General features: G+C 35.2%; 1 protein-coding gene across 1 annotated transcript; it reads left to right on the plus strand.

Moving 5' to 3' along the window:
* The first annotated feature begins 8,063 nt into the window (after nucleotides 1–8,063).
* EIF3E (eukaryotic translation initiation factor 3 subunit E) lies at nucleotides 8,064–52,016 on the plus strand. The gene is made up of 13 exons (XM_045560907.1): nucleotides 8,064–8,250; nucleotides 14,564–14,678; nucleotides 15,972–16,089; nucleotides 18,975–19,017; nucleotides 20,166–20,270; nucleotides 25,769–25,894; nucleotides 26,584–26,708; nucleotides 36,784–36,910; nucleotides 37,721–37,822; nucleotides 39,139–39,248; nucleotides 50,203–50,305; nucleotides 50,609–50,743; nucleotides 51,830–52,016. The coding sequence occupies exons 1-13, from the start codon at nucleotides 8,161–8,163 to the stop codon at nucleotides 51,866–51,868; spliced, it is 1,338 nt and encodes a 445-aa protein (XP_045416863.1). The 5' UTR covers nucleotides 8,064–8,160; the 3' UTR covers nucleotides 51,869–52,016.
* The last annotated feature ends 20,073 nt before the right edge of the window (nucleotides 52,017–72,089 follow it).

A 72,089-nucleotide genomic window follows, 5' to 3' on the forward strand; every position in this document is an offset into this window, starting at 1 on the left:
ATAAACCAGGTGGCTTCTTTGAGCAGAGCTTACTGTGGAAGGGGTGGAGGGCTCTGGAGAGATAAGATTCCAAAGAACTTTATATAATGGGTTAAGAAATTTTGACTTTAGACACGATAGGAAGTGACAGAGTATATTATTTTGCTAGGGCTGCCATAACAAAGTAACAAAGACTAGATGGCTTAAACAGCAGAAATTTATTTTTTCACAATTTTGGAGGCTGGAAGTCCAAGATCAAATAGTTGATAGGCTTGTTTCTTCTGAGGCCTCTGTCCTTTGCTTATAGACGTCTGTCTTCTCCCTGTGTCTTCACATGGTCTTTCCTTTGTACATATCTGTGCCGAATCTCCTCTTATTAGGACATCAGTTATACTGGATTAGGGCTCACCCTAATAACCACATTTTAATATAATTACCTCTTTCAAGACTCTCTTTTCAAATACAGTCATATTCTGAGGTACTGGAAGTTAGGAATTCAACATATGAACTTGGAGGGAACATAATTCAGCCCACAACAGGGTTAGACCTGGTTTAGATCACCCAGACAGCAGTGTGGTCAGGTGCAAGACCAGGGGTAGGGAGACCCTTTGGAAGACTATTGCAGTACTTAGTCCGTGTGAGAGATGATCAGAGCTTGAACAAGAGAGACACAAGGGGTGTGGCAAAGTGAAATGTTAAAAGAGTCACTAGGAAAACAATGTTAAGAATCAATGGCCTGGACATGCAAGGTGGTGACTCACACCTATAATCCCAGCATTTTGGGGAGGCTGAGGCAGGAGGATTGCTTGAGGCCAGGAGTTCGGGGCTGCAGTGAGCTATGATCGTGTCACTATACTCCAGCCTCGGTGACAGAGTGAGATACCATCTCAAAAAGAGAATCACTGGCCTACAAGACAAAATTCAAACTCCTCAGCATAGCCACACTCACTCTTCAATGCAGACACGTCGTTCCACTCAACGTATCACATACTACTCTCGAGGAACAAAGACCTCTCAGTCTCCAGTCACACTAGGCTTTTTCTCAAGGCCACACTTGTGTGCCTGCTCTTCCGCCTGAAACATTCTTTCCCCTTTCCTTAGCCAGCTGAACATCTATCTATTCAGGTAAAGGCAGTCAAATGTTTCCTTCCTCTTGAAGCCTTAACTTTCTCTGGCAGCGAGTTACTTCCTCCCCTGGATCCTGGGAGCACGCTGCATAGACATTCTCAAATGGTGCCACAGTTAGTTTACATTTTCCACACTTGCCATCCCAACTAAATCCTAAACTCTTTGTGGGCTGGGATTGGTTTCCTTTGTTTCCCCAGAGCTTGACATGGTGATCAGCAAATGAAAAGCATTCAATAAATGTCTGATAAATGTATGAGAATAAAAGTCTACACTTGATACCACCTAGACACTATCTGGTGAGGCCTTGCTGGTACTTTCTCTGTAGTATCTCTTTTTAACTAAAACACTAGGAAGAGACTAAAGCGAGAAAGTCAGATTTTCCATATTTGGGGCTAAATCTCTCTTATAAAAAGAAATAAGATATTTTACAAACCAGCAAGGAAAATTCCAGGGGAAAAGCCAGGCAAATCAGCAGAGTTTCCAATCTGTCACCACTTTAATCCATCCTGTAAATCACTTCCAGTTTAATTTTAAAGGACAAAACACCACTATCTTCATGTCTTTTTTTTATTATTTAATTTAAGAACTTTAATAAGTGGCTCCCTGTGCATTTCTGATCAGATTCAATTTTCCCAGTCTGGTTTTGAAGACCTTCCACAGCCTGGCTTCATTTTGCCCATTGAATCCACTGTCCACACCACTGTCAGAATTATCTTCCTGAAACACAGGATCATTCACTCTTATACTCCAAAATACTTTAGGGTTCCTTATGACCTAAGATGAATTTCAAATTCTTCACATTAGTTTTCTACTACAGTAAATCCTCACTTAACATTGTTAATAGGTTCTTGGAAACTGTGACTTTAAGCGAAACGAATGACACCATTTTTTTCCTCATTGTTATAAGGAAACGACCTTGAATGAAATGATGTTATTTGAGGACCTGCTGTAATTCATTTTGTTTAAAGTTGCAGTTTCCAAGAATCTATCCACGACGTTAAGTCTTACTGTACTTGGCCCTGGTCTTTCTTTTCCAGCATACCCTCCCCTAGAGATTCCAACCTTCAGCTAACTTCCCAAGTTGTCCTTCACAAGTATTTCTTAATTTTCCTGTTTATGTGTCTCTACGGTGTTCAAGCTGTTCCTGAACCACCTGCAATGTTCTCTTCCACATCTGTCCATATCTCTTCCGTATCTGTAAAATTCAGCAGTCTCAATACAAAAGACACTCAATCCACTAAGCTTTCTCTGTCTTCCCTATCTCTGTTGATAATCAATCTCCGGGACCAGTCTGATTGGCACCTCATGTTCTTCCCATATTCCATACAGCTTCTCATAATACTCTATTCTTCCATCACAGTTATTTATATAAGTATTGCATTGTGTCTATCAGTATACCCATTCTTTTAAAATGTGCTCTCTATATCCCACATCTATCACTCCATTTCTCTGCTTCCTTTTCTAGTAAAATTCCTCAAAAGATCTGTTTACATATGTTATCTCAATTCTTCTCCTCCCATCTTTTGAGCTCACTACAAATAGACTTTCATCCATTGCTTACTGAAAGTGCTTTTGTCAAACATTTTTTTCCCCTGCAGTACCTAAGGCCCAACTTGCATATTTTCAAAAGTGAATAGGCAATACTCAGTCATTACCTTGAACTGACAGTACCATTTGACATACCTAATTGCTCCTTGCTGCTTGGACCACTCTCCTCCTCTGGCTCCTAGGACACAACTTTCTCTTCCTCCTCCCATTCTCTCCTCTACCTACTGACCAGTCCTTCTCCAGCTTCCTCATTTGATCTGAATTGTCCCAACCTCTACAAGTTGAAGTACCTAAGATTTAGTCCTTCTCATCTCTTTTCCAGACATACTCAGATTTCATCCAGCTCCATGGTTTTCAATTTCATCAAGACATTAACAAGATCTAATTTTCTATCTCCAGCTCTGACCTTTCCCCTGATTCTAGATTCTGTACTTGGATGTCAAATAGGCAGCCCAAACATAATGTCCAAAACTAAACTCTTGATTTCGCTCCTCCCTGATGCTTTCATCTATCATACCCTTCCTCATCTTAGTAAATGGCGTCTCAGCAGTTTTAGATCTTAGAATCATCTTTGACCCCTCTCTTTCTCATCCAATCCATTACCAAATTTTCCTAGCTCTGCATTCACAATATATTCAGAATTTTACGACATCCACACACTTTCACTACTACCACTTTGGTCTAAGCCACCATCACCTTTTGCCTGATTTATTTCAATAGTGTCTTAACTGATCTATGTATATGCTTGCCCAAGCACCCCTAACCCTCAAAGTGGTCTTCTAAGAGCATAACTCTGATTACGTAACTTCTCTGCTCTAAACCTTGCAAAAGCTTCCCATCTCATTGAGAATACAACCAAAGTCCTTACCAGGGCCTACAAAGCATGATGTCATCTGGCCCACCATTGTCCCTCTGCACGCATTTTCCACCACACTTACTCTGATTTAGTCAGCTCTAGCATCCCTAGCACACTTCTGCTTCAGTATCTTTATGCTTAATGGTCCTTCACCTGGAATGTTTCTCCTCAAGGTAGTCACAGGCTCTCACGTCCTTCAGGCTTCTTTTCAAATTCTACCTGTAATATAACATCTCTAACTACTTTATATAAATAAACAACCTTTCCCCATCATTCGCTAACATTTCCCTTGAGTTACTTTTCTTCACAGGACCTACCACCACCTAGCAAAGTATATATTTGTTAATATGTTTTTAGCTGTCTTCTTCCCCTGTAATATCAGCTTCTTTTTTTTTTTAATTTTTTTTACTGCAGCCCACTTACCAAGTGAATTATAAGCTTCTTTAGAGAATGTTGTTTTCTTTACCACTGTATTCCCAGGACCTAGAACAGTGCTTAGCATGTTATAAACATTTACTTTACATTGAATGAATGAGTAATTGTCTCTTATTAGACTGAAGCTCCTGTGGCCAGAGACTAGGTGTTATTGATTGTATATTCCAAGAAATACCTAGCTTAGTACCTTGCATATGGTAAAAGTTCAAAATGTTTGTCAAATACAATTGCATCTGATTTTTCTCTACTTCTCAGGAATGCTCTCTGTTCCTTTCTGGCAAGTTTCCACACTGCTACCTGCTTCCTTCCTTCCTACGCTCTAGCTTACTTCTGCTGGGAGCCTGGGTTCTCACTATTTAGCTCTTTAAAAACTTCCTCTTTTCCTGTCTATATTTGATCACAACTTTAGTCCCTGGGCTTCCAGGAAACTGTAACTTTACAACTGTCATTTCTCAACTCTTAGAGGCCATCCAGGTTTAAGCATGTAAACATATTCCTTTGCCATTCCCCCCTATTTACTGGTCACCAGAAGGTACCCCGTTTCTTAAGTCCAAAGTCTAGGATTCATTATTTTTAAACTAAATCTTTAAATGTTGAGATAGTAGATTCACATGCAGTTTTAAGAAATAATACAGGGAGATCCCATATGCTTTCTACCCAGTTTCCCTAATGATAACGTCCTGCAAAACTACAGTACCATCTGGCAGTTCCCCAAGTGATTAAACATAGAGTTGTCATCTAACCCCACAATGCCACTCCTACATATATAGCCAAGAAAACTGAAAACATATGTCCATACAAAAACTTGTACACAATGCTCACAGCAGCATTGTTCATAACAGTCAAAAGGTAGAATCTACACAAATGTCCATTAACAGATGAATGTGTAAATATGTGGTATATTGATATAATGGAATAGTATTCGGCCATAATAGCTAATGAAGTATTGCTACAATTTGGATGAACCTTGAAATCCTTATGCAAAAGGGGAAAAAAGACATGATTCCATTCATATAAGCATCCTGAATACGGAAATTTATACAGACAGAAAGTGGTTGCTTAGCACTGGAGTGGGGAGAATGGCAGGATAGAGGAATGATAACTAAAGGGTACAAGCTTCTTTCTGAAGTGATGAAAATGTTCTAAAATTGTCTGTGCTGATGGTTGCACATATCTGTGAATAAACTTTAAAAAACCCCACTGAACTATGCACTTTAAATGGGTGGATTGTATGGTATGTGAATAAAGCTGCTGAAAACAAAACATAAACTGTAGTATAATAGCACAACCAGGATAATGACATAGTCAAGATCCTGAACATTCCATTACCACAAAAATCCTTTCTGTGGCCTTTTATGGTTACTGTCACTTCCCTCCTACCCCCATACCTTCTTAGCCCCTGGCAACCACTGATCCATTCTCCATTTTTATAATTTTGTCATTTTAAGAATATTTTGTGTGTGTATGTATGTACGTGTATGCATATATAAATCATTTAATATGTAACTGTTGGGAATTAACTTTTTTTACTCAGCATAATTCCTTAGAAATTCATCCAGGTTGTGTGTATAACCTGTTCTTTTTTACTGCTGAGTAGTATTTCTAGAAATTATTTTGATGTTTACTCTTTTTTCCCTTTTCCACCCTATCCTGATTTTTACATTTCTTTATCCATCATATCCAATCCAAGAGCAAGTCTTGTCAGTTCTACCACCAAAGTACATCTTGAGTCTTCTCTACTTGTATTAATATGCTTGCCCAAACTACCATTAGCCCTCACCCAGCGCTCAAGAACATCAAACTCATGCAGCTGCTTTCACTCCTGCTGCTTCACAATCTATTACCACACAATAGCCAGAATAAGTTTAAATTATTTGAAAATCTTTATATCATTCTGCAAAGTAAAAGCCTACCTTCCTTCTTTCATTCATATACTTATTCCAACATACTTATGGAGTGGCAACTGTATGCTAGGCATTGTTTACACTCTAGAGCAGTTACAAAAAAGTAGACAAAACCTCCCTGGTCTTGCAGAACAATATGATAGTCAAGGGAGACTGACAATAAACAAATAAGTAAAACATGGTGAAAAAGTAAAGCAGGAAAGGGAGATGAGAAATCTTATAGGCAGGTGAGTTACATTTTTAAATAGATTGATCAGGGAAAATCTCATTGAGCAGATGACATTTGAGCAAAACATGAAGGAAAGAGGGAAAGAGCCATGGAGATAACTGGGTTAAGAACATTCTTGGTAGAGGGAAAAGCAAATACAAGAGGCCAAGATGGGATCATGGTGGGAGTATCTGAGGAACAGAAAGGAAATCTATGTGGCTGGGGTCAAGTGAGCAAGAGGGGGAGATTTAGGAGATGAGGTCAGAGAGGTAATGGGTACAGATAATCTAGGGCTTTTTAGGCCATTATAATACCTGTGTCTTTGACTCTGAATGAAATAGCAAGGCTTGGAGGGTTTTAAGCACAATTTGACTTTTAAAAAAGTCACTCGGAGCAGGATGTGGTGGCTCAAGCCTATAATCCTAGCACTTTGGGAGGCCTAGGAGGCTAGGAGTGCAAGACCAGCCTGAGCAAAATAGTGAGGTCCCTTCTCTACAAAAAATAGAAAAATTATCCAGGTGTGGTGGCACTTGCCTGTAGTCCCAGCTACTAGGGAGGCAGAGGCAGGAGGATCACTTGAGCCCAGGAGTTTGAGGTTGCAGTGACCTATGATTTTGCCACTGCACTCTAGCTTGGGTGACAGAGTGAGACCCTGTCTTAGAAAAAAAAAAGTCACTCTGACTGCTGCATGAAGGAAAAAGCACAGGAGGAAAAGATGGGAAGCAAGGTGATGCGTGAAAAGCCTACTCCAAAAATCAAAATGAGAGTGATGGTGGTTTAGACTAGGGATGTAACTTTGGAGGTGGTATGAACTGTTTGGATCTGAATTAGCCTTAAAAGTTAGAACCAAAGGGTTTGTTGATGGATTTCATGTAGAGTGTAAGATAAAGAGAAAAGTAAAGGATGATTCTGAGCTTTGGGGTCTGAAGAGACGTACAGATGGAGTTGCCATTCACTGAGGTGAAGAACGCAGATGGAGCAGGTCTTGGCAAGCTATGTGTGGGTTTGGTTTGGGACAAGCTTATGTTGAAATGTGGGTACACATGAGTCTGGGACTAACAGTCAGTACTGCGGCTATAATTTGGGAGTTGTCAATGTGTATGTTGCCTAATTACACATTAGAGTGGATGTTATCATTAGTGTATTGGTCTAGATGGAGAAGAGGCCCAAGACCCCTGGGGAACTCCAAAATGAAAAGGCCCAAACAAGAGAACTAGCAAAGGAGTCTTCAGAGCACTTAAGAAAAAAAAAATCCACATTTCTTACTATAGTCATGACCTGGTCCTTTTCAACCTCTTTAACTTCACTTTCCTGTCACACAGAACATTCCGTTTTTGAAACACACCGAGTCTTTTCCTGTCCTGTCTCATGGCCCTTGTCTTTGCTGTGCCTTCCAACAGACATGTTTCTACACCGGCTCCAATTTTAGTCACCTTTTTCTCTTACTGCAATTCTCAGCTAAATTATTATCCTATCATAGTTTTCTCTAACCACCTTAATTTCCATCTGAACTTTCTCTAATCATCCTAATTCCCATCTGTTTTCTCTTGCCTAATTAAATAGGCCCAACACAACTAACCCCACCAAATTATGGCTGTTAGGAGGATCTGAAATCTTTTCACTTATTTTCTGTCTAGAAACCCATCCTCACTTTAATTTAACAAATGCTTACAAAACGATTACTGTGTGCCAAACGAAAGCTCAGATATTCCCCCTAAGCAGGGCCTCATCTTGTCTTTCGGTGCATCGCAATACAGTCGACATTGGGTCAGCAATTCTGAGCTTTCAGTACTTATTAATAGAATGGATTACAGGCCACTGATTGATAGATCGTAGGCCAACAGTACAAACACGATACCGACAAACTTACAAACCGAAGAAATTGCGCCCGCAGCTCACGCCCCAACCCAGAGTCGCCCACAGGGAGGGAAGGAGGGAGGACCCGCGCGCATGCGCCAGTGTTCTCAGCGCGCCCCGGGCTGAACCCCGCCCCTTTCCCTAGGCCAGCTTAATCACTGCGCATGCGCGGTACGGGGTCTGTCTGTTTGGTGGAGGTATCAATAAAGTTTTAGTGAGCACAGACTTTCCTTTTCTTTGGCAAGATGGCGGAGTACGACTTGACTACTCGCATCGCGCACTTTTTGGATCGGCATCTGGTCTTTCCGCTCCTTGAGTTTCTGTCTGTAAAGGAGGTGAGGGGGTCTCTGAGCGCGCGGAAGGCGTGGGCGCGGGGGAGGTGTTGGGCGAGGCCCAAACGCGGCGGCGGCGGCGGCGGGCCTGGCACGTGTGCGAGACGGTCGCGAGTGGTTCCTGGCCAGACAGTAAGGACCTGCTGGCAGTTTAGCGAGGTTCCAGTTGGTAATTCCGCAGAATTTGGCGGTGAGGAAGAGTGAAGTGATGGTATGAAGTCAGGGGAGAAAGACGTCTCTGCTTCACTCGTTGAGATGCCGGGACCCGAGCGCCGCCCACGTCAGTTCCTCTCGGAAGCTGCGTCCCCGGCTTCGCCGGAGTAACGAACGCTAGAGCTTCGCCTCAGGCCGGCTTTCAAAAAGCAGCTTTGAGTGGTGTTAGAGCTTTTGATTTTTCTTTTGGGAACTGCGGGAAGAGAGGGCTTGGTTATGGGTTTTTGCATGCCGGGTCGTTTGGACTGATTTTCTTACAGTTACAAGAAATATCTACCACTTTAAAACCCTTGAAACTGTGAATTCTTTGCGTTGAGTTTTTCTTGCCTTTGATAAGTAGCCACTTCCTAGAACAGTAGCCTTATTTCGTCAGATAGGGGCGGGGACCCTCCAAAAAAAATCCTACAATCTTTAACTTAAAATTTGTTTTCCAGTATGTAGATGTACAGACTTGTGATTTGAATTGGCCATTAACGTTCAGTTGTTTACTCAAGATACCATGAATAAATATGAAGTTCTGGAACTTCATTTTACAGCATGTCTCTCAGTTCTAGAAGTTTTATTGGGCTTAAAAGAAAGATTGGGCTTAAGGAAATACCGAAGTTAGTTATACCTTGAGTTTATTGGGAAACTGATGTATTTTAATAATTACAGCAAAGTAATATTGCTATGATGAAGGAATTAGAATTTTGGCTGGAAAAATAATTGAGTTCTGTTTCTGGAACCAGATGACAAGTCTACCTAGAGAACTCTAGTTTTGAGGAATGGATTTTGCACGTCTCAACAGTAGTAAAACAGGAAAGTCCTATAAATATAGGTTAATTTGTTCTGATAACTTTCAAAGCTTCGAGGCAGTTTTGGTTTATCACAGGTATAATCCTCATAATCATAAACCTTTTCTAAACACATGTAGACAACTCTAAACGTGTTGATTTTAGGGAACAGCAAAGTTCATTTTCAATAAATGTCCAGAAATGTCTTGCAATATAGAACTTCTGTTTTCAAAAGATATATTTTTTGCCTTGATTTTTTTTATAACATCTATATTTTAGAGTTTAAATAAAATGTTCCAGTCTGCCTTGTTTCCGGATAAGTGAGGATAATTCACTAAAGATCAAGGAAAAAGAAAAGTACCATACTTTGAAATCCTTTACCAGCTCCTTGTAGAAATGCTTCTGAAGTTAATATTTTTGTATTCTTTACACTTTGATTTTTCAAGGCAGACAGAGGGAAGAATATGTTAGTGTAAATTAGTTTTTCATAGGGCAAGACCAAAACTATGAATTGCAGTTTAGAATCAGTGGAAAATAATCACCTCATATCTGTCTCCTTGGAGAGAATATTGGTAAGATAGCTGTAATGCACCAAGACGAAGACAGATGCTGGAGTATTTATTTAGCAATTACTAAGTCGTTTGACCCTTGAGCAACTGGGGGGTTATGGGCACCAATCCCCATGCAGTCAAAAATCCACATATAACTTTTGATTCCCCCAAAACTTTACTAATAGCCTACTGTTGACTAACACACATTTTATGTTATATGTATTATATACTATATTCTTACAATAAACTAAGGGAAAAGAAAGTTATTAAGAGAATTGTAAGGAAGAGAAAATATATTTACTGTTCATTAAGTGAAAGTGGATTATAATAAATGTCTTCATCCTGGTCATCTTCACCTTGAATAGATCGAGGAGGGGTTGGTCTGCTGTCTGAAGGGTAACAGATGGAGGAGGTGGAAGGGGAGGAACACACTTAGTATAACTTTTACTGAAAATCTCTGTGTAAGTGGAGCCAAGCAGTTCAAACTCGTGTTGCTTGAGGGTCATCTGTGTAGGGCCATGGAATTGTGAGAAATCCAAGGTAAAAGCTACACATCTCAACACTAAAAATCTTACCTATCCTTTAGAGTTGAATGTCTTTGATAGAGGACAAAAAGAAATAAATTTCAGAGAGGTATTATCAAAATTGAGATTCTGTTATCTTCAGTGAGCAAAATGGAGTTTGAGTAGGAAAGGCTTTGAGTCTTGAAGGCTAGATGGTTAGAATAGAGTCAGTGCTTATGATGCATGAGGGTATAGCAGTCCTCCGTTATCCATGGTTTTGATTTCCAAAGTTTCAGTGACCTGTGGTCAATCGAGATCTGAAAATACTAAATGGAAAATTCCAGAAGTAAGCAATTCATAAGTTTTAAATAATGCAATGTTCTGAGTAGAAGAATGAAATCTCTTGTCTTCCCGCTCCATCAGTTGTGAATCATCCCTTTGTCCAAAGCTTCCACTGTGTGTATGCTTCCCACTGTGTATACTATCTGCCCATTAGTCCCTTAGTTGTCTGAGTTATCAGATCTGTCTTGGTATCAAAGTGCTTATGTTCAAGTAACCTTTACTTTACTTAATTTTTCTATTATTATTGTTGTTAACCTCTTACTGTGCCTAATTTATAAATTAAAATTTATATAGGTATGTATGTATAGGGAAAAAACAGTATATATAGTGTTTGGTACTATCTGGGGTTTCAGGCATCCCCTAGGGTCTTGGAATGTTTTGCCTGTGGATAAGAGGGAATTATACTGTATTGCAATAAAAGAATAACAATTTCATGTATTTGTAGTGTATCAGAATATAAGCTCCATGAGAGTAGGAACTTTGTTTTATTCTGTGCTGTGTTCTCAGCACATAAAATAGAGTCTGGCACAAAAACTTTGTATGATTCAATAAATGATTGAATACATATTTGTGTCTCACTGTACTTTATTCTCATGTGAAGTGGAAGGCCAGATAGTATAGCATTCAGGACTCTGGGCTCTGAATTTGAACCTGGATTGGGCTCCTGGTTCTGTCATTTAATACCTCTGTGCGCTTGAGATCAGATTCCTTTAACCTCTTCGCTAAATCTTTTCTTAGGAATAAAATGTTGACACTACCACTAATCTCATGGGGTTGTTAGAAAAATTACTTGAAATAGTGTATATAAAGCACTTAACCTCTTCTGGGACAGAGTGAGTACTGGTAAATGTTTTCTGTAGGGAGACTAGGCCATCATCCTGTAGGGGGACAAGAGGCAGTGGGGGTTTCGGAGACTGAGCTAAGAACTGGAAATGGTGAAAGCTGATCAAAGACAAGTACAAAGCTTGGTAAGGGTGGAGGACCCAAATGAGATTGGAAATCATACATTATAGAGCTAACGATAGTCATTCTCAGAAAGAGGGGAGCAGTGAAAGGTTATTGGAGTAGTATAGAAATGTTTCGGCGTGGGCTTGTAGATAAGTGTCATTTAGAGATTAATGAAAAGGATTGCTGATCAGAGAAAAGGAGAAACGTGATTGAATAACGTTGCCTAGTTTTGCAGCATTTTCTAGTTGTTCTTGGCCAGAATCTAGAAAATAAATGACTTTTTTTCAGAGCTAGAGAGTAGCATTGAATTGTATGTGGTTGTAGAAAATAGACCGAAGGAATCAATGACAGGTAAAGAGAACATCTTTGAAATAGCTAATAATGATATCCAAACTAAGGTAGAAAGTGACACCAAATAGACTGTTTAAAAATTGGAAAGGGCAGAAGGTCTGATGAGAATAGCGAAGCATTTTAATAATAATAGTGGAAGGGGTGATAAATTTAAGTTGGAATCCTTAGAGATAAGATACTGGATGAAATTTGTGGGATAAAGGACTTTTAAGGCATGAGCTTTTAAAGAATCATCAATATAGTGTATTTGTGAAGGATGACAGCAGAGGAAGAGATGGCAAAAGAAGATTCTTAATCTGTTAAAACGTACAAACTGTTTTTAAGAGGTTGTTAGACCTGGTATCAGCAAACCAAAGCCTGGGAACCAAAACAGCCTGTTTTTGTATGGTTTGTGAGCTAAGAATAGTTTTTAACAGATGAACATTTGTAATTATAGAACATTAACTTTATACCACAATTGAGTGAAATATTTCCTTCCCCAAAGGAGTTAGTTCTATTGTCATTAGTAGACCCCTGTATTACAAAAATTTTACTCCATTAGTATTATCTTTTTTATTTCAAAAGTTTTTAAAAAATTGTGGAAATTTGTTTTTCTCTTGTCATGTAAGTACTTACATAGTATCCTTAATTTTTGCTTCACAAAGTCTAAAGTTTTTGCTTTCTGCTCTTTTTGCCTATTGAGAGGTTGAATTGAGAGGCAGGTATAGAATTAAGAACAGGCCAGTAAGGTCTGATGGCAGAGGAGCTACACTCTTGAATCTACTGTGGGGAGGGACGTGGCAAATTAAAAGCTATTAGTGGGGTGCTGAGGAGAGCTGGCATGCTAAGAAAATGATGTGTTCGTTTAAGATTGGGTTTCTATAGGACAAACTGACAGGAAGTAAAGATTTTTCAAGTGTAAAATTTTTATCAGGTATAACATTCATTCATAAAATTACACCAATATAAATATACTGGTCAGTGACCTTTTTTTCAAAGTGAACAGTGAACATATTTTTCTGACTACCACAAAAGGCAGTGAGAGTTTTAGGGAGTGAGATAAAATCTGGTTCACTTACTAAAATATTACAACATTCTAATAAATCTTCCTTCTGATCCTTCTCAGTCGTTGCTCACACATCCCAAAAGTAAGCTCTGTAGTCTGATTCATTTTGCCTATTTTTTATTTTCATGTAAATGGAATTAAGCATTCACCACCATGTACTGCTTTGTATGACTTTTTTCACTCCACATAATGAGAGTCATCCAAGTTTGTAGGATAGCAGTAGTTTTTCAGTACTGTATGTCAATCCATTATATGAGTATATTGCGATTTCTTTATTCATTCTAACATTGATAGACTTACTTGGCTATCACAAATAATGCTGCTGTGAGCATTTTTGGAAAGATATGTTTAATATATGCACTCATTTCTTTTCAGTACCTAGGAGCAGAATTGATGAGTCAAAAAGTGTTTGGCTTTAGGAGATAAAAACTGTTTTCCAAAGTGGTTGTACTCCTGCCAGCAGAGTACGAGTCTTCCAGTTTACTCTACATCCACACCAACACTGGTATTGTCAGTCGGTCTTTTTAGTTTTTATTGTGGCTTTAATAAGCATTTTCTGTATGATTAATGAAGTTGGGAACCTTTTCATATATTTATCAGCCATTTGATTATCCTCTTGTGAAGTGCCTGTTAATCTTTTAGCCATTTCAATGGGAGTTCTGTATGTAGTTTGGAAGGTTCAGTTTTGCTCTCTTGACTATACCATTTGACCACCTTCATCTTTTCTTATGAACAGTGAAATATTGTGACACCTTTCTGGGTTTTTCTTTCTTGCAAAATTAAATTCAGTATAAAAATCTTGTCTTTTGCTGAAGCATCTCTCTCCCTGAATATTGCTGTGTAGAATTCTTACGTGTTGCTCAATACACTTCATGTTTATGTGAGTTTGTGTTTGTATCTATTTGGTCCCTGAACTGTGCTTTAAATTATATTTCTTGAACTTTTTGCAAAGCAAAAACCTGTTATGACATAGTTGGCTTAAAGATGGGTACTGGTTTTGTTTGAAAGATGTGGATACGGAAGCATTATAAAGGATTTTAACTATTTAATGAGCAAAAAATGTGTGGGGGTAAAGGAGAGGCCACATCAAGGAGAGATGGGTGGCATGTGGATGTGAGAAATACTAAAAAGGTAAAAAATTTGAGTCTATTCCTAATGACCTGGATGTGGAGAGGAGACAGCTATATGTGCTTTGTAGTAGAGATGTTGTGATTTTTTTATTTGTTTATTTATATACAGTCTTGTTTAGAAAGGTTAAGAGATGGTTTATGGGGACACATAAAAAATAAGACAGTGTAAACCAGAAGTAGGTGGGAATGGCTTTATAGTGTAAAATTGCCTTCATTTTGAAATGTTTAGTTAAGTAAAATATTTTTATAACTGTAGGTTGGTTGCTTTATATATTGCTTGCCATTTTTGTTACAAGAGGGGGAATTAATAGTTTGTAATATTTTAGAAAAAGTAATAGTTTATAATACTTTATTAAAAAGAGTATTGCATGAAATATGTTTCCAGGTAAACTAATCTTAGTTTTACTCAGTTATTTGGGGAACTTAAATGTATTCATTAGAAAGTAATTTTCTCTTGCAGATATATAATGAAAAAGAATTATTACAAGGGAAGTTGGATCTTCTTAGTGATACCAACATGGTAGACTTTGCTATGGATGTATACAAAAACCTTTATTCTGATGATATTCCTCATGGTAAGTTTTGTCATTAGAACGGAGGTTTGTCTTCTGAACTGAGGACGTGTGTATTAAAGTTTTGTGATTTATTAAAGAGCTTTAGCCAAAAGGCTTAATTTGAGTGATTTTAAAGTTCTTTGGGTGAAAGATAATATAAACGTTACATGTCTTCTAAAGTATATTATTTTCTCTCTGTGAAAGAAGTGAAACTATTTATACTTTAAAGCATGGTCGTCAAATACCTTCAGTTCATACTATGTGTTATCAAAGTCATGCTTATGATTCAAGTTGGAGAACTACTGTGATACAGTGTTTTCTAAACCCTTGGTTTCTGTGGTACTAAATGTTAAAAAAAAGTGGTCCCATAAGTTTGGGAAATACTACTATATCATTTCTTTCATACACATAGCATTTTCAAAGGTTCCAAGAACTCTGTCAGTAAAGAAATACAGTTTACTCTGTTCAAATTGACATTTCTCAGAGTTTGATCATAGATTCCGCCCTTCTGTGTTTGAGAAATGCTATCCTAGAATGTACTTTCTAATATATAGCATGGAAATGATTACATTAAACATGATCATCTTTTTGATTTATAGTTTCCTATAACAGCAGCTCTTCTTTAAATTTGAATTTGTGATGAAAAAGTAAACTTTCTTAGTTTCTCAAGAAAGCATTGATGTGTTAGAGAACTGGATAGATAGTTAAAAGAGATTATTGACTGGATTTGAATTCCATTCAACCTAATTGATAACCTGTAGTAATAACATGTAAACCCCTCTGAGCCTTTGTTCAGAAACTCTGGGATAATATTCACCTAAGAGAATTAAATGGGAACAAATATAAAACCACTTGGAATGAAGTCTCTGAAATGGAGACTTAAATGATAGTTGTATAGTTGTTTCTTTGGGGAGGGGTTGTCCGGTGCTTTTATTTTTATGAAACACCACATGATAAAACATTGAACAGGTACTAAAATGGATATAAATATACAAGCTGGAGTTTTCCCTTCTTCAGAGAGTTTCCTCCTCTCTCTCTTTTGTATCCCCGCCCTCACCCCAGGCTGTATGTTCTCCAGTGTCCCTTAAGAGTAGGAAGAGCATTCCCTCTTCCTTTATGTGACTTTGCAGTTTAGAAGAAATTGTGGATCTGGGGAAGTTACTGAGTTGGTGGTTCTTGGCATGTGAATATATTGGGGGTTAAATAAATATATGTATAGTTTAAGTAAATTGAAAATTTTCCAGACATTCTCAACGGTGAGCAGTACAGTTTAACATTCCTTAACATTATATACTCTTCTACATTTTGAATTAGCTTTGAGAGAAAAAAGAACCACAGTTGTTGCACAACTGAAACAGCTTCAGGCAGAAACAGAACCAATTGTGAAGATGTTTGAAGATCCAGAAACTACAAGACAAATGCAGTCAACCAGGTAACCTCTTCTTAATTTTGAATTCTAAAAATTTTCTTTTCTGGATTAATACAAATGTTAATTCAAACTTTAGTATCTCATAGTAAAAGTTCATAGTTTAAATGATTGCTTTATCCATTTGTTTATTTTCATTTGTCTTTATTTTGTAGGGGCCAATATTTCTTAACAATAAATGTGAATGCTAATTTTTTTTAAAAACCAGTTACCCTTACCTCATTATGCTGTAGCAGTTTTACTCCCTCTCTCCTTGCCAGGGGACATTTAGTAATGTCTGGGGACATTTTTTATTGTCACAAGTGGAGGGGTGCTATTGGCACCTAGCAAGTAGAGGCCAGAAATGCTATTAAACATCCTAAGTGCATAGGACAACAAGCATCCCTCCCACCACTCCTCAACAAAGAATTTTTCAACCCAAAATGTCAGTCAAGAAACCCTGTGCCTGAGCAATACCTAGATCACATGGGTTGCTTACTGTAAGAGAAACCTGAGCTCGCTTTATCACTTGCTAATAAGGTTATAAATTATATCCTTCCAACCTTGATGCCCAGCCCAAGGAGGATAGTGTGGAGCTGGTAAGATTATTTTATTTCTAACTTCCCCTTAGCTAGAAATAGACTTATTGTTTGGTTTCCAAAGAAAGCATGTTACCTTAGTCTGACTTAATACATGTCACTAAATGAAGCCCTTTGAGTTATTAGAAATGTTTAAAGTAAATCACCTGCTAAAATTGAGTGTTACCATTGTGATAAATCTTAGCTACTAATATATTCACTTGAAGAATTGCTGAAGATTGTTAATATGTTCCACCTTTAGTATGTGTTGTTTCATGTCTTCTATAATATGTGTTCAAACCAAATTTTTAGAGATTGGCTATAAGTTTTCTTTTGTGATGTGAGAAAGTATTACCAGATATTTTTAGAAAAGTAACAATACTACACAATTACATTGCTGTACTATAACATACCATACTATGCTGTATTATACCCCGTATATATCTTGACCCTCTGTATCCACGGGTTCCTTGTCAACCAACCACAGATCAAAAATATTGGGGGAAAAAAAACCAATAAAGAACAACAACACACCAATAAAAAATAATACAAATTAAAAATATCATATAACAGCTATTTACATAGCATTTACATTGTGTTAGATAAAAGTTATATAGAGATGATTTAAAGTATTAATACATAGGAGGATGTGTGTAGGTTATATGCAAATACTACACCATTTTATATACGGGACTTTAGCATCTGTGGATTTTGTTATCCATGCAGGGTCCTGGAACCAATCCCTTGTGGATACTAAGGGATGACTGGATACACAGATATATATATATATATATATATATATATATATATATATATATATATATATATATGTACACACACACATGCGCGCGTATATACATATTCACATAGAGTTATATAGCTATTTATAAATAATAAAAATAGCTGTATAGCTGTGTGTGTGTATTATAAGCTACTTCTGTGCTCTTAGAATATGATGAATAATTATTAATATAGACCTTTAAGTCACATATAAGTGCTCACAAAGGGACAGCTGAAATAATCCAGATGTTAGAGTACAACAGAAAATTAAGGATGTTTTAGTTTAGTCACTTAAAGACTAGGAAGTAAGAGGATTAGGGTATGAATAAGATAAAGGTAGATGTGTTCAACAAATATTAGTTTCTTGATAAGCGCTAAATTGGAGATAAATGAAAGGATTGTGTGTTATAAACTTGTAATCTTATTACACTTGTAAACTACCTATTTTCAAAGTAATAACCTCTCCCTGATTATCTTCCCTTTTTTAATTTCATTGAATATACAGTATTGTACTTTTCACACTTTACCAGAAATATTCAATCAGCCAGCAGATACAATGATTATGTAACTGGTATAAAGAGTATAGCATAAAGTTATTCATTATGATCCACAGCAAGTAAGTGTTAAGTGGTTAAAAAATCTTTTTATGTTAATTCCATGCACATTTCATATTCAGTATTATACCCATATTAATTTTAATGGGCACATATTCCCTCCCTGTTACATCTTCAAGTAAAATTATGCTCCCAAAGACATGCTACACATATTCTTTATTGCGAAAAAGGGTAAGAAAATAATTCAATTTTTGAAAATGCTAATAAGGTGAGCAACTGTGCCCATCTGTCCCTTGTCCCTTGGTGTCTTTGTCAAAAGTTTGTCTTTTACTGTTCTACCAGCGTCTCAAGTTAGTGCAAAGCTAATTTAAGGAAAGTTAAATTGCATTATTTGGCAGTTTATTATAAACAATAATTACATAGGGTATGTAGCATAGATACCACGTAAGTCAGGCATGATCTTGCAAATTTGCTAAATCATTGTCCTTGTGAAAAATATTAACAGATTGAGGAAAGGGGACATTTATTTGTAGTATTAGTTTCTTCTAGTTTGTATAATTTTTTCAGTCTGTATTCTATAATAAGAATATATTATCTATTAGGAATGTAATCTCATAGAGCAAATCCCATCCTCATAGATTACCACCTAAGTAGACTACTGACCTTACTATAAAAGTAGTCATATGCTTTGGTTTTATTACCTAAAAAACTTCCAAAGGCCTTAGGTTAGATGTGGTGAAACAGAACATATAATTTTCAATTAGGGCTAAAGAAATCAAAGTGAACTTTAAAGTTTGTAATTCCCCTTGTTAACTTATTACTTATGTTCAAAACATGTATTGTGTTCTGTTTATTTTCTTCTGGAAGTCTTATTTTCTAGTGTTTGTAAGTATTAAAATATTTAAAGCAGCTTTGTGCAGGTAATAACTTAGAAGTTGGATATGCTCATTTTGTTTTCTAGGCCCTGTAAAATATAATAATTTTTGTTTTTTATTATTAGGGATGGTCGGATGCTGTTTGACTACCTGGCGGACAAGCATGGTGTAAGCCTTATTTTTAAAAATGTTTTAAAATTGTCATGTTTTAATAAGGCTGATTAAAGACTTGTCTATACAGATAGGTTCATGGCTTGGTCTAGGAATATAATTCCCAGATTAATTTATTAAATGTAATATCTGGTATGTTTTTCAAAACTTCAGTTTTTAAAAATTGGCGCTGATAAGAAAATACATGCTTATACTCACCTTTAGATAATAGAAATTCTCAAAGATTTTATTATATTTTATATTATTATATTTATTACAGAATTATAATAGTTTGCATTTTACATTAGTCCCAACAGCAAACTAGTTGTTATAGGGCACAGGATACCTTTTCTTATGGATTAACAACTAAGTAAAGACAGAACTAAAGTTGAATTAGAAATGCTTTCAGCAATAGAATTAAGTAATACTTTGGCTGCCTTGTGGAATACAGCAGTCCTTGTAATTATCAAGGTCTTCATAAATCCCTAGATTCACAAACAAATGTTATAAGCTTTCCTAGCCATCTTTCAATCTCATTTCACTTGTGTTAACTCAAAGTATAAGAGTATGAGGCTTTGTGTATAATTAGTTCTTTAACTTGCATTCAAGTTTTCTCTCTCATTTAACAATTACTATGATAAGAGACTTGCTGACCACTATGCACATTTTTCTTTCTGGTTTTCATAGAATATTTGGTGGGTTTGTTAATGTTCTACTTTGGAGCCCTTCTCTTAGGTTTCTTTTATTTTTCATTGTGCTTACATCATTAACTCTAAAAGTCGGTGTTATTTTGGGGCCACAGAATAAAAGTTTACTGTACACGTTATTTGTATAGAACCACAAAAACTTACAAGGATGCATATGTTTGGTAGTTGGCTAAGCTGTCACCAGCTGAGGGACTCATACACCAGACCATCAGCTGCAATTTAAATTTGTATCACAACAAAGTAGATATCTCTACAATTCATAATTCTTTGAGGTCAAAATTGTGAGTGTTAAATTCCTAATGTATATTTTATAAGTCAAAGGAATCTCTGATCATGATATTTATTTTTGGTGGCAACTTTTAGGAGTCTTTGAAAGAATTGACTTCCAGGGTCATTTAAAGAAGTAGATTGGAATTTTAAGACTCAATAACAAATGGAACTTTTTTTTTTTCTTTTTAGTTTAGGCAGGAATATTTAGATACACTCTACAGATATGCAAAATTCCAATATGAATGTGGGAATTACTCCGGAGCAGCAGAATATCTTTATTTTTTTAGAGTGTTGGTAAGTAGTTTATTTTTTTTTTTTTCATTTGTTTTCTCTTTTGTAGGATTCCCTTGTTTTCTTGTAACATGTCTATAAATTTGGGTTTGTCCATTAAGTTTTCAATAGTTGTTGGCAAAGGAGAAAAGAAAAAGCAAAAAACAGAAGCAGGAAACCTTATGTCAGGACCTCAAAGAGGGAGATTTGACTTGTCCTTGTTTTATGTATAATTGTATGATTTTTAGCATTAGCAGAATTCTAACATGTAATGGTTTTGTTATAATGTTACAGCACAGTGTAGGTGCACATTGTAGGTGCTTAATGTTACTGAATAAGTCTGTTATTCCTTGCTTTAATTTAGTCTTTTATGTGGAATCCTGATGGTATTTAAAATATTTTATGACTTAATAGTAACTTTTAAAAATTTATCTTTGCCCTCAGCTATTATAAAAAGGTCAATGGCTTTTTGATTATGGGGGGTGTAGATGAGTTCAAATGCTTATTAACCATAAAGTACCCTGTTACTGTCATTTGTCTGTTTGTCAAATTCATAGATTTGGTGCTTTTGTTAGAGACGGAGAGTTGTGTGAAGCCAGATTAAAAGTCAGGCCTCCAAACTGACTTCTTTGGCATTCTGTCTTCCATTTAGGTAATTGTGATAAGTGTCTTCTGGAGTTGTCAAAATATTCTTGTTTTAACTAGCTTCTCATTTGAGAAATTATAATTTGTTATTTAACTTGGACTAGTAAGCAAGTATGTAAGTCTCTAATATCTCTAGTTAATCCTAGAGGTTCAGAAAAGACTTTTTGTCTTCCAACCTTGGAAGAGTTTGTTTCTTTTGTCTTTATTTTCTGGTGCTTTTTTCTTCACTTTTAGCTCCACATGCCACACACAAAAAAAAGACTTATGTCTTGCTGTCTTTGGTCATTTGCTAGGAAATTAATTTTCCTTTTGGTGGGAGGGAAAGATTTGTGTTAGATTCAGGTTATTCCTACACTGAAATTGCATAAACAACTTCATTTTTTAAAACTATCCACCATCTCTCAAAGAAATAAAGATTTTTCTGTTTATTTCCAACTTTGATTTGAAAAAATTATTTTTCTCTTGCTACCTTTTATAGATGAATTCTTAATTTACAGATTAGCTGTGGTTAGCTTGCAAGTGCATTGAAGGTAAACAGTGATGCTAAACTTGTAGTGACTTATCGGAAAATTCCATCAGTTTTACTTTGAATATTACGAGAGATTTAGGAGAGCAAAAGTTGATTACTTTGGAAATGTAAACAGCTTAAACCAGGATTGTAAAATCAGAAGCCTGGTATGATTACAGGTACTTGAAAAGAGTTGGTTATTCATATCATTTGTTAATGCTGGGAGTGAATTTTGAGAATGAAGATTTAGTGTCATGTTAGAATTCCAGCACAGTAAATTTATTGTTGTTGGTCAGTGAGTGACTGTGCCATTTTGCTAAGACATGGAAACTGAAGGTAACTGCTGGAAATCCAGATATTGAAATGCTTCTAGCATATCCACCCTTGAAAGCAAGTTGGTATGAAGAGCCAACTGTAATGACATGGAGTTTAGCCAGAGTAGTATACATGAGCCTTTTGAGGATTAAGAAACTTGGTGCACTGCAACAAAAAGCTTTTATCCTAACACATGTAACACATTCTAGTTTTAATAGTATCATTATTTTTATGTAATATGGTTTTATAATCTGAAAATTTCTATAAGTGATAGGTATATACTTAAAGGTTTGGGGAATTTTTATGTTTACTTTTTTAGAATATGAACATACAAGTTAGTTCCCTATCTTAAAAAAAATTCTGCATTAGTTTTAACATTTTTCATTGCCCTAACAAAGCTTGTGCTGGAACTCAAGTGACATGTTGATTGAATGATTAAATACTATGATATGAACACAAAATTAATATGCTTTATATTAAAAGCAGTCAACATATAGTTATTGGGGATTCTTAGAAGTTATGTACAATTCATTCTTTAATTTTTGTCACATCTTGTGCCAGAAAACATTCGAGTTAGGTGGGAGTTGTTTGCTTCTAATTGGCATATTGGCAGGCTAACAAAGCTAAGTTTAAAGAATAGATTATATTATTTATCTTTTGATTTTAGGCACTACCATAAAATCTATGTATTTGCTTGAAATTTTAATAGAAAGTCTAAAAATCTTGTTTTGGATTTGGGATAAAAAAGTCAATGTTTTACTTTATTTAATTTTATTTTTTTGCAATGGCCTTTTTTAATTTCTGAATTCTGGTGGTTGGTTATTCTTTTAAATCTATGGTTAGGGAAACATAAGCTATGAAAGAGCCATTGTAACTATGATCTAAGATTAGAATTTGACTCTCTGAATGACCTATTGTAGGTCAGTGGTGTATAAATTAAAGCTGTATGACCCTAGAATCTGCCTTTATTTTAAAAAGACTTGGTGGATTTTAGAATACATTGAGGAATGTTTAGGTACACTCTGTTTGCTTGTAAAACTTCTTTGACTTATACTCCAGGAAGTGTGTTAATTGAAATGAAATGGTGGAACAGGTTTGGTGGGAATTTTTGAGCACTTATGTTTTAAAAGTTATTAAGCTAGGCAGTGGTGGCTCACACCTGTAATCCCAGCACTTTGGGAGGCCAAGGCAGGAAGATTGCTTGAGGCCAGGACTTTGAGACCAACCTGGGCAACATAGTGAGACTCTGTCTCTAGAAAAAAGAAAATATTAATAATTAGCCAGGCATGGTGGCTCATGCCTGTAGTCCTAGCTACGAAGGTGGCTGAGGTGGCTGAGGCAGGAAGATCGCTTGAGCCTAGGAGTTTGAGGTAGCAGTGAGCTATGATGGTGCCACGGTACTCTAGCCCAAGTGACACAGCAAAACTGTCTCAAAATTTTAAAAAGTCCACACTGTTAATTGTTTTTCTTTAAATCTGCCGTCACTATGGCCTTTGATCTAGCTCCAAAATATAACCCATCCCCCAATACAGCAGCTATTTGGCTTTTTGTTTTTGTTTTTTAAATAGTAGAGGTGGGGTCTCGCTCTTGCTCAGTCAGGCTGGTCTCCAACTCCTGAGGTCAAGTGATCCACCTGCCTCGGCCTCCCAGAGTGCTATGATTATAGGTCTGAGCCGCCACACCCGGCCCCGGCTGCTATTTGAAATAAAAATGATTTTAGATGCCAGGACTATTTGTGATCAAATTTTGTAGCTGTTTTTTCCACTCTGGATTTAAAATACATCTACTGTTTGTATATACTATTCTTATTTAAAAGCACTTTTTCCTTGAGTAATGACGACTTTTGGAAGCTTTAGGATCTTTACTGAAGTTTTGGCTCTGATGTACCCTGATGTAATGTTGGTGTAAAAGATGGCTGTTTAATGTTGACTTTCAGACATGGTTTTTCATATTTTAACATCTGAATGTATCTTGACTAGGTTGTTTTTTGTTTTGGAAATAAAATAATAACGTATCTTAAAACTGAAAGCATCTTAGACATGATACATTTTAATACTCAGATGTCCTTTCTTTTATAAGGATTACACATTTTATCCTCTATAATTAAAATGATTTTATGGATTTTTATAAATGAATTGTTTAATGTCAGTGAATTTTGACAAATGCATATACCTGTGTGGCTACCACTGAATCAAGATGAAGAATATTCCTGTCACCCCAGAAAGACCCCTTTTACCTACTTTGTAGTCATATTCCACTCCTGGTCCTGGGTGTCCATTGATCTGCTTTCTGTCCCTATAGATTAGTTTTACCTATTCTAGAATTTCATACAGGTGGAACGACATAGTGTGTATGTTTGTGTCTGGCTTATTTTTACTAGCAAGTTTTTGAGATTCATTCATGTTATCGTGTATATCAGAAGTTTGGTTTTTTTTTTCTGTTGCTCAGCAGTAATTTATTCTTTAACTATACCATTATCTGTTTATTTATCTATTGATGAACATTTGGGTTACTTTTAGTTGTTGTCTATTACAAATAAAGTTGTCATGAATATGCACATGCAAGTTATATTGTGGATGTACTTTGTGATAATAATTAAAACCAGTGGTTTCATGGATACATTTTGAAATTTAATTTACAAAATAAGTCTCTGTTATTTGCCTGTTTTTAGAGTTTGCTCAAGGAAGAATCCAGTATAGGCTGAGTCTGTATTATTTATGGTTCCCAAAGTTTAGATTTATCTACCCACCTTTAGATAAATATATAGATCTATCTATCTATCTATCTATCTATCTATCTATATATCTGTCTATCTCTGATATCATTTTCATTCTCATTTTAATAACTCAGATTTACTGAGTTCTATCAGGTGATGTTGTAATCGCTACGTGCATTATGTCATTTAAACTAAACGACTGAAGTGAGTTCTGTTACTCTCCCCATATTACAGATGAGGAAGCTAAAGCACAGACTGTTTAGCTATTAATAGTAATTGGTAGAGCCAGGGTACTTGGTGGTTGGATTTCTAGTCCTGCATGTACAATTTCATTTAACTTGGAATTATGATACATGCTTGACATTTATACTATGATGTGCTTTGGTGAAAAATTACACCCAAAATTTCATCTTCAGGTGCAGAAATGTATTTTCCCTCCACTACCCTTACTTGCTTCTGCTGCTTTAGCACATATGATCAGTTCAGAGTCATTTTACCTATTTCTGTTGCCTTGTCTTAGGGAGTCCTGCTTTACTCATGTTTGTTATTAGCCTAGTCCTTATAAGTATTTTGAGTTTGTGACCCTCTTTCACCAGTGGAGAGAAAAAGTAGGGATGGCCTTCAGTCCTCCTTTTTTGTAGGCTAAGGCTGTGGTATAAAATTTGTTTCTTTCACGATGAGAAGTGTAATTTTGGGCAAATTACACTCTCTATGCATTACTTCTTCTATTGAAAAGGGGATAAAAAATACCACCTACCTTATAGGATTTTTGGTAGGATTATATGAGAAAATTAACTTTTGCTTATTACATAATCTTTTGATAACTTAATTGTTATCAACCAGTGGGCCTGGATTTTTCCTACTCTCCATCTCTGTAACCCCTTCTATTTGTGTCATAATTTAGAATTGTTTTTTGTTGTAATTTCTCATGACATTGTAAATGAGACCCAGAAGTCTTGATGTTCCCTATCTTCATACCAGTGATTTTAGTGACAAATTTTCTATGAATCTAACTTAGTTTCTAAAGTTTTAGGTCCCTTAAATCTGATAAGTTGTATGTAAATTATCTGAATGTGTTACACTACGATGGTGCTGCTGTTCCCTAGTTTTAAAGGTTACCCTTTATTTTCTGATTTAGTCTGAATAATAAAGACCTGGGTATTTTTAGTAAATTAAGTTATTTGAAACAGTTAAACTAGTGTGATCCAATAGGGAGTAGAGTTTGGGTAGAAAGCTATAGGTCTTTTTAGCAGGCTAGATGGATATGTGAGGTATAAAATATACATTGTTTTTCCTCCGGAGTACTCACAATATAATTAATTATAATTGCTTAAATAGGTTCCAGCAACAGATAGAAATGCTTTAAGTTCACTCTGGGGAAAACTGGCATCTGAAATCTTAATGCAGAATTGGGATGCAGCCATGGAAGACCTCACAAGGTTAAAGGAGACCATAGATAATAACGTGAGTTACACTTATTCCGAGTGATTCTCTGAAATTTCTATATATCCTTCACACTTTCTTATGAGGAATAATATTGTGTACTTTCAGGGGACTAAAATTTTCAGATTAGCTTTTATATGACCGTTTTGTTGACAAAAATCACAGTGCATTAGTGGATTGATTAGTTTCTCTGAATCTCCTTGGAGATTGAAGGAAACTGTGAAATTTCTCTTGACTCTTAGAGAAAAGAACTCAAGTCTTCATTTCTGCTACAGTTACTGCGCCCTTTTTTTAATGCCAGTGAAAATGACACTATGCTGTTAGTGCCACTTGTTAATGAAAGTCCTATGCATAAGACAGTTTTTATCCACAGTTAATGTCTAATAAAACCATTTACTATGGAATGTTTAGTTCAACTCTTGCCTTTAAATGGCTAAATCATTTCAGAAATGATTATAATTTATAACTACTGTAAGAGTGATTTAGTGGACATTATTGAATCTGTCTCTAAGAACAGGGCAATAATTTGGAATGTTGAGGATCATGCAGAGAGAAGGTATAGGGGGTCAGACTTTGATCATAATGATCCTGGTGTACATGCCTTACAAAGGTCTGGTTTTTAATTACAATTTCAAAATCAGTGATGTTTATTCTCTTTCCTCTTTCTCATATGTTAATATTTCCTGTGTATCCATTTTTTAATCCTTTAGTCTGTGAGTTCTCCACTCCAGTCTCTTCAGCAGCGAACATGGCTCATTCACTGGTCACTGTTTGTTTTCTTCAACCACCCCAAAGGTCGCGATAATATTATCGATCTCTTCCTTTACCAACCACAGTAAGTTATTTCATTGTATAATTTTGACTTTAACTATATGAAATGATACTGAATTTTTTAAACTTGAAATGTACTTCAAACATTTGAATTTGTTGTCATTCATTTTTTCCCCTTCTTTGTGTGGTAGATTTGCTTGTTCATTGAAAAGCTTAAATGTAACTGCTTAAGTAAATTATTGGATAAGGTGTACTCTAGGCACGTTAAAGTGCTATTTAAAGCGTGTTCCCTGGGCCAACAGCATAGGCATCATGTAGAATCGCAGGACTCACCCTAAAAGAACTGAATCCGAATCTGCATTTTAATAAGATCTCAGGTAACTGTATACGTTAAAGTAGTAGAAATAAGGCACTAGGCCATATTATTTGAAAGGAATATGTACATCTTGTGGAAGAATCCTTTTTATGTCATCTTTGCTCTGTCACACAGCTTTTGTTTAATCTTTTGATGATAAGAAATTAACTGCTTTATGAACTAGACCATTCTATTAATATCAGCTAGAAATCGTTTTTTAAAATTTTTTCTTTCACTTGAGCTCAAGTGCCTGTGAAACTTCTGCCTATTATTTCTTGTTTGGCTGGAACAACAGGAAACAAGACTGCTTTATGGAAATACTTCAGATTATTTGAAGCAATTTTTACTTTTCTCTGCTTCCTTCAGGCTATCTCTAGTTTTATTAAGTAACAAGAGTTTTTCAGACCCTGTAGTATTTTGGTTGCCTTCCTTAAATAATTTCCATTTATTTATCTATATTTTTCTTAAAATTTGGATCTTCAAAATTGAAACCTTATTCTAGGATTTTTATATAAGATTTATAGATTACAGTGATAAGATTAGCTTCTATTATCTGTACATATGCTTATATTAATGTAGTGCAGCATTGCAATAACATATATTAGCAATTATTTCGTGGTACAGCTTATATTGGCTTTATTGATTGATTGATTGATTGATTGATTGTAGAGACAGGCTCTTGCTCTGTCACTCAGGCTGAAGTACAGTGGGCCTGAATGTAACCTTGAACTCCTGGGGTCAAACAGTCCTTCCACCTTAGGTTCCCCAGTAGCTGGCACTACAATCATGGACCACTAATGAATGCTCAGCTGATTTTTTTTGTTTTGTTTTATTTTGTTTTTAATTTTTTGTGGAGATGGGTCTCACTGTGTTGCCCAGGCAGGTCTTGAACTCCTGACCTCAGGCAGTCCTCCCACCTAGGCCTCCCAAAGTGCTGGGATTACAGGCATGAGCCATATTTTTATTGTTTGTTAACCTAAATAAAGATTTTATAGTTCCATTTTATTTTATGTTAGTTTCTGCTGATTGTTGTCCATCAAATTATCATTTTTCTAAAATGCATATTTTAATTTACAAAAGTATACTTTAGAAATAGACAATGCTGGCTGGGAGGGGTGGCTCATGCCTATAATCCCAGCACTCTGGGAGGCTGGGATGGGAAAATTGCTTGAGGCCAGGAGTTTGAGACCAGTATGGGCAACATAGCAAGACCTCATCTCTAAAAAAAAAAAAAATTTATTTAGCCCAGCACAGCAGCAGGCACCTATAGTCCTAGGTACTTGGGAGGCTAAGGCAGGAGGATCTCTTGAGCATAGGAGTTTGAGGCTGCTGTGAGCTATGATCACACCACTGCCCTCCAGCCTGGGCACCAGGCTGAGGCCCTGTCCCTTTAAAAAAAAGAAAGAAAGAAAGAGAGGATGTAATACTCTTCTGGTATAAAACACCGATGAAAACAACTTGTGTTTAAATCATTTCTGTAATTTTCAAAGTCTGGAAAATAAGGTAACACTACAGTGATATTTTGGATAGGTTGATAAGATATAATAATCTAAACTGAGTCACATTAATACACAATGCTCTTTTAAGTGTTTAGGAAATTTTTTTTTCCTTTGTGAGATGGAGTCTTGCTCTGTTGCCCAGGCTAGAGTGCCTTGGCATCAGCCTAGCTCACAGCAACCTCAAACTCCTGGGCTTAAGCAATCTTCCTGTCTCAGCCTCCCAGGTAGCTGGGACTATAGGTGTGCCACCATGCCCGGCTAAGTTTTTCTATTTTTAGTAGAGACGGGGGTCTCATGCTTGGTCAGGCTGGTTTCAAACACCTGACCTCAGTGATCTTCCCCTCAGCCTCCCAGAGTGCTAGGATTACAGGCGTGAGCTACCTGTTGTGGGAAAATTTTTAAGACTCTAAAACATTTGACCTTGTCAGTTAAATTGTTCCACATAATCAGGACTTTGAATTTAAAAGAAATTTAAGTTATTGATACAGATGGAAAAATATTTAGACGTGAAGTACCAGTAATTTTTTCACAGGGAGCAGTTCTTAAAAGGCATATGTTGTGTTCTATGCGTTAAATGCTAAATGTTCCTCTCAGTCTGGTTAATAGAAGCACTTTTAGCGTCCTTTTTTACTTTTCACGTTAACATTGCAACTTTAAGTTCAGTATTGATATATTTAGTTGCTATTTGCATGAAATGCTGGTCCAGTATGTTAAAACTAAACATGGGCAGAGGAATTTTGTAACAGAGAAAATTATTTTTGTCTTTGAGTAAAGAAAAAACAAAACCATATGTCATTGAGCCAGGAAACAATGCATGATCTTTGCCTGTGTTCCAAGGTTATATTAATAATTTTAAATGTAAATCATTGGTGAGAAATGAAATTTTGTAATTTATATAACATTATAGTTATTTGTTTTATTATTGGAGATATTTTTGTAGCATTCAAGTATGCCTTCTTGATTCATATTATTCACTAGATATAATAACCTCATTCTATCTGAGCAATTGTTCCATCTTAAAGAAATCCTATTTGTTAGAAATTCAGTATTAATATTATGTATGTACAATTTTTAAAATGTTCTATATGTGTACTTTACTGTTTGCTGGATCCTATGGTAGGTTGTTTATAATCTGAAAAGTTATATAAATCATATGTTGAAGTAAGTAAAAGTAGTGGAAAAGTTTTTTTTAAAAAGGCCAATGGCCCACTAAAATAAGATCCTACAAGACTGACATTACTTTGTTCTGGCCTTTGGCAGAGTAAGTTCAGCAGCTTTATTTGGCAATATCCTACAGATAGATTTATTAAAAACCAGGCTCAAAAAAACAGATGTGTAAACCCAGAATGCCATCAGTAATTTATAATGAGAAGTACAAGTGCTAAGAGGTCTAAGTACATGGAACATTTGAACAGATTGTTCCGATCCTGTAGATTTAATGCATTGGAAGCCATATCATAAGCTGAAGGTTGCTTTATGAGTACTTGGAATCAGAATAGAGAGTTAGTTTATGACTGAAGTGTTTAATTGCATCGTCAGGTAAAGCTGGCCTAACATAACCATGTTCACAATAGGAATATTCCTGCCATCAGGGCCAGGACCAGGCACATTTTTTGGCATGTATTCTATTACCCTAAACATTTGAATGAGCATTTCCAGAATGCTTTTTATTTTTTCATGATTCCATTTCAGATTAATACCTCTTACTCTGTTCTCATTCCCGTCTCCTGCCCGGTATTTATTTAAATATGTTATTAATAATATCTTTTATCAGATTCTTACATACCTTAGGCCACCAAAAAGCCTGCAATAAATTTTTTTTAAATGTTAATGGTTATAGTTTCTGGGCAGAATATAGTAAAACTAGAAATTAAGAATGTAATAATGTAAAAAAGTAAATCTTGGAAAACTTAATTAAAAATATTATAAATAACTAAATGTAAGAAGAGATTAAATATTTAATAAAGAAATATCTATCAAAGCAGCCCTCAGATTTTAACTCATAGCTTTGAGTACTTATTCAACTTTTAAAACCTTCATTATAAGTACGGAAAAAAGTGAAGTGTATAGTCCCAGCTACTTGGGAAGCTGAGGTGGGAGAATTGTTGAGCTCCAGCCTAGGCAATGCAGTGAAATCTTGTCTCAAAAAAAAAAAGTACAGGAAAACATACAAAGGCAATGGAAATAAGATATATATGTTAGAAAATATTGAAATTACTAATCTTAAAACTGATCATTTCATTTGAAAAATGAAAAACGATGAAAATGTAAAGTAGAAATGAATATGGCTGTATATGACTAATAAAATAATAACAAATTTAAAATCATAAGGAAATACTGTATATACATGGATGATGTGCTCCGAAACCTGCCCTACGTGGTGTTATCAGATGAGTTAACTAAGGGAGGAATTGTGAGGGGTTTTGTTTTGTTTTGTTTTTAAGTGATTACATTAGAAGGACTCTGGGTCCTGATAAATTTATTGGTACTTTTGGGGTTTAACAAAGCATGTGAGTATGGGAATATATTCAGTCTAACTTGGTAGGACAGATAGGACCTTTTTGGAACATCCAGTAAAGCCTGCCTCCTCAAAGATCCAAATTAGGTATACATAATGAAGAGCCATAGAGCATTGGATATTTGGCAAAAAAAAGGAGTGACATCAGAACTATCTTTGGGAATATTTTTACAAGCCGGTGGTTCTTAGTGAAACAGGGTTGAGGACTTTCTGTAAGTCATTTCATTTGAAGTCAAGGTTTCCAAGAACTTATCAACAGTGTTAAGTTTTCCTGTATTAGAAGTAAAGCAAATTAAAAGTATATGTTTACTCATTAACAAATAGTAAATAGATTAGATTTGACATAAATAATGGATTTTTTTATGAAAAATAACTTTTAAAACAAGAATTTAGAAGATTGACATTGTTTTACATTTTTGCAGACCTTTAATTGCTGGGTTAATTGACAGCTGGATTTGCATGCCATCTATTATGTGTGTTTTATTTGAAGTATGTGAAGAAAACCTAGCCTCACACATATATGTAGTTGGAAAAGAAAGTTTTAATAGCCTTTTCAGATAATTGTGGATACTCTCTTTATAATAAAAATGCAGTAAAACTAGGCAAATAATAGTAAGGTTATTTGTAATGTGGAATCTGAAACCATATCATTGAACTTTATAGATTCTAAACTGTACTGGTATTCTAGACTATATTGGTCTATCTTGTACTTGGAATGGATCTTTTCCCCATGCATGATTTTATATCATCATGCATTGGTTATTTGGGAAATACAGGGTTATGCAGGTATTTCAGTATGTTGACATTGTACAACACCAGAAAAACCACATTCATTAACATTACTATCAAACCCATTAGAAAACACCTGAAGTGTTGGAAAGCTGTCAAGCTCCCAGTGGCAGATAAAATTTTCCAAAATTCTAGCTTTTCTTGAAAGCTCTAATTTAATCGTTTGTTTTTCTTGAAGAACAGGCTCACATCATTTTCTAGAAAATGTCTGCCAATACCCAAGTATGAATAGCTTTGGTTTTTCTGTCATTCTTGAAAGTAAAAATACTGTTCTGTGAGAAAAGCAACTAGTTCATTTTGTGACTCAGTCACACAAGTGCTTTTTCTTAAGACAACCATGACACTGAGGTAGTATATAGCAGAAGCACTTTAACATGTATGTACTTCCCATTTAGTCATACAGAAGATTAAAAAGATTAGTACTTGAGTTAAATTTTTTAGAAATTAGTAATTTGTACTACCTAATTGAGGATGTAGTTGGTACTTGCTTTTTTTTTAACTATAAAAGTGTGGTGGTGAAAAATACACCACTACTAGTATAGTTTGATTTGTGCTATGGTTCCAGAAGAGTTTGCTTGTTTATACAGTACAATAATTTTTAGTAACTTAACTGAGCAATGTAACCATTACAATCAATTTTAGGACATTTTATGTCTCCAATAAGAATCCTCATGCCTGTGGAACTTTTTTTAAACAGAATTAGCCTGTTAGCAAAATGTGGAAAAGAAAACTACTAGTATTATTATGTCGTTTAGTTCACAAAAATACTGTGCTTAATTGTTTTCACTTGCCGTAGAGTTAGGCTACCGTCATATTTTCTTTCTTGTCAGTAATGTCTTCATGGCTGATTTTGATTTTTTTTTATCCTAACTTTTTGCATATGAAAACACCAGATGACTTGACGGAACATTGTTTCAGCCATTTCCTGGGCTGTGTGTTCTTTACTTGGAAGAGCTACTTACTGTCCATTTTCAGTGTGTGATTTGCATTTGTATGTCTACAATCAGTATGTGTTTTTCAATTGTCTGATAGGTAGTAGAGATGTATGAAGAAAGTATCATGTTCTTCCTGTTTTTACTTCTGATAGCACAGTATTACAGTTTAATGTGATTGGTTGAGTACAAGTTAAATTGATACTTTACATAGATTGTGAATTGTAGGATTTTTTTTTAAATATAAAAGTACTTGGAGATAATTTATACATTTTTCCTGAAGTGGAAATTTAGATGCTTGTTCAGGTTAGAGTCTCTTATGTCATGTATATTACTGTTTCTGTCATAATTTACTCTGAATCTAAAGTGGAGATGAATAACACATTTGAAAAATGTTGAACTTTTAAATGTAACATAATTAAAATGTAACATAATACACATCAGGTGTAATGTAGAAAGTGTTCATAGGCTATTAGAAATGAGGCTTTGCCACTAAATGTACATGCTATTAGGAAAAAAATGCATCTGTAATACAAGGTGATACTACTCCCACTTAATAAAAAGATGTAAAGTTTAGTTTGTAAGAGTGTTTAATTTGTTTGCTGAATAAAAATAACAAATTTTCTAAGAAATTTCAAGTTTTATTATTAACAGGTCAGTTAGATGTCCAGAATTTGTCCCAATGGACCTTTCCTTTATTTTCCTTATATTTTCTAATTATTTCCTGATAAGAAAACTCTTTTTTTATGCAGACACTGAATTAGAAAGCAAAGCATTGAACTGGCACTATAGGTGTGCTAAAAGAATACAATATGTGTCCATATTACTGGACTATAAGCACTCATTACAATATTCTCAATTGACAGGAAAGCAACTGTCAGAAAAATTAGAAACTTTAAAATGAAGCATCACATAGCAGAATTCTCTCATAAAAATTGATGAAGGCGAGGCTTTGACTAAAGTAAGTTTCTGAGTGGTTCTTTCATTAGCCAAGTAAGGAATGCCATTTATCAGTGGAGGTTCAGTTAAATAATGTTTGTTTGATTGTAGCAGCCAAAGAAGTATGTCCAGAGAAGATAAAACTGTTAGATTTTCATTGAGGACAGTTGCTCAGAGTTGAAGATACTGGGAGCATGTTGGGGCAAGATTGAAATTTTCCTGTGATCAAAACTGCCCTCAACCCCTATCCTCCAACACTGAAGGGCCCTGGAGATTAACTTTTGCTGCAGACTTCATAATGAATATGTTCATCCTAAAATTACAAAGCAAAACAATGCTTATATGTAAGATTTACACCATAATAAAGTTATTTCAGTGACAGCACGGTATGAATCACAAGTAATATCTAGCTGCTTTACATATTTTTGTTCTGTCAAAAGAAGTGAGACCCTCATTCCCATACAGATTTGCAGCAGATATATATTTTCAAGCTCAGATTATAGTTGCAGAAAGTTTTAGACCTCATTGCAAGTACAAAGGAAATTTCTGTATTTCATAATTTACTTAACTGCAGTTGAATTGGAAGTGATTAATCTGCAATGTGATATGCTAAAAGACAATATCAAGAGAATTTAATAAAATAATTGCCTTCCAAGCAAGAAATGTGTTCAATTAAAATAATATTCTTGTCAATTTATGGCAGTGTTAGTAGTGTCTGCGTGAAAAACATTTTCAAGGACTGAATATGTAAAGTCTCATTGCAGATCAACATTAACAAATAAACATTTGCAATAAATTTCAATGATAGGGTTGTCTAAATTTTAATCCAGTTTAGCAAAGTTATCCTCAATGAAGGAATTCCATTGGTTTCATTAGTGGACCTATATCTTTAAAATCACACCAAAATATTATATTTTGAATTCTGTCAATAAAATATTTTAGCAATTTGTTTCTTCTCTTTCTATATAAGTGCCTTTATAAATATTCTGAATTTTACCTCTTGGCTACACAGCCAAAAATATTTACTATTTGGTTCTTTACAAAAATTTTGTCAGCCTCTGGGGTATACTCAGAGAAACAGGTGGCTTCCCAAGAAAGTCATCCTCCAGTAAAAATAATGAACATGTATATGGTACAGTGGTATAAAGTTAGGATGAGTAAAAAGAAACGTGTTTAAAATTCTATACAATAAACATAGAATTTTCTAGTCATGTATAATGAGTTTAGATAAATTTGTGAATGAGCCTACTAAAATTATTTACTTCAAAACTGATATTATGAAAAACAACCATGCTGTCCTGTGCCTGTACACGAGGTCTCTGGCAAGATACTATTGAAATAAGTAATTGTTCTGAACTAGTATTGCAATTAAAAAATTTCAGTTTAAAACTCAGGTTTAATTTTACAGATGGTACAGCTTTTAGTTGGTATGTTTTAGATATCTTTTCTTAGAAATTGTTTTATTCCTGAGTGGATATTGATTCTTTTTATACTTTACCTTGTTTAGAGGGCATTCAAGGTAGGATAAGTGGGACTAGGTAGTATTAGGCGTTATTTAACAGATTCTGGGGTCCTCTCAAGAGTTTAAGCAACATTTTGTGGGAATCTACAATGAAATACAGATTTATTAATCATAGTCTGGAAGAACTTGGAAAACCAAGTGTCTAAGCTGGACCCTGAAGGATGACTAAGATTTAGGCTTTTAGGGGTATGTGTTTGGGAGAGCAATCCACGCGGAATGAGCTTCAAGAAGAAAAACAGGAAGTTGTCAGTGATGATACGATGAGATATGGAGCCTGGGTAGTTTGGGGCTTGAATGTCCACCTAAGAGAAATGGACTTTATTGACAAATATTAATAATTCTGAGCTTGGCATAGTGTCTGGCACTCAGAGGTGCTCAATTAGTATTTATTGGATGAAAAATAGGGAACTATTTAATATTTAAGAAAATTGAGCAGGAGAAATACAGGATAAACACCTAATGACAGAGGGTTGTCATTTATCATCAGAACAGCAAGATTTGCTAACTATTTAGGTAAGTCCCTGTTGACATTTACCTGATATCTTTTCCTTTCTAATTACTGCTACCAGTTTAACTAACGCTTTGTAATATTGTAATAGTTTCCTTCTCCCTATTGTTTCCAGTCTTTCAACCCCTGAATTCTTTAACACATCGACTGCAACACTAGGAAAAAATTTTTTTTCCCTTGGGGCCCCAGTGTTTTATTATGAAAATAGAATAAAAACTTTGAAAACAAACGATCCTTTCTAATTTAATGAAAAATTTGTTATTTTTTATTGTTTTCTGTGTTTTTTTCAATAAAAAGGTGATATAAAACTTGAAAATTAATAATGTGAAAACTTGAAAAATAGTTCATAAGGGTAAAAAGTATTTTTCTTGTCAGGCTTAAGTATAATTTAAAGGTAAACATAAATAGAAAAATGAAATTTATTGACTTCTGTTCATTTAATCCACATTTTTAGAATTAAATTGTCAATCTTAATTTAACAATAAGAACATCAACAAGTAAGATTTTTATGAACCAACTGCAGGGTTTTGCCCAGGGCCCCAACCATCACGTAACATGTACGTCATAACACAGCAGCATGAGTTGCTTATGCACCACACGGCTCCCAAGGTAAAGAGATGTGTGAGCTATATATGCTTCATGAAGCCCCGGGCTCAAAACTAGCATGAGTTAAATACAATGCACATGGCAGTTAATGTGTTCAGTGCCCAATTTTCTGATTATGATGAATACTTTGCATGTAGGTTTTCACACATTTGTTCTAATGGGTGATTTCAAGTCATAGCGTAATAGTCTTTTGGGACACGCTGACAGCATGCGGAAGAGTCTTCTAAAATCCTGTTACTCAAAAATCATAATAGGATTCTTAAATAAGTCTTCCATCTCACTATAAATTGTGGGATACTGGCTGGCATTCTCATCATTTAGATTCCTGAAGTTAGATTCCGTTTATTTCCTGGAAGGAGGAGACACCCTTACAATATTCATTCTTAAGTGTTTGCAGTCTTAGGCTAGTGAAACAGTGCAATCTAATGGGCTGCTCAAGTATTTAACTCACAGTTTATATTTTTACCTTAGGTATCTTAATGCAATTCAGACAATGTGCCCACATATTCTTCGCTATTTGACTACAGCGGTCATAACAAACAAGGATGTTCGAAAACGCCGGCAGGTGCTAAAAGATTTAGTCAAAGTTATTCAACAGGTAAAAACTAAAATCTGTATTGATTTTTTTTAAAGTACCTAAACTTTAGGTGTGATCTCTTTTTCTAAAGTAGGACTCTTAGTTCTTAAGGTTAAAATAGGCTAAAAAATAGGAAGGAAGTATACATGAATTTTAGAAGTAAGAAAAGCCTTAAATGGTCTTAAAGTCCAAGATATACTACTTATGTTAGATGTGGTATGAATTATTATTGATGTGTGCTAGGTCAGTATTTAATATACATTATATATTTGTGTTGCTCTTATTGCAAAGAATAAAGAAGATCTGGAAACGGAAGCCGCTTATTTGGTTGAGATCATTACCTGCTTAATTCCAGAGGGGTGACCTTTACATAAATACAGGATTAATTAGTCCCCAAGTTGGGGAAAAGTTGCAGGCCTGCTGGTTGATACTTAGTGAGCTTCTCAGCAGAAACCATGGATTAGATAAAGAACTTAAATATTTATTTGATCTAAGAATGAATTAAATACAAAGTAAGTAATTCTGATTCAGTAGGGAATGAATACCCTTATCCTTGGGGAAGTAAGGGAGACTTTTGGTAGTAGGGGAATTTGAAAGTTTTTGGAATCACTTTAGCTAGGGTGAGAATTTAGAGAGCTTGATTTGAAAGACATAAGCCTAAGATGTGTTCTGGAATCAGGAGAGAAGCAGTTGCTTTGAGACAATAATGCTAGGTAATTTGGCTAGAAATCAATGGTAAAGAAAGAGGACAGGAAGATTGGGATATTCTAGGGGCAATCTGCTAAACAGTATTGAACCAGATGTAACTTGACCTTTGACTTAATTTTACAGGAGTCTTACACATATAAAGACCCAATTACAGAATTCGTTGAATGCTTGTATGTTAACTTTGACTTTGATGGGGCTCAGAAAAAACTGAGGGAATGTGAATCAGTAAGTATGAATTTTTACTTATACACTAATAACATTCTTAAAATTTTGGATATTGTAGAGTTAAGCTTGCAGAGTCTTAAAATAATGATGTAATTATATCAGAAATGTTTATTAATCTTAAAATGGCAAGTTGTTTGGGAGTGTGCTAGGCTGAAGACATTTTTAATGTTGTCATGTGTGTATCCCTTTTGTTAGGAGAGCTGGTTAAAACATTAGGGCTAATTTAAATTCAGAGATATATCGGTAATTCCATGTCTTATTGTAAATGAGTAAATATGTAAGATATTTTATACATACAGGCAAGATCACTGAATTGTATGTCACAACTATGATTCTCAATTTTGTTTCATAGGTGGGTTTATCTTTAGAATTTTTTACATGATTGTATTTAACATTTGTGATAAACCAGGCAATTCACTATAGTGATGAATTTTATAACTAATGTCTGCTGTTGTTTAGTAGAAACTAAAGTACCTTCAGAGCAACTGTGGAAGAGTTAGGTTATAGTTGTTTTGAATAGTTAGTTTGCAAGTTTTAAGTAATTAAGCTAAGAATTTATCTGCTGAATGTAGCTGCATTTACCAGATCCACAAATTTCTAGTCATCAATTTCATCTTTTGAACTAAAAATTTGGCATAAAATAGGCAAAGTTGTTGATAGACTGAGACAGTCTGTTTGTTGACAGACTTATCTTTCTAAGAAAAAAATGATCAAATACACATTCAGAGTTGATTTTCAAACATTAGGGAAAATAGAAAATTAGAATCCAGTATGGTAATAAGTGTTCTGGTACGTGTGACATTAAAGTAAATATTGGTATATATTCATTACATTCAGTATCTGGGCCTTGCTGTAAATCCAGAGGGCACTTGGTTGCTGTTCTTAAAGTTTAAATATTCTCTTTTAGTTATAACATCTGTGGAGTAGCAGCCACCTCTTGCATTCATTTCCTTTGTAGTTTCTAAGTCTACTTAGAAATAATGTCAGAGAAATACTCATGTCTTTAGTCCATTTATAACTCTTTATTTTAAATAGTTAGAAAAGATATGTTATCTGCAGAGCACTTATACGTAAGATAACAGACAGGATGAACAAAGAAATATTGCAGTTTTTTAGGTCATTTTTTGGTAGCACTCTTACTGCTTTTGTAAATTATTAAAGGCTTGAACACAGTGTTCAAGAAAGTACTGTGGTGTAGAACTCATTAGATGACGGAACTACACTGAATGGAACATTAAAGCAGACAAAATATTTGAGTCAGGTTTCTGAAAATTGCTTGTCAATGTCATAATTTTTTTCTGTTTTATATCTTCTAGGTGCTTGTGAATGATTTCTTCTTGGTGGCTTGTCTTGAGGATTTCATTGAAAATGCCCGTCTCTTCATATTTGAGACTTTTTGTCGCATCCACCAGTGTATTAGCATTAAGTAAGAACACTACGATTTGATTTATATTTTCTATTATACTTCTACATTCCTAGAAATTTCGATCTATTGTAAAGTTACACTTAATAAGATACCAGTTAATTGGATTTTTATTTTATTTCCCTTTGCTTTTAGAAGAAAAAGGAAACAATTTGATAGTGATTTATGAAAAAAAGCTAACTTTTTTTAAATTCTGGGATGCTACACACTCAAGCATTTTTGGCTTCCATGTGTGACACAGCAGGACTTTTCAACATACTAAGCTGAGGGCAGTATAAGATTATCAGTTACGTTTTAAAAGAATAAATAAATACTATCGTAACATTACATAGGGAGAAAAGTGAAGTATCCAGTTTTAAAATGGTTTTCAAGAGGAGTTCAAGTAAGGAGATAGCCAGTAAATCAGAAATATTGTTGAAAGACCACTACATTTGGTAATCGTTTCCACTGAGTTTGTTTTATTTAATTACATATTTGAATTCTCATATAGTAAATTCCTGTGACATCCTAAAATGTTGAAACATGGAACAATTATGAATTTTAGTTGAAATTTTCTCTGTTCTTTGAAAAAATTATTAGGAAAAAATTGTGAAATGTACATAACCTATTAGAAACTAATTGTACATATTAGAGTTTGAAAAAAACTAGCATCCTGCGGTCACAGATGAAGTCAAACATAAACGTTTAAAAACTTACTACTTTAATGTTTGCCTCTGAGGAATTGTGTGTAGAACAAATTCTTTTTCTTTAATGCCATTTGTTTTTGCTAATCCATACTTGCTTGCCTAATTTTACTGGGTTGTCATTGAAGTGGTTGTCCAGAGTTAGAAGTATAGTGTAATCATATGCTTTTCCTATGAGAATTGAATCCTTGGCTTCAGTTTTATTAGTACTTTACTATAGCTTGCAGACATAATTTTAAAAATCTGATTCTCTTAAAGAGTATATGCAAATTCCTAATACGTAGTTGGTTGTGAAATAAAGAGGTAGGTATTTCATATTTGGGGCTCTGGTAGACAATAGATAACTGAATTCTTGCATTGTTCTTTGTTTTTAAGATTTGTAATTACGGCTTGTGAAAGAGGGATGTTAGTATTTTGGTTTCCCGTGTGGAATTTTCCCCATTTCTCATTAGAATGTGGTCACTTAGGCATTCTTGGTCCAGAACTTATTTAACTGCCCCTGTTGGGCCTTTTGAAAGCTGATTCTCTTTTTTGTATCTTTAGCACCTAGTATACTAACTTTGCTACTAACATGGTTTGTATAGGATAGTATGAGTATAGTATAAATATTTGTTATATAAATAAATTTCTTTTGTTCTTAGCATTAGTACACGTGCATTTTGTCCATGATAACTTTTTTACTTTGGTGTTTGCTTCTGGGTTACCATATATAAGAAGGTTTGTTGTAATTCTAGCTCTTTCATTTTATTAACTCTGGGGCCATGGATTCATTATTTGGTTTCCTGGGCTTCAGTTTATCTTTAACAGTAAAATAGATTAAGTATTTGTTCCTGCCTACTCAAGAGATGTGCAGCTCAAAGAAGTTATAGAGTAAGAATACTTCTGTAAACTTTTATGTGATATTATCATTACCTATCTTGGTTTAGATTTTTATTTTTTTGTTCGACCCCTGTAGTTTTCTGCTAGATAAAGTCTCTAAAGTAGTTTCAGACTAAAGTTCTAGTGGCTTTCCAAAGTCCAGAAATCCTTTTCTTCCAGTGATGGTATTTTCTTTCACTTAGGTTGTTCAGACTTTTTCTGGCTACCTTTTTTACTAACTTAGATGATTAAGACATAGATTAGTAATGTATTTTCTTCAGTTATTAGGGTAGAATTTTCAAGCTGAAAGAAATCTTAGGAACCTTCTAATCCAACAACACACATAGTTACTGAATCATCTAGACTAGGACTTTCCAGTGAAACTTCCTGCAGTGATGGAAATGTATTTCAAGTATGGTATACTTGAAAGATGGTTCACATTTCAAGATCTAGAGCCATGGCTTTCAAATCTGTGTGTGTGTGCATGTGTCTAAACATTAGGACTTATTTTCAAATGCAATATTATATGTATGAATGTACATATTTGTGTATATAAGCAGATCAAAGTAGAGCCCCTTCGCCCTACTTATCCTGTATCTCTGTTCAACTTTTCTCCTGTCTACTTAGACACCTCTTTGAAACGCTATGACTTCTGGAAACACAGTTTTGCACAACATTGACTCAGGACAGCTTCATTATTTTGTACCTGGGAAACTTAAGTCTCAGGAGCATTAAGCTACTTAAGTCTTATTTAATGACAGAACCTTGTCTAATAGGTGTCCAGCATTCATTGTACTGTGCCTCACTATAAATTCCTTTTCATGGTGAATAATTTATATTTTCGGAAATATCAGGTTTAGACTAATTTAACTGTTAGTTAGTGTATCAGTTGAGCCAGAGAATAAAGATGAAAACCCTAAGTCATTGTTTAACTATGTGTCTCAGAATCTCTGTAGAGTCTGTCATCGTTTCCGCGCCCCTCCCCCCCAAACAGATTCCCAGTAGCCACTTTAAATTTCTGAATCAGATTTACTGAGTATGCTATGCTGTGATGTGTAGCAGGGCCACTGTACTGTTTGGATCTTCAGAGTGATTATTCCAAAGCACAGCTAGAATCAAAAAACACTGTTAGGTCGCCAATTTTTTAGGCATGTAATTACAGCCTGCTGTGATGGAGTAAAAAATCAATGATTTAATACCTGTAGTATATAATGAATTAAGAAGGTAAGCTTCTTCATGTTTTTAAAGCTTCTTTAATGGATTAGAAATATAGTGACTGAAAATAATGTTAAGTGTTTATGTTGGGATTTTATAAATACAGCAGACATCTTGATTCAGACTCCAAGGACTTGGAATCCATGATATAATGACCAACAGAGCTAACAATTACCTTTAAACAATACATAGAAAAAATAATAATTCTTCTACAATCCAGAGCTTTTAAACCTAGCTGTACATCAGAACCATCTGGAAAAGTTAAACAACAACAACTTAAACTTAAAAAGAATAGATTTCCTCGTTTCACCCCAGTCCTTCTGAATGAAAATCTCTGGGATCAAGGCTTGAGAATCTGGGTTTAAAGCTTCCCAGGTGATTTGTTTGCGGTCAGCCTTGGGGAATCACTGCTCTAAATTAGTGATTTGTAGTCCTGGCAGCACATTACAATCAAATGGGAAGCTTTAACACATTGACTGCCATGTGAGTTGCATTTAACTCAGGCTAGTTTTGAGCCTGGGGCCTCGTGAAGCAAAACCCTGCAATTGGTTCACGAAAACCTTACTTGTTGATGTTCATTGTTACAATTAATATTGACAATTTAATTCTAAAAACATGGATTGAGTTGCATATAACTCACACACAGAAAACAATAAAAAATAACAAATTAGAAAGGACCATTTTGTTTTAATAAAACACTGCAGCCCCAGGGAAAAAAGGTTTTTTTCGAGTGTGGCAGTCAATGTGTTAAAAAGTACTAAATAAAAATAATGGATTATTGAGTCTAACCCCTAAAAAGCAAAAACATTCTCTGGAGGGAGACACCAGCAGTAGTATTTTTAAAAGGTCCCCAGTGATTCTCATGCAAGACTTTGCTTATTTTTTTTAAGAAATTAAACTTTTAAGATGATATAGGTCAGTCGTAAGAAATAATAGAGATCCCCTATGTTCTTTATTAGGTTTCTCCCATTAGTAACATTTTGCAAAACTATAGTAAACTATAGCAACCAGGACATTGACATTGATACATTCAAGGTACAGAACATTTCCATCACCACAAAAATCCCTCAAGTTGCTCTTTTATAGCAGTATCCACTTCCCTGCCAGTCTCTCCTTGATCCCTGGCAACCAGTCACATGATCCGTTCTCCAATTCTGTATTTTGTCATTTTAGGAATGTCGAAAACATTTTCTAAAAGGCAATGACCAACTTTCCAAATAGGGCAAATAATGCTATGTATCATGATTAAGATATAATTAATTAATAACAACATAACTAGTAGTACTGCTGTCCAAAGAAAACATTATAAATGTTACTGAGTGCCTCTTCTGGCCAAACACTAGATAGAAAATATTGAGCACACTCTCAAAGAGCTTAAAATCCAGAGGTAGAAAACAGATATTAAATTATGATAGGTGTTTTGAAATACAATGCAGTGATTAGAGAGAATGACATAGACATATTTTGTATATTGAAAACCAGAGAAGTAATTTAGATAGATGATAGATTGAACCCTGATAACTCTCTAAATGGAGTATCTTTAATCCCCAAACTAGACTTTTTTCCACTAATACTATTAATAATTACGAGAAATTATTCTATTCACTAGTTTATGCTGGGCTATCTCTGTCTCTGATTACTCTAAAGTTATTTGATAGTTTACCTTTTTGGGGGGAAAGAGGAAGGATGTATCTCTGGCCTCCTTTTCTTTCCCCAAAGGATACATTTCAAATGCTGAATAGAATAGTATACAACCCATGGTTATTTATTAAACAACTCTTTTCATTTGTGATTTGGAACATTCTCTGTTAATAGATTTCCTGACTAAATGGCTGTAAGCACATGTGATAGCCATATCTTTATAAAAATACATATTAAGAATGTTTTTTAACAGCTTGTAAACAACTCTGTAGATTTGTAGGGTAAGTTACAAATCTGTTTACTATAAAGTGTGCAACATCTGTCAAAAAAGATTACTATGGTGGGGGTTAATTTAATATAGCTGAATAGTTTATCAGATATAATATGTGGCCGAAATTTAAAAGCTGTTCTGAAATAATTCTTGGACCAGTTTTCAATTGCAGATAAAAACAAAGTATGGAAGTAATATTTTGAGTGTGTATGATAAACATGTTGAAGCATACATTAATATAATTTCCTTATAGGGAGTTAGTTTTGGCTTTTCATAGAAGGAGGTATTTGCCAACTACTCTTGCATTACTTTAAGTTAAGAAGTTATTCTACTTTGCTTATTTTATTAAGTAACAGAGGTCTTAATAGTTTTCTTAACGTTCTTATTACCACATAACAATTTATATTTAGAATTATACTTACTGATAGTAGAGAGAAATAGATATGTTTCCAGATGGCGATAGTTTCTAAGGCCATTGTCATTGCATTTCTGCATTAACTATAAGGTTATAAAGAAATGTTGGAAAATTCGGCAAGAATTTTCAGTTGTCACATGTAGCATTTAGTGTTTCTGTTTTATTCTGTTTTGTTTTTCCTATTTCTTCCCAGTCTTGTAGTTAAACACAGTTTGCACAAAGACTTGGAGTACTTTTCTTTGGGTATGCTGAATAGTTGGCCTGTGGTCTTCAGTGATGACTAGAGGTTCCCATATCTTAATGTTTAAATCAGCAGTATTTGAAATAAATTGTGCTTGTCAGATAAAATTTAGAAAGCCAAGTTATTTAAAGAGGTAATTAATAAGACATGTGAAATGTAGTACCTCGAAATCCTTATTTTCCCAAATCTTTATTAATTAAGATGGGGGACGTGAGGTGGGGAGAGGTTGGTGGCTATGGGAGGGTTCAGAGAAGGGACACTATCTTAGGGATTAGGCATTGGAAACCTGATAGAAAATCAACTTGGCTGGGCACAGTGGCTCACATCTGTAATCCCATCACTTTGGGAGACCAAGATGGAAGGATCACTTGAGGCCAGGAGTTCGAGACCAGCCTGGGCAACATGGTGAGACCTCATCTCTACAAAAAAATAAAAAGTTTAAAAAAAGAAGAAAATTAGCCTAGAGCCAAAGAAGTCCTAATTGGTTTCCTGTATTTAGATATCTTACGTACTTAATTGGTGCCACTGGTACTATTTACTGCTCAGAAACTTAAAAAAAGTATATGATTCTGTGCTGGAAACACGAACATGTTTAAAGAGTTTGAACTGAGGATGAAATAATTTTGCTATGTCTTTTGAAATAGCACTTGATTCTATGCATATCTTATTTAACATATTCAATACCATGTTTTTGTGTCAGTTGAACAGAACTAGTCAGTTTAGAGATGTGTGTAAGGGATTTACAGAAAATATTTAAATGTTTAAGCTGACTGCAAGACTTTTAGTATGAACGGGTGCGGTGGCTCACTCCTGTAATCCTAGTACTCTGGGAGGCCAAGGCAGGAGGATCAGTTGAATTCAGTAGTTTTAGACCATCCTGAGCAAGAATGAGACCCCGTCTCTGCTAAAAATGGGAAAATTAGCCGGGCCTTGTGGCGCATGCCTGTAGTCCCAGCTTGGGGGACTGAGGCAGAGGATCGCTTGAGCCCAGGAGTTTGAGGTTGCTTGAGCTAGGCTGGTGCCACGACACTTGCCTGGGCAACAGAGCAAGACTCTTGTCACCAAAAAAAGAAAGAGAAAAGAAGAAACAATACTAAAACTCTACTCAGGGTGACAGTGAGACTCTGTCTCGAAAAAAAAAAAAGATTTTTAGTATAACCTAAATAACCTAGAAATTATTTTTTATGTTTAAAATCTGGATTGAATTAGAAATTTTTCTCAGGAATTCTGCATTTTTATGTACTTTGTCTTTTAGTTTATTGATAAACTGAATTATTTTTGGTAACATTAGGTAAGCATTTTCTGGAATAGCTTAAACCAACTTTTTCTCTTTTAAGCTTTGATAGGCTATTCCATTTTTATTTCTAAATTTATACAATTTTTACATAAAATTGCCCAAATGGAAAAGAACTGTAGGCTTTGAGGATTTGTCTGTTAATTATTTAGTGTGTATTTTTTTTTTTTTTTACTGTGTGTATTTTCATGTTACTTAAAGGAAACTGGACTATTGTCATATTCTTTAATTCACTGTCAGAGTGATTGGTAGCTTAGATAACCTGCAATGCCATCAATAATTTCCTAATACTTCTTGCACCTTAATTCAAGTTTTTCTTTGACTTGATTTACTAAGTAAAAGATCAACAAGCACAGTGTAGACAGTAAATTCCTGAAATAGGATTATGGCTCCAAGCATGCAGGCATTTATGAATCGAGGTGCATGTTGCCAAATTGCTCTAGCCATGTTAGAATATGAGACTTAGAATATAGATATAAAAAAAGAGGAGGGATAGAGAATTCTAGTTATTTATTTAAATAGGATGGAATTTTTTTTCTTTTGTCTTAAAAATCTGAGATTAAATATTATTTCCTTAAGCAAGCTCTTCCCAAACCCCCAGACTAGAGCTGGGTAACCTTTTTGCATCTTACATAGCTCTTTCCACTTTTTCTTCATTACACATACAGTAGTTTATGTATTTGGGGCATTAGGTGATTGTCCCCAGCCCCCACCTCTGACTTAAACTCTGTAAAGGCTGACAAATAAATGATACTTTGTCAGCTGCATCTAACACAGTTTATATTTTGTTGAGTGAATGACAAAGGAAAAGAACTGCTTTGGTTTGGCTGGCATGTGGTATTTATGAGAATAGTGAGAGCTAGGAAAGGTAGATTGAAGTGAAATTGTAGAGCTATGAATGAATAACTTAGAAGTTTGAATTTTATTATTTTAGTATAAGTGTTCCATGAAAGTTTTGAAAGGAATTTGGGAATAAACTGGTTATGGTATTCCCCCCCTTATCCTAGGATATACATTCCATGACCCCCATGCCTGAAACCAAGGATAGTACCAAACCCTGTACATACTATTGTCTTTTTCTGTACATACATACCTGTGATAAAGTTTAATTTATAAATTAGGCAAAGTAAGAGATTAACAACTAATAATAAAATAGAACAATTATAACAATACACCAGCATCACTACTCTTGTACTTTGGGGACCATTATTAAGTAAAATAATAGTTACTTGAACACAAGCACTGTGATAGTGGGACAATCTAATAATTGAGATGGCTACTAAACTGACAGCGGGGGCGCATATACAGCATGGATACACTGGACAATTCCTGAGTCGGGTCGAGTGGGATGGTGCAAGATTTCATCATGCTGTTTAGAATGGTGCACAATTTAAACTTATGAATTATTTCTGGAATTTTCTATGTAATATTTTCAGACCATGGTTGACCATGGGGGTAACTGAAACCACAGTAAGTAGAACTGCAGATATTGGTGTGGGGGTGGAATACTGTAGTTGGGTTTTAGAACTGACCTGGGAACTATATGAAATAGATTAAGGAAAGACTTAAGATATGAACTAGTTAGAAAACTAGGAAATAGTAATGGAGTCTGAACTAGAATAGTGACTAGCACAGGAATCAGTCAGACAGTGAATGTTAATTGCTTCCTGTGTGCTAGGCATTGTGCTGCTAATCTCTGGATATATGGCAGTGAACAAGGAAGATAGGGTGCGTGCTCTTTGATTGAACATATAGTCTATCATGGAAGCAGATATACGGTAAACAACTACAGCTGTTACTAATGCTATGGAAAAAAAGGGTGGGGGATCCTTGTAAACAGGGCAAAGGCCCTGAAGTGGTTAAGAACATGGCATGTTTGATGAACAGAGGGGGTTAATATGGCTGGTGGAGAGGAGAGTGTCTCAAGACAAGAGTAGATTGGAAAGAAACTTCAGATGAAAAGCAGTGATTAAAGAAATAACTGGCTATGCGTGGTGGCTACCACCTCTGATGCGTGGAGGCTGAGATGGGGGGATTGCTTAAGACCAACCTAAGCAACATAGCAAGACCCCATCTTTACCAAAAAGAAAAAAATTAGCCAGGTGCAGTGGTACAGGCCCGTAGTCCCAGCTACTCAGGAGGCTGAGGTGGGAGGAGCCTTAGAACGCAGGAGTTTGAGTCTACAATGAGCTATGATTGTGTGTCACTGCACTCCTGCCTAGGTGGCAGAGCGAGACCCTGTCTCCAAAGAGAGAGAGAGAGAGAGAGAGTGTCTCAGAGAGAGAGAGAGAGAGAGAGAGAGAGAAGGAAAGAAATTGATAGGACTTCTCAATTGTAGAAGAATTAGATAACGTAGGTTTCAAGAATGGATGTTTCATCATTTTTTATGATACCAACTATATATTAATGTATAACTAATTGCTATCTGGAAATAATGTTTCTACTTTTGAAAAGCAGAATATAGAGACCTTGAAGGTTGGAATTTTAATATGTTTTTTACAGATTGTTTCATTTGCGCTAACCAGAGTAAAATCACGAGTATGTGTTAGAAAGTCTTTAGATTAGCAACTTCAGGTAAAAGTATCAAACATATACTTCCTTTGCTTGTCCCAATGGGAATAAAATTTACATGTTTCTAAGGTCAGACATCAGCAGGAAACACAAGGAGTTTATTGGGAGGCCATAGGAAACACCAGTTGCAGGAATTAAAAAAGAAAGGACTTCTTGTTTCAGTAAAATGGCACATTTCCCTATTTGTAGTGGCTTTTAAAAAATGGGATTTATTTAGACAATAGTGATAAAGAGAATAGAGAATAAAATTTGTCCATGTGAAGTAATAGTCATGGATTAATTGTTCCTTAAGTTTGCTATGAATGTGTGCTTACAGCAAAATTGGTTATAAAAACACAAAGAACATTGACACAGGGTACCTTGGTGAAGAAAAAGAAAAAAACAGAAAAAACATGATTTTCACACAAATCCTGGGAATTTTATGGTTTAGTTGGCTCTATTCCATATTTATCTTGTTTTTAATTTCAAGCGTCTCTTAGAGAAAAATTTAAAATAATTGTCTTCATAGATTTAGTCTTGGACTATTTTATTGGTAGCCTAACTTAATTTTTACATTTTCAACAAAATTCTATGAACTCATTGTCAATAGACATATAAAATAGGGATAGCACAGAGATTATATTATTTCCATAAAGGCATTTTTATTAACTAGAATGCTTACATTTGGATTAGGAGCTCTGGAATTAAATAATTAATTATACAGTCACTAATGGCTTGAATATTTATGTTTTAAAGTTGGGAATGCTGTCAGAAATTTTAGTTCATAACATTCCAAAGAATTATTTTGTTGATGATATTCTAGTTTTCATCAAATCAGTGAGGACAGTTGATGTCATGCATAAATAACCATATATGCATGCATATGTACTATACACTTTTAAGTATATACTCTTACATATTATACTTGCATACATAGTCTTTCGTCAGCTGACTGGCTAACCCTACTTACCGAGGGTGGTGCTTGCTTTTTAGTCCTGACAAATTAAACGCAGCAACAACCCTCTTCAACCTGATCACAATTTGGAAAAATACAAAATGCAGATTGGTTGATGTCAAAAAGTATTTTAGATTGGGGTCTTCACAGTCTGGCCTCCCTCCTCTTTCTCTAAAATTCAGTAGTCATATAGGTTATAAAGTATACAACTCCAGGGAGTGTCCCTAGAGTTAACAGCACAAATATACACAGCAACCCTGAGTTTTTATAGTTTTCATTAGATTATATTTATTACTGTTGCTCTTTGTAGTAGGTTTATTTGTATAATCATTATATAGTCAGCCCTCGGACAGAAAAATAGTATGTAAATAGTTATTATGCTGTATTGGTTTTTTAATTCATTTTAATTCATTTTTTTAAATTGTATATATTTTTTTTTACTGTGTTATTTTTCATCCCAGTATTTTCTATCTACAGTAGGTTGAATCCATGGATGCTCAGAGCTGAGTGTACATTATAAAACCTTTTTCTCCCTTACATCGTTATTTGTTGAGCACGTGCTGTAAAGTATGTTCTAGAAACTGAAAGGATTTTCATAAATGCAGAATATGGTACCCTCCCCTCCTGGATCTTACAGTTTGGTTGGTAAAATAGGATATAGGTCATGTATAATAGAAGACAAGAGCAATGTAGATAGTATGGGTCTTGGTATATAAGAGAGGGTGACCCAGAAATACCTAAAATTCTCTATGTAGAGCGTGGATCAAACAGATACATAAAACTAGATTTTTAGGCCCGATTTATTAACATTACTGTTTTTACTTTTTTCATTAGCATGTTGGCAGATAAACTGAACATGACTCCAGAAGAAGCTGAAAGGTGGATTGTGAATTTGATCAGAAATGCAAGACTTGATGCCAAGATTGATTCTAAATTAGTGAGTATTATGTTAGTTATGCTATGTACTAAATACCAATTGCTGATTATTTTGTATTTTTAGAAATTTTGAAGAAGTTAGGACATCTTATTTTTTGTTAAGAATTTATTTTGTTTTAATGTATAATAGTTCTTTGAAGGCAACAGCAGCGTCCTTTTTCTTGCTAGATAAATGTTGTCATCTTTATACAGTGTATAAAAATATATGCAGTAGTCATGTAGTGTTGTTATATCATGCTCATTAATTACCTGGGAAATTCAGTCATTATCATTATAGGATCAATTTCCTTCTGTTTCATTTTAGGGCCATGTGGTGATGGGTAACAATGCAGTCTCACCCTATCAGCAAGTGATTGAAAAGACCAAAAGCCTTTCTTTTAGAAGCCAGATACTGGCCATGAATATTGAGAAGAAACTTAATCAGAATAGTAGATCAGAGGTAAGAACCACACATTTTCTACTCTGTCTGGGATTTAGGAACAATGTAACATAATTGTTACATGACCTTTTTTTGAGACAATATCAGTATCAGTTGTACCTGATTTTTATTGCTATTTAAAGATATGAACATTTTGTTTAAGAAATTACTAAACTGAAGTGAATTTTTTCTTAGATGTATTATATGCATTAGTCAAGAAAACTGAAAAAAATTGTGTTGCTCATTTGTTATAACTATTTTTCTTCTCCTTTTACTCTTCCTGTGTGACTTCATTAATTCATTTCCTCAGGGTTTTCAACACATCATTTTGATACTGGCAGATGATAACTTACATGTGTAGCCCTCTTTCAAGTGCTTGAAATGTGTGCTCTTTCTAAATCTAAAGAAATGATTCTGTAAAAACATTGATCTTATTATATCTATTAGTGCTGATCTTAAATAAATTTCATTTCTGATGCTCATATCAAAATAATTACATCACCCTTTTTGGTAGAGGTCCTGTGTATTATATGTTGAAGGAATTTGAATGGCCTTATAATTGTGGAATCCTAAACTATCTTTAATGCTTTTTAGACGTTATGATTATGTATAACTGGATAGATTATGTATAACTGGGTAGAAAGTCATTAGGAAGCAGTTGTGGGACTTTCAAAGACCCCATTTGATTGAAATTTTAGGGACAGATTGGTGTCCTTAGAACAGTCCTTTAGTTTCAAAAGAGGAAGACTCATTAGAATTGGAATTGCATATTCCAGCCAAGTCTAGGATAGCTGAGCCTGGAATATAACTTACATGATTTTTTTTTCTGTATGCTTCAGGATCAATTTGTATGGATTATTGTTCCAATGTTGGTGATACTGTAATTGTTACATTGTGTAATTGGCTTAAAGGTATCTCAGGTAACATTTTGATGTGTTTATTTTGTTCTAATTGGAACATCTGACATTTAGTAATTGCGGAATTTATGATCTTAGACTGGCTTGACAGGAGTGGTGCTAAAGTAAATGCCATGTCACTTTTTTCTATGTTAGCTTTTTTAGAAAGTATTTTCTTTTCACCCTGTCAATTTTTCTCTGTATATTTTAGGCTCCTAACTGGGCAACTCAAGATTCTGGCTTCTACTGAAGAATTGTAAAGAAAAGATGAAAAAACTATAAAAGAAAGATGAAATATTAAAACCATTATAATAAAGGGTAACATACTTTTTAGAAATAATTAAATACTGAATATAAATTTTGGAGAATTTGAATAAAATTGGCTATGGTGTATTTTATTTTGTTATGAATTCTCTTGTATGTGCAAGTATCTGTTTTTTTAACTTCTTATTTTGAAATAAGGGAGTTACAAAAATAATACAGAGAGGTCCATGTAGGTTGAACCCAGTTTCCCCCAATTTTTTCATCTTGAGTTACTGTATACAATATGAAAATCAGGATATTGACATTGGTACAATGTGTGTAAGTAGTTCTGTGCCATTTTCTCACATGTGTAGTTTTTTTATCACCAGCACTTCAATCAAGATACAGAACTATCATCATCACAAAGATCTCCCTCATGCTACTCTTTATAGCCACACCTAGCCCTACCAGTTCTAACCCCTGGCAATCACTAATTTATTCTTCATCTCCATAATTTTGTCATTATGAGAATGTTATATAAATGGAATCATACAGTATGCAGCCATTTGAGATTAGCTCTTTTCATTCATCACAATGCCCCTTGTGATCTATCTGAGTTGTCATATATATCAGTAGTTTCTTCCTTTTTATTGCTGAATAGTATTCCATGGTATTGATTTACCAAATTGTTTAACCATATTCCTACTGAGGGATGTTTTAGTTGTTTCCAGTTTGGGGTTATTACAAATAAAGCTATAGTTCCTTAATTTCCTAAGGTGGCTCCTTAGTCACTCACTGTATGGTTACAGAGATTAAATAGGAGTATAAGTTGAATTTAATAAACGCCTCTCTAAATGTTACACACACACACACACACACACACACACACACACACACACACACACACACACACACACACACACACACACACACACGGTTTACTGGATACCCATGGTATTTAGTATAAAGTCCTCATAGAGTCTCTTTTACACAGAAGTGGTTTGATTTTTCACTTTGGTTGTTGAACTAAAACCCAGTCAGATAATAGAAATTTCTGTTTCTGCTCTCAAGGGGTGGTACAAAGAAAGATAAAAGATACATGCATATTGTTCTTTTATCTGACATCTGATCAGGCCACCCTCAGTGTTCAGTTAAATTTAGAGACTATAGTTGTTAAATCGCATGTGTCACTGAAAGAGCATAGAGACCTCCCAATACTAAACTTAGAGCAGGGGGTCCACAAACTTTTTCTGTAGAAGGCCAGATATTAACTATATTAGGCTTTGCAGGCCATATGTTCTTTGTTGCAACTACTCAACTCTGTCAAATAGCACAAAAGCAGCCTTTGTATGTAAATGAATGCTGGTGGCTGTGTTCCAATAAAACTATTTACAAAAACAGGCCAAGGGCCAGACTGTCTCACTTGCTGTGGTTTCCAACCCCTGACTTGGAGTGTTGGTACTTCTAAGCTGCAGTCAGAAAGTACTGAAACTAGAGGGAAGCTGACTGGTCGGGTAAGCCAGGTGCTAATTTATTCTTCTGTAACCAGTGTTGTAGAAATGCCAAGTATAAGGCAGGAAAAAAATACAGAGAAATATAAAGAGGATTATTGGTAGTACAAAATGGTCAGGATTTATGGAGAAACAAGTACCAAAGAGTGACTTCAATAACAAGATAGACCCTTACGTGTAGGAGCTAATTCCATGAATCAAAAGTCGCAATCTATAACAAATAGAGCTGTAATTATACAAAACTATACAAAATTGTATACATTACTCAGGCAATGTAGAAATGAAAACCTTAAGTTTTGATAACTGGTTCGATAGCAGGTAAAATGTTTCAGTAAGGTGTTGAGCACAAAATAAGTACTACTAATTTGCCTGTGTGTGTGTTTCTTTTTTGCCTTTCAATAAATAGACTCTCCTATGTGTCAGTAGCTTTTACAAACACACTAAAGAACAAGCATTCATGAAGCTTACATTAAAAAATGTTGCTGTGACTGGACATGGTGGCTCATGCCTATAATCCCAACCGTTTGTGAGGCCTATGCAGGAGGATCACTTAAGCCCAGGAGTTCGAGACCAGCCTGGACAACATAGTGAAACCCTATCTCTAAAAAAAGTTTAAAAATTAGCCAGACGTGGCAACACCTGTAGTCCCAGCTACGTGGAGGCTGAGGCAGGAGGATCACTCGAGCCCAAATTTGAAGCTGCAGTGAGCTGTGATTGCACCACTACACTCCAGCATGGATGACAGAGCAAGATCCTGTCTCAAAAAAAGTTGTGGTGTAAATTTTTTTCTATGCATTCACAAACATGTGTTTCACACACACAGTTGACCCTTGAGCAATACAGGGGTTAGGGATGCTGACCTACACAGTCAAATCCACATATAATTTTGACTTCCCAAAAACTTATCTACTAATAGCCTACTCTTGACTGGAAGCCTTACTGATAACATAAACAGTTGATTAACACATTTTGTATGTTATAGGTATTATATACTGTATTCTTACAATAAAGTAAGCTAGAGGAAAGAAAAATATTAGGTTATTAAGTATGAGATGTCCAATTTAAGTACTAAGTTTGACAGTTGATACCTCTGACATTGCACTTTTGACACTTCTTGTTTTATTTTTATTGTGAAGATACATCCTCATTCTTTGAAATGCACTGTTTGGCTTATGATTATCTTTTAAATTCTTTTTTGGAGCATTTTTTTGTGAATCCTTGGGTAAGTCAGAAATTAGTGTTATTTTTGAATGAGTTTGTTATAGAACCAATGCTGCACAGACAGCTCAAAATATTAATGAAGTGTTTGGGAAGGATGTGGCTAATGAACGCACAGTACATCTATGGCTTGAGAAGTTCCGTTTTGGTGATTTTAATCTTGAAAATGAGCCATGTGGGTGACCTAAGACCAAGGTGGGTAATGATGAGCTGAAAGCTGTAATGGAAGCGAATCCATCTCAACCCATGCATAAATTAGCAGCAAGGTTTGACATTACTATTCCAGCAATATTGGACCATTTGAAACAAATCCACAAGGTAAAGAAGCTGAATAGATGAGTTCTGCATGAATTAAATGAACATCAGAAGAGAAACCATCTTGAAGCTCTACTTTCTTTGCTGTCACGACTAAAGGCAAACCATTTCTACATCGTATTGTTAACATGTGATGAAAAATGGATTTTTTTGGACAGTTGCAAGCATTCACCACAGTGTTTGGACAAAGATGAAGTGCCAAAACACAGTCCAAAACTGAATATTCATCAAAAAAAGCTGTGTCTGGTGGTCCAGCGCTGGTATTTCCACTACAGCTTCATGAAACCTGGTCAGTCGATGACAGCAGGAGTCTACTGCAACCAATTGAATAAAATGATGAGGATGCTTGTGATGAAGCAGCCAAAATTGGTCAATAGAGACAGGCCAATCCTCTTGCAAGACAATGTTCTACCATGTATTGCACAAACACTGCTCAAACTACAGCAGCTGGACTTGGAAACTGTCATCCACCATAGTCACCAGACCTTGCACCAACTGACACTACTACTTCCAGGTTTTGGACCACTTGCAAGAAAAAATATTCAATTCTCAACAAGCTGTGACAAACGCTTTTCATCACCACTTGCTCTCCAGGCTTCTTTGCTGCTGGCATAAACAAGCTACTGTTAAAATGGCAAAACTGTGTCAGTAGTTTAGGCACGTAATTTGATTACTTATACTACTCATTTGAGCTATAATAAACTAACTTTTGGTTCAAAATCGCATTTCATACTTAATGACTTAATATTAAGAAAATCATAAATAAGAGAAAAGATATTTACTTATTCATTAGGTGGACGTGGATCATCCTGAGGGTCTTCATCCTTGTCATCATCTTCATGTTGAGTAGGCTGAGGACAAGGAGGAAGAGGAGGGGTTGGTCTTGCTGTCTCAGGGTGGCAGTGGTGTCAGAGGTGGAGGAGGTGGAAGGAGAGGCAAGCACACTTGGTATAACTTTACAGAAATACATAGTAATTTCTGGCTTTTGCTTTTTCATTTCTATAAAAATATTTTTATATGGTACCAATCCCTTTTCCACCATTTGCTTTAGGTTCAGTTCCCATATCATATAAGGGCCTATGTCATAAAAGAAGTCAAAAGCAGTCTCAAATTTTCAGAACCCTTCTACCAGAATGTCAACCTGTATCTTCCTCATCATCTGGCACTTGTTCAGAAGCACTCATCTCCGTCAAGTTATCTTGTTTTAATTCCTCTAGTGTGGTCTATTAGCTCTTGAATTTCTCCACAATCCATAACTTGAAACCCTTCACTCCCCCGCTTTTTTGCCATATCCACAATCTCTTACATGATTTGCCTTATTGGCTCTGTTGTAAATCCTGTGAAGTCATGCACATCTGGACGCAGTTTTCTCTAGCAGGAACTTATTGTTTCAGGCTTGATGGCTTTCATGGATTTTTCTGTAACAATAATGGCATTTTCAAGGGTAGAATTCTTCCAGACTTTCGTGATATTTTCTCTATCAAGCTTCTCTTCCATAGCATTGACAATGTTTTACATAGAGTACTGTGTGTAATAAGGCTTAAAGGTCATTATGGCTGAATTAGAGACACTGTGTTGGAGGGTAAGTAGACCACTTTGATGCCTTTGGTATTGAACTCAAGGGGTTCTGGGTGGCCAGTGGCACCGTCTAATGCCAAAAGAACTTTAAAAGGCAGTCTCTTACTGACAAGGTACTTCTTGACTTCAAGGACAAAGCCTCAATCCAGAAAAAGGGTACAAGTTGTCCAGGCTTTCTTGTACAACCAAAAGACTGGCAGCTGGTGTTTACCTTTTACCTTCAAGACACAGGGGTTAGTGGCTTTATAGATAAAAACAGTCCTGATCATAAACGAAACTATATACAGAAAACAGTAGAGTTAGCCTAACTCCTCCTGCCTTAAATCCTGGTGCTCGCTTCTCTTCCTTACTGATAAATGTTCTTTGTGGAATTTTTTTTTCCAGAATAGGGCACTTTGATCTGCATTAAAAATCTGTTCAGACAGACATCCTTTCTCCTGAATGATTTTCTTAATGGCATCTGGGAACTCATCTGTTGCATCTTGGTCACCAGAAGCTGCTTCTTTTCTCTTGACATTTTTTGAACCCAAACCTCTTTCTGAAATTATCAAACTATCCTTGGCTGGCATTAAATTCTCCAACTTTAGATCCTTCATCTTCCTTTTAACTTGTCATGTAATGACTTTGCTTTTTCTCAAATCATATTAGCATCTATAGATATGACCTTCTTATAGCGATCATGTGCCACATAAAAGCTGCCTTTTCAATATGAGATAAAAAGGTATTTTGCAAAAAAGTGCAAGGATTTTGTGCCTGCTGGTATAGCTGAAATGATGGCTTCATGAATTTCCTTTTCTTTTTTGACAATGGTCCTTATGCTGGATTCATTTACCTTGAAATGGTTGGCAGCCACAGCTGCAGACCTCAATCTATGGTATATATGAAGCACTTCCACTTTTTCTTGTAATGTCATGAGTTTTCTCTGCTTGGGAGCACTTCAAGCCTCACTAGTGGCACATAGTTTAGTTCTCATGGTGTTATTTGAGGTGTACAGTATTGCACTAAACATGATGAAACATACACGAGGACCATGGGAGATCACTTTTTACTGCAGTATGCAACTTACTGGAGAGATGAACTGCTCACAAGGAGATGAGTAGTGTCACATGACATTTTAAGCACATACAACACACATGAGCCCACCGAAATAGTAATAGGAGGTGGCTATGAAATTATTACAGTAGTACAGTATGTACTGCAGTGAATTTTATGCAGTTATTTAATATTGCATCTTTACATTTGTTTACATTTCTCTCAATTGCAAATGGCACCATGTACAGTCTGTGTTTGTGTAAGTTTTGATGAATTTTAACTTTTTATAATAGATTTGTGTACATTTTATGGTAGTAAAAGATAGACTAGTATCTACATATATTTTAATGCATTCATGACATACCTTTTTCTTAATTTTTTCAATATTTCTAGGCTATGTGTTTTGTCTGATTTTTTCCAATTGTTGCATTGTTCAAAGGTCAATTGTAGTTGGTTAATGCCTGTTCAAGACTGTCATTTTCATTTGTTTATGGATGATACCCATCTTATTCACTACAGAATCCCTAATGTCTGGCTCATATTAGGCCCTAAATAAATTATTGAATGAATAAATGAATGAATGTTCAGAATGATATAATGGAAAGACTACAGACTTGAAGGTAAAAGGTTGAAAAACAAGTGTACTTGCCAGAAAACTTTAATTTTCTTTCTGTTATTATCAGATGATATTGACCAAAATTATGTATTTCTTATTCTCTGATTTCCTAATCTTTCTAACGACAATGTTTACTATTTTGATGCCTGTCTATTTGGGATTAAGCACCGATAAATAAATAAGTAAACAACAGAAAACCCCATCACAGCCCTTCTCTCCCTAAGTTCACAGTGTAAGCCTGGGAGAGACACACAAACATAAGACAATATGGTAACCACCATTATATGTGGAAACAGACTTAGGAAGAGCTGCTGTAAGATACATTCTTTTTATGGTTAAAGTTAGTTGAGGGCTCGTTAAAATTGTCAAGATATGGCAATTTATGAAAAGTTTCATAAAAGTTATCTTTCTCTTGGTCTTGACTCTGGTAATGGTGGAAATAAAAATGGACAGAGGCAGGTACACTAAGATCTTACATGTTTTCCCTCCTCTCACCTACCCAGTTGTCAGGACAACAGCTGGACAGCATACAAAACTATTGGGCTTCCAAATTCGCAATACTCTGAACTCGTTTGTTTGCCGGCCTACGGTTGATCCCCAAATATGACCACTGTTTTGCTTTCCAGCTGGTGGATGTGTGAACAAAGGAAAGTGGCACAGGTATCCTCAAATGCCCTTGAAGTACCTCGAAGAGGTCACTTGGGAAGTAAACCCTTTTGGTTCTCATGCCACTGCTAACACAGGAGCAATTGAAAGCCTAAATCGGGTGGGTTTGCCCAGCAGTAAGAAAAGTAGTCAACAAGGTCAGAGCCAAACTATCTGCTAGAGTGAAATGTTTAAAGCTTCCAATGAGGTTTTAATTAGACAGAAAAAAAAAAAAAAACCCACAAAAAACAACCAGCCTGCTGTCAAACTGTTTTGTGTGTTTCCCATGCATAATTTACTCCCGTGTAGTTTGAATTCTCTCAGTGATCAAGCCATCCTCTGGAAAAGCGTTAACTTCTTGGAGAGGTAGCACAAACACTGTTATGTTTTGTTAATTTTTCATCTCATGTATTTAATAAACTGTTTGACTGTTAGAATCTGTAAGAAATAACATTAAGGCATCTCCTATTTTGGTCCTAAAACTGTGACTCTTGTGCTGACTTCCATGTAGTCTGAGGAGGTTGGGAGAATTATGCCACATTGATTCATTTTGTTTTTAAGTGTTGTGAAGACAATTGAGGGGTGAAGAGATGTTGTTTGAAGTTGACATTTTGACATTTGGGAAATCGCTTGGGTACTTAGGCACAATTTCAGGTAAATAAGCTAAGTATACTTATGTGTGTATAAGTCTAATTGCTTAAAGGTACACCTGTAAGATTGCACTTTGATTGGTGACAGAAGGCAGCTGTTTGAGGACCAGAGGCATGGCTTATGTGCAGAATGACATGGAAAAAAAATAATTGAATCCCAGAAAGACAGTCTTAATTTAAACAGGATTTGAAATCTGGCAGCTCTCCTAGGAGAATAAAATACTATCAGATTGCATTTATTTGTGGATATTTTTTATCTTGCCTCTTCATTACCCATTAGGCATAGTAACTATGATTTGTTCACCTGGTACTCCCTCCACAGTAGGCAAAATAATAGATACATAGTGATATTTACTTGCTCACTGTCTACTCATTCAGGTAGACAAGTAATGTTTGGGAAATATTAAAGCAGTAGTCTGACAGAATGTGGCAAATGATGTCCTCTGGTTTTCTCTACTGAGGGAGTATGTGGCTTTGCATTTCATTTTAAAGACAAATGGTCTGTACAGAAAGGAAGCTCATTATTAGCTGTGTCTTTGTTCATTTAGCTAATCGGACCAGAGCTATTGGTCCATCTCTGCACAAGCCAGTGAGTGTTTCTCCACTCCTAGCCACAGATTTTCACCTTGAACTTTTGCCAGCTGTTTCCTAAGTGCATGTCTTTGGATGTGAGGGAGGCCTAAAAAGAATACAGATAGATCAGCTTAAAATCATTACAACTTTTTTTTGGAGACAGTCTCACTCTATTGCCAGAGCAAGACTTTCTGGGGTAGAATGCAGTGGTGTCAGCCTAGGTCACGGCAACCTCAAACTCCTGGGCTCAAGCAGTCCTTCTGCCTCAGCCTCCCAAGTAGCTGGAACTACAGGCATGCACCACCATGCCTGGCTAATTTTATTATTTTTAGTAGAGACAGAGTCTCACTCTTGTTCAGGCTGGTCTTGAACTCCTGACCTCAAGCGGTCCTCCCACCTCGGCCTCCCAGAGTGCTAGGATTATAGGCCTGAGCCACTGTGCCTAGCCCATCACAACTTTTTAAAACAATATAAAGCATAAAGCATGAATCTCTTAATGGCAGATCAGAATTTGTACCACATATGCTGCTATATGACAGGAGCAAAACTTAAGAAGCTGTGACAAACTTGGATATTAGAACTTTTGTCATCATTTTATTATCATTTCATTATAATTTACCTAAAAAATTAAATTTCTGCTGTTGAGTTAATATAACCAGTCCCAGAAAATAGTAGTTGGAATATAGATTATCTCATTGATTCAGAAATCATCAAGAGCTCTACATAACCAGTATGCCTCGTTTTAACAGATGACATAATTAGACAATGTTCTTAGTTGTCTAGCTCCCTTGCCCTAGGATTTGTGCCTAATTCTTTGAGGATTTATAGGACTCAAATGAGATTTCACTATCAAAAATGCTTATTTGCTTTATAATTTCACTTTTACTTAACATTCACCTATAATGATTTACATTATTTCAAGTGAGTTTCAAAACAATCTTACAATGTATATTGGGTATTAGTCTTAAGGTTTACCTAGTTGGGCATTTGGCAGCCTTTTCTTGTCTGACCATTAGTGATTGAGGAAATCTAAGAATAATTGATTATAAAGTAAAAAAAAAAGTATAGTGCCATACTAACAAAATTATGTCATTTGTAAGATGCTACATTATTTATATAAAAAACAGAGTGAAAGTTTAGGTAAGACATCATTCATCAAAATTTTTTAAAATAACTAAAAATTTGTTCTCTTCTAGAGCATCTAAGGAAAGAAAGTAAAAGAACTCCCTTTGGCATCTCTGGATATTTGAATAGACAACAAGGAAGAACTGTAGCTCTTTTTTTTTTTTTTTTAGCTAAATTATCTTAGGAACACTCTGCTCCAACATAGGAATGCCAGTGGAACAAGAGATGGTAACACAAGATGCACCAGGAGACTCGAGGTTTTGTGTGTTTGAAACTTATATTCCACTATAATGACTAAATTGTAGAGAAGCAAAACTAATGTGTGTATGTGTTTTTTTTAATTTACCCAATGTTTTTCTGATTCTGTCTTCTAGGAGTGAACAAACTCCTTTTGTTTTTTGTTTGTTTGCTTGTTTGTTTTAAAAAGTTCACTCTTAAGTTTTATAAAGCAATATAAGACAAGAGACAATGAAAAAGTTATATTGCAACTTTAACTTTTTAAAAATTATATGTATTTGTTTAAAATAGAAATGCCAAAGGCATATAAAGGTACAAAGTGGTATGCAGGGTTTTTCCTACATAATTTAAATCAGTAGGACTTTTTAAAATCCTTCAACTTTATATTTTACTGTAAGAGTAAAATAAATACAATGTTATTAGCTGAGTAGCAGATGAGGTCTCAATATTTAAAAGAACATAGATTTCTTCTCATAAACTTACTTTTGATTTTAATTCAAGAATAATTATGCTGGATGCTTATGTATGACTGGACAAAAAAACATGCGGTTGTATGTTTTGGCATATGTTCTTCCAGATTTTTCAGCGATAGTCATGATAACCAACAAGAGAAATTTAGATTGGAAGGTCTTTTTCTGTACCAGATTCTAATCACTACCCTAAGAAAAATTCCAACACCTACGGGTTACTTTTGGTTGAAGCCTTTATGTGTATACATGTTGATGACTTTTAATGGTGCAGAATAGGGACATGAAATTCAGAAAAATAAACTTTTGGAACATAATCAAATAATACCTGCATAATACCATACTCCTTTCCAGCACTATTACTGTTACTAGAAAGAGATTAAGTAATAATACATTGGTTAAAAATATAATGTTTTTATAATAGACTTTTTTCTTATCATTCATGTTTATAGCTTTCTCCTGAGAGCAGAATTAAAATTATAAACCATAGCTTTAACATATATCACTACTATAAAGGATAAGAATGGGTATGCACTCTCTCTCTCTCTCTCTCTCTCTCTCTCTCGTAGGAAAGTCTAGATTTTAGTATGAAACAGAGATGTGAGTGTTGTGCAATCAACAAAGCACTGTTGTGCAATAATTAAAGAATTTTTAAACTGAAGATTAAATTGGAATGTTGTTATAAACATAAGGGAAATGGCCAACATTTTTCTTTGTATCAAAAGAAAACTCATTTCTAAAAATAAGCACCCTGTTTGTGACGACCCTTTAAAATAGTTTTAAGTGATTCCATTCACAGATGAGCCTTTGGGTCTGCAGCACTTTGCCGTAAGTGGTTTGTTCTTTGATCCTGGAGCCTTTAATCAGGTGTGTATCAACAAGAAGGAAGCATTGCATAGCAGTATCACCAGCCAGACTCTGAATCCCTCTGAAGCACTGAGTCCCAAAAGGTTTCTTTTAGTAGAGGAATTTAAGGAAATGATGGTTAAAGTCAATTCTCATTTCTAAATTTTATTTTATCAAACTGAGGCAAACATGGGCCTTTTTAAAGTTACCAAATTTTAAAAATTTCCTTGGTGTAAAACAAAGGAAAGTGTTTTTATTTTCCATGTTTCTTTTAACTTTCCCAGAAATCAGAATTAAGTAACAGGAAGGACTGAGAATGTTACCTAGTCTTTTAAGGGTTGTTACCAACCTTCAGAATTCGATTCTTTTGTAATGAGAAATTGATTTAGTGTAATCTGAGTATCCCAGTTTACTTAGAGTGTCATGGATATTGTTTTAAGAAGTACAAGAACCAAAGAGTTATTCTTATACTCTTTTTACTCTCCTTCCAACCCCCACTCCAATCCCTATTTCTTATCACTGTCCATTCTGTCCTTTACAAAGATGCCAGACCTTGGTCTTTCCTTCCCTGTCCCTTTGCTCCCGCTATCTAAACAGTCATAAGCACGGTTTGGGTTTTTTTTCCCCCCAACAATAACTTAGTGATTAAGAACTAGGCTCGAATCCTTCTTTGCCACTTATATAATAACTTCTGTGGCTTGGGGGAAGTTACTTAACCTCCCTAAAGATTGTTTGCAGTACCTACCCCATAGGGTTGTGGGATTAAAGGAAACAATTCATGTAAAGCAATTAACACAGTGCCTGCCCTCAATTCAAGTTAGCCCCACTCACTTTCCTCTCTCTCCTTCCCGTTCCCCCCTTCTCATCTTCCACCTCTTGCGCTGAGTGCTTGGCACAGGGCAAACACCCAATAATATGGTAGTTCTCATTGTTCTTATAAAACTGCCTCTTCCTCTCCACTGAGTAAGCCCTTGTCATTTCTCCCCTAGAATACTCAATTTAGCTCATTAGTCCGCATTCTCTATTCATCTGTGTCCTTCACAGTAAAGTTCTGTATCCACTGACTTGAATTAGTAAAAATATAGTTTTTAAATCAAATCATACATTTAGAATTGGCAAATGAAACATTGCATGTTAATTCCTATTATCCTTTTGCTTTCAGATCATATCTAGTTGCTGTCTTGATAAATAGTAGATTTTTATATTATTTTGAAGTAGATTTTTAAATGACTTTGAGAATGTATATAAATGATTTTACTTAAAAAGATTATCAAGACTTTACCATGTGCAGGCACTGTGACTTAGTGTTTTCTGTATCTTATTTAATTGTCAATAACCTGAGATATTTACTATTATTACTATCCAGTTTATAGAGAAGGAAGCAAATAAAATATCATGTTCTAGGTCATAAAGCTAGTAAATAGTAAAAATATACAAATATAATGAACACTAATCTATAATGCTCCCCCATCCCTACTTCCAGGAATAACCTAAATAATTTAGTAAACTGTATCCCTAAACTAGAATTTTCTGTATATTTGAGGAATAGTTCTTAGAAATTCACCTTTCAAAAGAGAAAAAAACCCAACTCTTTCCTAAAAAGTAGTATTGAAACTGAAAAGAAATCTTAGCATTGGCTTTTCTTCCTTTTCTTTTCTTTTCTTTTTTTTTTTCCTTTTGGATAATCAATAAAGTTTTCTCATGCATTGATTGTCTGAAAAAAGGGAATGTGTTTGAAGGCTGCCATCTGAGCATCTGACTTGAGGAGACTCAAAATCATGGCCTATGAGAAATAGTTGAAGAATCTGGAGATATTTAGCCTGGAGAAGATCCTGGGGAACTAAAAACTTTTCTAATATTTGAAGGGCTTAGATGTGAAAGAAGGATTAGATAGACTCTGTGTGGCCTAAAAGGACAGAATTAGAAGCATTTATTAGAAGCAATTAGATGAGAACTTTCTAACAATTGGAGGTTTTGCACCATGGAAAATCACGTTCTGAAAAATAATGACATGACCTTTACTAATCAGGGTGTAAACAATTTCTGCTCATCTTCCAGCTCAGAGATCTCACACTTTCAGGGAAAGGAAATGTAGCTCATTTTTTGCAAGAACTTTGGAGACTTTCAAGTGTGTTCACTTAAGGTAAGGCTATAATGTGACAGTATGATTTTTATAAAACATAAGATTGTAAATGTAATATGTAAAAAATAAAATGTATTTTAAAATGTTTTTATTGATTAATTTTTTTAAAGAGAGAGGGGCTTGTTTTATCACCCAGGCTGGAGAGCAGTGGTGCAATCATAGCTCACTGTAACTTTAAAGTCCTGGGCTCAAGCAATCCTCCTGAGTAGCTGGGTCTACAGGCACGTGCCACCAACAAAAATCGGATTTCATAAAACCAGAAACCTGCCTGTAATCAAGAAATCCATAATCTTCTACATTATCATCATACACTGTAATGTATTTTGTATTAAAGTTTTTTATTTTACTGTCTTGATATTTAATTTATAATTTTTAATGAAACTTATACCTTGCAAATTTTTATAGGCCATTCTTTTTACATACATTTTTTTTTTGAGACAAGATCTTGCTCTGCTGCCCCTGATAGAGTGCAGTGGCATCATCATAGATCACTGCAGCCTCAAGATCCTCGACTCAAGTGATCCTCCTGCCTCAGCCTCCTCAGTAGTTGGGACTACAGGTGCATGCCACCACACCCAGCTAATTTTGTTTGTGTGTGTGTGTGTGTGTGTGTGTGTGTGTATGTGTAGAAACCATGTCTTGACTATATTGCCCAGGTTGGTCTCAAACTCCTGCTGTCAAGTAATCCTCCCACATTGGCCTCCCAAAGGGCTGAGATTACAGGTATGGACCACTCTGCCTGGTTTACATAGCCTTGTATTACAGACATTACTTTATTATTTTAATATTTCAAATATGTAATTTTTTATGGAGATGACTCCATTTTATGAATGTGTCATGATATATTTAACCAATTCCATATTCACAAATAATTGTATATGCAATGGTTTGTTAGCATAGGTTACATTGCAATGAACATCTTTGCATATTATTAATTATCCAAATGCTAATTGTATTCCTAGGTTAGATTTCTGGAAATGGAATTCCTAATTCCCCTGAATGATGATATGTCTGATATGCTCTCGATTGTCTGGGCAAATTGACCTCTGAGAACCACATATCAATTTACTTTCTCACTATCAGTGTGTGAGATTAAACCTTGCTTTTTAACAGTTTAGTAAATTATAGTTTGGAGATTATGTAGGCAATTTTAAATTTTAATTTGTATTTCTTCAAATAAAACTGGGATTCCATATTGATTTCATATGTCCAATGGCTAATTACAATTTTTTTAACATATCAATTCACATTTTCCCCAATTTTTCAGCTGTATTGTTAGTTTTAAAGAATTTATTTACAGGAATGCAAGAGTTCTTTATATATTAATATTAAAAATGTTAAACCTTTATCTATCATACATGTTAAAAATTTTTGTTTTTCTCTTTTGCCTTTAAATGTATTAATGTATTTTTAACATTTAGAAATTCTCATTTGTATGTAGTCATACTTCTCAGTGTTTGTGATTTCTTCCATTGTTGATATTCTTTTTAAACATCCTTCACACTGGCTGGGCGAGGTGGCTCACACCTGTAATCCTAGCACTCTGGGAGGCTGAGGTGGGAGGATCGCTTGAGGTCAGGAGTTCAAGACTAGCCCGAGCAAGAGTAAGACCTGCCTCTAATAAAAAATAGAAAAAAAAAATTAACCAAGCAACTAAAAATAGAAAACATTAGCTGGGCATGGTGGCATGTGCCTGTAGTCCCACCTACTTGGGAAGCTGAGGCAGGAGGATCACTTGAGCCCAGGAGTTTGAGGTTGCAGTGAGCTATTATGACACCACTGCACTCTAGCCCAGGGTGACAGAGGGAGACTGTCTCAAAAAAAAAGAAAAAACAATTCTTCACACCAATCGTTTCTCCATTAGACACCTTATGTCAGACACAGTTCGATCAGAGAAGTACAACTAGCACATGACATGAAAACTATACAAACGTGCACACACACATGTGCACACACACACTCACTTATGTCATTGTCAGGGCTGGTTAAGCAATCTCTGCAAGGCTGCTGTCTTCATGTCTGATGCTGGAGCTTGAAGTCCAGAGGGCAGGCAGTTGGCAAGGGAAGGTGGAGGCAAAGTGGGAAGAGCCAGGACAAAGTGGAACCACAGGAAGGGCTGGAGCCCCACGGGGACTGAATGAGGCCCATGTTGGTTCTTGTTCCTCTGCCCTTAGGGGTATGGTTGGGTGTCTGCCTTTAGCCATGGGCCCAGATACACACACTCGGCCCATGGGTCAGACCAACTGAAGGAAGATCCATAGCAAAGTGAAGCATTGTAGGCCTGGCCACCACCTCATCCCACAAGATGAGCCAGCCAGCAGATCGGTGACAATGTGTACTAGCTACAAAATGGCTGTGGCTTCACTTCCACCCTCCAAATCACCCATCAGAATCTCTCTTGTTCACTCTAATGAGAAACATAAAGAAAAGCTGATATGTTACAAAGCCAACACACATTTATATATTTTTTCTAATTTTATTTAGTTAACTTGGGAAGAAATGACTCCTTTGCAAAATTAGCCTGTCCATTCAGGAGCATGGTATGTTTCTGCATTCAAATCTGATTTTATAAAAGGTAAGTGCTATAATTTTATCATATGAGCCCTACATAATTTCTGTTAGGATTATTTGGCAAACTCCTCCAATGGTAATCACTGTGCTAATTTGAGAATAATTTTTATTCCCTTTCTTTTCTCTTGTGAGTAGTTTCAGTCAATTCTTTTTGGCCACTCTAATAGTTTGCTAGGGCTACCATAAAATACCACAGACTGGGTGGCTTAAATACCAGAAATTTGTTTTCTCGCAGTCCAACAAGGTCAAGGTGTGGGCAGGTTTGGTTCCTTCTGAGACCTTTCTCCTCAGCTTGCACATGGCTGCCTTCTTGCTGTGTCTTCATACGGTCTTTTCTCTGCTCACACATCCCTGGTGACTCTTCATGTGTCCAAATTTCTTCTTCCTATAAGATCACTAAGAAGAGTAGATTACAGCCCACCCTAACAGCCTCATGTGCACTTACTCACCTCTTTAAAGGCCCTGTCTTCAAATACAGTCACGTTCTGAGGTACTGAGCAGATTAGGGCTTCAACATATGAACTTTTGGCAGACATAATTCAGCCTGCAACAGCCACCCAACAATTTCCAACACCTTTCCTGTATTTAGGCAGTTTCCCACTTCAGGAGTCCACACTTTTAGAAGGTAGAATCCAGAAAGTTACTTTCCAGCATGTGCCAGGGCTTCTGCAAACCCCTATGTGTGTTCTGTACAACTTCAGAAAATGACATTCACGTAAATTATAATAGGTAGAGTTTTGCTGTGCTCAACTTGTCCAGCATATGACTTAGGCACATTATTTTCCATTATTTTGAAGCTGCTACCACAAAGAAGCAGGTGCTCCGGGAGCCCATGTCAATGCTGGTGGGAGCAAGACTGTGGAACTTCCAGAGACTCGAGTGACAATATCCATTCTCTAGTGGGCCCAGCTGTAGTATTTACCCTGTGGTGGCTAAAGTGGCATTTCCACAAGGACTATCTAGCAGAATAATTTGGACATTATTTCTGTCTGCATAGCCTTTAGGTTGGAATAGCTGGTCCTACTGGAAATTCAGTAACCACATAATAAACTTTACAAAATTAATTTTTTTGCTCAGAGTTCATTAGAGTCAATTCTTTTGTTTTCAACTAAGAGCCCGACTGGGTATATTAGTGTATTCAGAGGTTTGAGTCTTTAAAAAAAAGAAAGATTTCTTGGTGTGTTTTGTAAAATGCAGCACGTATCTAGATAAGAAAAAGGATATGAAAATGTATGTGTGTAGTTTTAAAATAATAAGACTGATATCGATGTACTCATCACCCAGGCAGAGAAAGAGGCCAGTGTGTTAGCCCAATTTCCGTGTTCCTGCCATTTGTAACTGACCTCTTCTGACATGTGCATTAACTATTCCCTTGATTTTCTTTAAAGTTTTTACCACCAACAATATGCACTACTAAGCAATATGTTGTTAAGTCTCTGTCTCTACATTTTTTTAATGACTCTTTTCCTTTCTGCTCGATGCTAGATTTTTTGAGATTTGTCCATGTGGATGCACATAACTATAGCTTACTTATTTCATCTCTTTGGTGGTAGCTTTGTAAATATTCCACAACTTACATATATCCATTTCACCAATGATGGACATTTAAATTATTTCTAGGTTTTTACTATTATGTACAATGCAACCATAAATATTTTCATATATGTCTCCTGGTGTACATATGTAGAAGACATCCTTGGGTTATACCTAGTAGGGCAACTGGTGGGTTATAATCATGTATGTTCATATTTACTAGGTAATACCAGATTTTTTGCTACGTGATTGTTTTAATTTTTAATTCTAGCAGTGGATGAAAGTTCCTTTTCTTTTGCATTCTAATTAGCACTTGGTATTGACATACATTTAAATTGGTACCAGTCTGGTGGATATAAATGTTATCTTACTGTGATTTTAATTTGCAATGTCCTGATTTATCAATTAGATTGGACATCTTCTGTTATATGTGTATTTTTGTTTCTGCTCCTATGAAATTTTTTTTTTTTTTTTTTTAAAGATAGGATCTTGCTCTATCTATCACCTAGGCTGGAGTGCAGTGGTGCAATCATAGCTCGCGGCAGCCTCAAACTCCGGCCTCAGCCTTACGAGTAGCTGGGATTACAGGTATGAGTCACAGTGCCCAGTTTACCCCTGTAAAATTCATTTTTTTCCCATTTTCTTATTAGATTGTCCTTTAAAAATTGAATCATAATATTATTTATATATTATTAATACATGATTTTTCATTGGTTATATTTTTTGCTGATATCTATTTTTTAGTTTCTTCATGGAGTTGTTTGATAGATGAAAATTCTTAATTTTAGCAGTCATATTTATTAATCTGTGTCTTCGATTTGTGCTTTCTGTATTTTGTTTAAGAAATCCTTTCCTACATGAGGCCATAAAAATATTCTCCTATATTGTTTTCCAAAAGTGTTGTAGTTTGCCTTCCATATGTGATTGTTAAATCTACCTGGAATTGAGTTTTGCATGTAGGGTGAGGTGTGGGTGCTTTGTGACACTATCTCTGTCACATAGTGAATGACTACAGAAAAGTATCTGTTTCTAAGGTTTTATTTCATTATCATCCTAGTATTGAGTTTTTACTTAATCACATTGTAGTCAGAGAATAAAGTCTGTGCCTCCAATCTTTTTAAGTTGGTTGAGAATTGCTGTATATATGTGGTCAGTTTTGGTAAATGCTTCGCGTATGCCTGATAAAAAGTGCATTCTGCAGTTGTTGGGTGTGTGCTCTAGACTAACATTAGATAAATCTTATTGCTTATTCAAATTGTCTATGTTCTCATTAGTTTTTTCCTGCTAAATGTGTCAATTACTGAGAGAGTTCTGTTAAACTATTCCACTACTATGGCAGATTTGTCTATCTCTCCTTGAGGTCTATTAATTATTACTTTACGTGTGTTGTGGCCATGTTATTAGGAGTATACAAGTCTAGAACTGTTAATTTCCTATTCATGAGTATGTAGTAAATATTTTATTTAATAATACTTTTTGTCATAAAATCTATTATGTCCAACGCTAATATAGTGACCCCACTTTTCTTTTAGTCAGTATTCCCTGGTATTTTTTCCAACATATGTTTTAGATGTATATATTTTTTTCTTAAATGTATTCTTAAGATCTTTGCCTTTTAATGGGAGCATTTAGTTCATTAAGATTTATTTTAATTACTATACAATGTATAGATATAATTACTATATATGTCTATAAATGTTTAATATATTTTTTAAAGATTAATGTCTCTTTATATAAATATACAATTTTAATTTCTATACACACGTATTTTGATATTTTTTCAAACATTTACTTTGTGCTGCTTCTTCTTTCCATTTTTTCTGTTTCCTTTTCTTTCCCTTCTTGTCTTCTTTTCCAAGTGATTTTTTTTCCTACTATTTTGGGTCAATCTTATTTATAGCTGCTAGATCTATCAAATAATAAAATAGGTATTTATTCCAGAGATTTTTCCAGAAATTTTAATGTGCATAGTAAATAACTGAGATCTAGATTTAATTAAAATCTTTACTCTTTTTCCAAACAATACATGAACCTTAGCACAACTGATTCTGGCCACGTGCTCCCTGTTTATATACTATAAATGTCTTTTAATTCTAACTTATTCTTGTTTTTATTTGAATTCACAAAGACATTAATATTGTTCTTTTATACCATCAATGGTTGCTTGAGCTCATCTGTATAACCATTTCCTTCTTGTACTTTAAATTTTCCATTAGAGATCACATTTCATGTGCCTGAAGCGCATATTTTTGGAATTTCCTCTAGTAATATTTTGTTTGTAGCAAATTTACTAAGTTCTTGCTTCTCTGAAGACATTTTTATTTCACCTTCATTTTTAATAACACTTTAGTTATAGACTTTCTTAGTAAAGAACTCTAACTGACAGTTACTTTCTCTCATCAAAAGTGAACTCATTTCATAGATTTCTGAGTTCTATAGTACTATTGCTATAGAAAATTCCGCTGTCAGTCATAATTTAGATTCTTTGAAGATCATTTATCTTTTTCTCTTAAGCTTCCCTGAAGATCTTCTCTTTATCTTTGTTGTTCTGCAGTTTCATTAGGATTTTTTTTTCTTTTATTGTTACTAAGAATTTATTAAGCTGTTGGATTCAATAGAAGATGACTTTCATCAGTTTTGGAGAAATTCTCAACCAATATCTGTTTTTCTCTATACCTAATGTGATTTTTTTCCTAAATGTTCCTGTATCTCTGCCACATTCCTATTGAAAGAGTGCATTAGTAACCTAATGCTGCATAATAAATAAGCCTAAAATTTTGTTGTGGCTTAAAACAGCAATCATTATTTATTATCTCTTATTGGTTTCATAGGTCACATTCAGGATGAACTCAGCTGGTTAGATCATTTTGGGGGTCACTCATGAGATCACAGTCCTATGGAGGCTGGGATCGCAGTTATCTGAAGGCTCAAGAAGTACTAGAGTACCCTTTGCCACATGGCTATTATATATATATATATAGTGTGTGTGTGGGGGTGTAATTTTCTGTATGTCATTTAAGATGCTTTGATATCTTAAAATACCTTTCTGGCTGGGGAGAGACTAACCTTCCTGGTGCTAGCCAGTTCTTAGAGGTAGAAAGAGCTCAGCCAGGAGCATGCTGTTGATACGCAAACTAACCACTCCAGAGCCACAACCACACTTCCTCT

Source organism: Lemur catta, chromosome 9 (assembly GCF_020740605.2).
Source record: "Lemur catta isolate mLemCat1 chromosome 9, mLemCat1.pri, whole genome shotgun sequence".
NCBI classification, from domain to species: domain Eukaryota; kingdom Metazoa; phylum Chordata; class Mammalia; order Primates; family Lemuridae; genus Lemur; species Lemur catta.

Excerpts from the sequence above, each read along its gene's own strand:
- EIF3E (XM_045560907.1), top strand. The coding sequence starts at position 8,161 with ATGGCGGAGTACGACTTGACTACTCGCATCGCGCACTTTTTGGATCGG. Across the intron at positions 37,823-39,138 it reads AACTGAGGGAATGTGAATCA|GTGCTTGTGAATGATTTCTT; the intron begins GTAAGTATGAAT and ends TATATCTTCTAG. Across the intron at positions 50,744-51,829 it reads ATCAGAATAGTAGATCAGAG|GCTCCTAACTGGGCAACTCA; the intron begins GTAAGAACCACA and ends TGTATATTTTAG.